Raw genomic sequence first — 71,531 nt, 5'->3', positions numbered from 1 at the left:
TTTTCAAGTTTTGAACTGGCGGTTAATTGGTTTGTGGATGTATCATACATTGGTACATAACTATTTTCAATAATATCCCAAACCTCAATTATTTTGAGGTAATTTACCATAAGTCTATTCCAATAACATAAGTTAGATGTGGTTTTACCAAAGAATCAAGCATTCTATCACACGTCCTTTGGTGCCATTTCTACATCTTGAAAACTTAAACTAAGTGAGTCTTAATTCAAGTTAACTTACTCTGATACCACTTTGTTCTCTCTAACGGCACCTAGAGGGGGATGAATATAGTGACTTAAATAACCTTAGATGTTTATTGTGATGCTATGTAAAACAAACAAACAATTGCAATCAATTAACAATGTAAAATAAATAATAGAGTAAGAGGGATTGACATGCGGGATGTTAACGGAGTTCAACTTAAAATGCCTACGCCTCCAAGGCAACACAACCTCGTCGACATGCCTTTTATATTACCCAATGAAAGAAAAGATACAACTCATGACACATGGGCCCAACACACGTAAGAAGTCACAGACAACCTCGTCAGCGTGCCTTTCCTATACAGAGGATCGTGACACAACTATGGATATATGTGAGCTAAAACGCTCAAGCCGGTGAACCCTTTAATGCCCTACAAGTGGGAAGTCAGGTGGCTATTCGAAGGGAGCACTAAAGTAGATCTCTACACTATAGAATAACAAAGCAACACTCTAACTAAATCTAGAAGTAGATTAGTTAAGTGGATTTGAGATTATCAGATGAGTATTGAAGTTTTAGCTCTCAAGAACATAGAAAAAAGTGTTCTTTGAAATTTAAAGGCTACTAGCTTAAATCTCAAGTTAGAGTATCAACTCTATTTATTAAGGGAGCTTTAGATCTAGATATTTGAACTAATTCGTTTAGTACGGTGATCTTCTGTTCAATGGATAGTTCAAATGTAATTGAAATTAAGGTTTTTGCCTTTTTGAATTATATACTAATCATTTAGTATGTTTATGTATGTACATAACAAATACTATATTTCATCCCAATTCTGTGTAATTTTAATAACATATAGTACGTTTAGCATCTGTTAGAAACGGAGACAATATGGGGAGTCCCTATATGGTATAGAACATTTCATTCTGAACAATTGCTGACTGAAATAATTATCCATACTAAAATGCTTCTCTATCCGTCTAGTACCATTCAATACATTCCATACTGAACGGTTTGCTTTCGTACCAAACTGATAGTTCTAGAAATCAACAATCTCAAATTTACTTTACTTCTCTATTTAACATTACAATTTATAATCTTAATCTTCATAAAGTCTTATTGATTTTCTTGGTTTATCAAACTTAATCTTGCAATTATAATGTTCTTGAACTTGCAAACTCACTCATACGAAGAAATCGTTAAATACAATTATTGTATGTTTTGATTAAACCTTCTTGATCGGTGTTGATCTATCATCTTCATTATTTCTCCCTCGTGTGCATTTAGAGGAACTATGATGAGCCCGATCAAAGGGAGAAATTAATATTCAATAACTAGCAACCGGGTGTTCGATCATCAGAATATGAAGGTTCACGTGCTCACAGCTTTTCTTAACAAAGGAACCTTTGCATGGATGTGAGACAAATTATGTCTATGGAGAGATTCCTCAATTGAGAAAAGTTGTGAATAATCTTCATAATCTTGATGAAATTAAAAGTAGTAGCGAGGTCCTTTCGTATGAATCATTCTATGATTCTTTACTGGCTAGCAACATAAATTTAAAAAAAATTTAAAAAATTATATATTAATTATTGTACACGGTTCTATAAAAACGACAGTGTATGAACCCCTTTAAATTAGGGTTTTCACTTTTTCACGCCTATTTGTGTAAAGTATATACAATTTCAGAATGACATGTGTCTATTTAAGTTACACTATACACGATTGTTTTATTTGAGCCGTGTAGATTAATAGTTAGAATTTATACTTTTTGGCGCCTCTTCAAATTTTAATAATTCTCAACAACTCCACTGCTCCGTGTCCAATCAAATAACTCTTAACTTCACGGTCTCTTCTCCTTCTTTATACACTTAACTCCTCGATCGGTCTCTCCAGCTCCCTCTTCACTTCTCTCTAATAACACCGATGTCTCTTAAGGGTTTTGGAACCCCTTTAATCTCTCGAAAGCAGATGCTGACATAGAAACCGTGTACAAGGCTAAAATGTCAGGTTTTGTTTTCTTTAATTTTTTATTTTCTTTTCTTTTTAGCTCGAGACGGTAGGGTTTTCACTTTTCACTTTTCACTTTAATGTTTGATTTTTATTATCCACGTATTTGAATATGTTGTTTTCTAAATTATGTCGCTATTTCTTTATCTTAATTTGTTTGTCAATTGATTTCTAAATTATATTATGACACCTTTAAATTGTTAATTAGGATGTCGTTATATTATCTCATATTATGTAATGTCATTTTTAATTAGATAATTATATTTCAAATTTATTTCTGATCAGGACTGGATGCAAAAAGAGACAAAAAAGTTAGAAAGTCTCTGGCCATTTTTATTAATATCCCTAAAAAACTGTGTATCATTTTTTTTTATTTTTGTCCTGACTACCTGAGCTTCGGGCGGCCCAAAATACCAAATGAGACGTCAGTCCCTGAGGCACCCCATAAGGCCAATGAGGCGCCAGCTCCCCAGGCACCTCATAAGTCTCGTCTTTTATTTAGTCTGCCATTATTCATTCTTCTACGTAATTGTGTGATTATATTAAACTTTCAAATTAGTTGCCCAATTGTGAGGATGACAATTATTTTTGTTTTTGGTTATTTAAAGGACAAAAGTTGCACTAAGAAATACAAGCAGTGAGTGGTACAAACAAACAAAATCGTAGGCAATTATGTAACAAACAAATAACAAGACCCTTTCCCTGGCATCAAACCCTTATTAGAGCGAAGTGAAAATGCTCATCGCTCGTATGTACGGAAATTAAATATCGTTCATCTGTTTCGCCTCAATTTGCTCCTCTCGAATAAATTACAAGAACTGAACTATGATAAAGTCAGCCAGTGTTTACAAAAAAAAAATACAAACCTAAACAACTAAAGCAAGTTCACCAGTGTTTACAATATCCTCAACCTACTTGTTGTTACAAGAAATCTCACTTCATTGCACATTACTTTACATGCATAGCTGATAAATAATTAAATACAATCAAAATTATTCTATTTCTCCTGAGCCATCCTTTTCTTGATTTCAAGCGCCACATTAAATATGCCAAGGGTTGGCTTGTTGCAAACAAAACACTTCTTGTTCTTCGAGTGATGCTGGAATTTACACAGAAAAGAATAATACCTTGTTAGACCAAAATCTCTAGATAGTAAAATGTACTTCAAAATCATAGACGATACAAAAAAAAACATAAATAACATAACTTGTGCACTCCAAGTAATCAACAAAGAGACAATAGACAAAATAAAAGAAGGTATATAAAGGGGTCCAATTCAGTTTGGAATTAACAGTTACAGACATGGTCCTGAACTATTGGTTTTAATACATTACAGGCATGTATTAGTACAAAGATCCAAAACTTCAGTTCCTGTAAGCAAACATAGAACTTTTGTGCAGAACACTTAAAATATCTAATTTTTATTGTCTACCGCAGCACAATGAAAAATATCATCCATGCCTCTGCACAAACATATCTTGTGCTGTATTCTACATACATAGTTTCTCCTAAAGCTGAAACATACAACACACTCTGAGGTAATTATAAAAGTCATAAGAGGAACTTCGAAAAGCATACCTTTAGCGCACAATGCTCACAGAAGTAGTGCTTGCACTTGGTTGCAACTGGGTCAACAAATGGCTCGCGGCAGATATAACATGCAAAAGGCAACTCATCGTCATCGTCATCGTCATCATCATCATCCCCATGAACATGAACATGACCATCATCATCCCCACCATGGCCCATGGCGAGATTGCGCTTCCTCTCCTTTTCAGACTCATCCCAATCTCTCTCCAGCTGCCATCCTGATTTGTAGTCACCTCTGTCATGCATGAACTTGCACGAGTCACCATAACCACAGTAGCCAGTTTCTTTGTAGTCCTTGCAGATGTCAGGCTGGTAGTCAAAGCGGGCTGAGACACGGATGTGGGCTGAGGTCCGTAAAGGTCCATGGGCACCGCCTGCCTTCTCACTGGCCACTGTATGCTCACGCCTGAAACCAGCCTTGTAGTCCTTGTACCCGTGTATTCCCTTGTACAGCTTTTCTTCTTCCCCTCCTATCATGGTGTAAAAAGAAAAGGCATTATTAAGGTCAAAACCTAATTGGGGATTTGGGGAAACAACAACAGGTATGACAAGATTTGTAACACCAAATGTATGAAATTTTCCTCCCTCCAATATTGCAGTGAATAGGACAGTAGCAGAGTCAGCACTGTTAAGGTGCCATTTATGGTGACCAGTTTCTATAAAACAAAATACCGTGCTTGATAGTTACATAAAAGATATATTCCCTTTTGAATGGAGAGTATATTAGGACAGAGGCATACGCTAACTGATTTGATAAAAGATGCATGCTCAAAGTTCGAAAGTTGTCTAGTTTTCTGGATGAAATGCAATTGATGAAGCAAAATTTTAGATTTAATGCACCTATACCACTATCTGAAAAATAAAACGATCCATATAAAATATGCTAAGTTAAGATTGCTATCATAAGTTCATAACAAAACCTAAGAATACTACAATTAATGAAAAGACAGGAAACTTTAATCTGTAGAAAAGCTCAAGTAGCATACATAAATTATGATCCACCAGCTTCCTCTACCTGACTACCACTAATAAAGTAGACTAATCTAAGAAAAGAAAAAAACACCTTAAAAATCACTCAATCCGTATTATAAGTATATAGTGGTACCACACCAGAACGGACTGGATAGAAATGGCAACATTGCAATTAAAAATCCTATTCAGCAACTAGTAACTAAATTCAAGCTTGATTCAATGGATAACAGGACATCAGGACCTGTACCAGCTTATACAAGTCAAAAGGAGCTATAACATGCAATAGAAATTTCATACTTGTAACATCAACCAGAGTGCCCCGGAATCGTATCTACATTAATTACTCATACCTGCATTACTTGTATATTGCTTTGTGTTCAAAAGTGTATAATGTCATAAATTGTGTACTAAGCTAGCATTGGGGTAACCTAAATCGTACTGGCACAATTGTAAGGTTAAACAGACTCCATTTTTTAAAAGAATGCCATGTAAACTAATAAAAAGCTAAAAATTGTATTGAAGTCTCTAGACTTCAATTTAATTGATCAAAAGTTCACACCTTGTAATTTGCCTCCTTCCTTGAGAGAAGCTGCAGCTTGTTTCAGCACTCTTTCCCGAATTGCCCTCGCATCCCGATCAAACTCCGTCTCAGTCTCCAAGACCGCCGTGGCACGATTGTCATTCTCCACCTGGATTGAGCTGGATGACTCAAACTTAAACACCACATCCGACTCTTCCTCCCCCTCAGCCGCATCCGACTCGGGCTTGTTGGATGCCCGATTCGTAGAGGATGAGAAGCGGAGCTTGTTATCGGCTGGAGCGGTCACTTTCTTCTTAGAGAGAAGAGAGGAGGTGTTGTCGTCTTGTTCTTCGTCAGAGGTGGATTGGGTTTTGCGCTTGCGGATATTTTTGTTGGCAGTAGGTTTGCGAAAGAAGGTACACACTTCGCTCGGTTCGCCGGAATCCGCCATGAAATCTGCTCCAAATGGAAAACCAATATTCTCCCTGAATGAGTTAAAGGTAGTGATTATTGTAACAGATATTTTATGCAACATTCAAATCTTATAAAAGGCAAAAAAAATATTGGTAAAGAGCAGTACCAGTACAGCCGCCTTACATACTGGCTAGATGATTATTCAATAATCAAGGTATTTACAAGATTAGTACCACTGAACCACCATGACAAAGAATACCATCAAGACATCATAATAAAACATGTTTGCAATAATCAGAAGCTTACTCTATATATTATTATATACACTTACCTATTTTTCAAAAAACCCAATAACCCAATAAGTAGACAGTAAATGATAACCAAAAGTCTAAACAATTCTAAATTTCTAATCATCTGATTCAGACATTCAGTTTTAAGCAAGATTAACAAGAAATTTCAGAATTTGATTTACCGGCAGCGGTGGGCTAGGGTTAGCGGCAACGGCGCCGGGCACAGGCTGACAGGCGGGCTAGGCGGCTGGCACAGGAGGTGGGTCTGGCGGAGCGGAGGCGGCGGTTCTTCTCTTCGCGCAGCGCAGGCGGAGGCGCGGAGCTGTTCTTCTCCTTCGCGGGCTTTTTTTTCCCTTTTCTTTTCCTTCGCGCAGGGGTCTTTTCCTTCTATTTGAGTTGTTCTTTTCTTTTTCTTTTTTCGGGCTTCAGTTATTGGGTTTGAGCCTGCGCCCTGCGGTAGGCAAAATTAATTATTTGGGAAAGCAAGTCCAGTGATATATATTTTATGAGTTTTTGACCTTATTTCCGGTGGCTGAGCCGTCACGTGTAACGTATGGTTGGAACTTTGACTTATTTTTTTAGTCAAATTATACTGCAAAATGTAAAGCTACATGGTAACATGACTCGTCTCCAGTCAACCACACGTAATAAATAATAATACTGAGTAAAATAACCCAAGTATATATTATAGAGTTCTTAAGCTCACCAAAGTGTTTGGTGAGCTTAACTCTAAAATTCATCAAATTAGTTTCAAATAACAAATTAGAACCTGCATATCTTACGTATGATGCGTCTATATGTGAAAATTTTAAGCATTCAAATTAGTTTAATATAATGTCAATCGGTCAATTTTTTTTTTGAAAAATAGTGGTATTTACCACCGATTTCATTGAAATCAAGAACCATAGCATATTTGATCTAGTACCTAAAATTGGTACCAAAATCAAATATGTCAAGTCTTTATAACGGTTCAAAACATAAGCAGAAACAATTGAAAAAATCAAAACATCTGACCATGGCCACAACATAAGAAGGCAACAATACTAGGAAAACACAAAAACATTATAACATGCATAAAACTAAGTACTACAAATCTAATAAGTCTTCATCCTCTTCCTTGACGCCAAACATTGGATATGGGGGGTTGCCATCTCCAAAACCCTGCACTAGGAGGTCCAAAGTTTGAGTCGTGTCTGAGCTTCTGTCCTCTTTCAGTAGAAGGAGATCTGAAAGATTCTTAACATCAAAAGGCAATATAAGATTTAATTTAGAAAATGAATCATCTACTCTAGATTTACACCAAAATTGAGTCAAAGCTATAATCTTAGTACCAATGACTTTAATAGAATAATGAGAACTAACATTAAAACATAATCTATTGTATTCTAACCAAATAGTCCATAGAACAGCACCTCGTAATAATTCAATTAATAATCTATCTGTTAAAGGAATAGAAGCATCAATTATCCATAAATCCTCCAGAGTGTGACAATCATAACTAAAGTTATTATGATCTGCTATCTAGTTCCAGATTAAGCTAATGAAAGAACATTGAACGAAAAGATGCTTTGTACTATCTATTTGATCACAAAATATACGGCCATTTTTATTAATACCCAAAAAAAATAGAAAATTTTAAGAATGCCCTCGATTTAATTTTTTTTTATTGATGCCCCAACCGCTTGGAAGCGGGGCGGGCCATGCTCAACACCAAACCGCCCCATTACTGGGCGGTCCATGCTCAAACCAAACCGCCCCATTTCCGGGCGGTCCATGCTCAAAACCAAACCGCCCCGGAAACGGGCGGTCCATGCCCAAACCAAACCGCCCATCTTTGTGGCGGGCCATTAAATATAAAATATTTCGGTTTTTAATAATATTAAATTCTTATTTTAATTTAAAAATATTAAATTATTATTTTAAATTTTTTAAACTCTTTAAACTTTACCCGTGACATTAACAATACCAAACCGCCTATTAGGCGGGCGGTCCATATATATTATAATATTCAATCTGTTCAGTGACACATTAAAAACAAAAACGAAACCGCTGGGCGGTCCGTTTATATTATAATATTACCAATCAATATTTTTTTAATAATATTAAATTCCTAACCGTAATTAAAATATTAAAATATTCGAACCCGTGATCCAACAGTATATTAAATAATTGGTGTCACCAATATATATAATATATAAATTGGAGTTTTTCTGAGCTCCATTCGAATCCGTGATCCAACAGTATATTAAATAATTGGTGATCCACCAATATATATAATATATAAATTGGAGTTCTTCTCAGCTCCATTTTTTATTCTTCTCTCCCGTCATTCTACGTCTATTTTTCTCTCTCATCATTCCATCATTCAGTGTAAGCCTGTCATTTTACTATTTGAGAGAAGCCGATTCATTTAGCGATTGAAGGCGATTTATTTGACGATTGAAGAAGAATTTTACTGTAACAGGTTTTTTTTTTAATTATTTTCTGTTTCATTTACTGTAACTGTAATTGTTGTATTACTAAATTAGTTATTACGGTAACTGTTGCTAATGTACATTACTTTAACTATTACAATTACTGTAGCAAAAGTAGCAGTTTTTTTTAATTATTTTGTAATTAGATTATTGTACCCGTTTTAATTTATGAATAATTACTTTAATATTCATAAAATTATTTTTTAAATGTAGTTTGTTAAGAAAAAGATGTTAGTTGCACTGCATGTGGGCGGCAAGCTACAAAGAGGTGAAGATGGCGTGCATTACACGAAAGAGGTCGCATTTGGCTTCGAGGTTAATGAAAATACCACATTTGAGGAACTGAAGCAGCTAATTTACGAAAAGACTGCTGTAAACCCCAACAGGTATGAAATAGAATTGGCTACACGGATTGACAACTCACGTGGGGGGGGGTAGACCTTACTTTGTGAAGTTTCCAATAACAGATGCAAATTTGTGGAGAGTTGTATACACTCAATTTGCGGCAAGTGGGGTCCCGGTAATGGACATATATTCAAAGAGGGTTCCCCGGACTAGGGCTGGACCTTCAAGTGCGGCTGGGGCTGGACCTTCAGGTTATGACAACCAGGGGTACCACCAGCACTCCCCTTATGACAACCAGGTGTACCACCAGCACTCCCCTTATGACAACCAGGAGTACCATCATCACTCCCCTTATGACAACCAGGGGTACCACCAACATTCCCCTTATGACAACCAGGGGTACCACCAACACTCTCCTTATGACAACCAAGGGTACCACAACTCCCCAGAAAATACTGAAGAGTTACCACCACCACCGAGACATACACCCATAATCCCTAGATTTCCAACTATGCCAGAGTCAGGACCGGTACCGGTTAATCGAACTGATATTGATATTGATGTAGATGCTATTGATGCCGTACCAGAAAGGGAAATAGAAACGGGGGATGAATACCAAGGGGTTTGGGAAGCTGATGACTTATCAGATGGTGATGCAAATGTACCAGGGTTGTCCAGGGCAGAAAAATTCCCGATTAGAGGTCGGGGGAATAAGCATCTGGTTGCCACATTCAACGACACCACAGCTTTCGAAGAGGCAGACATTAGTTTCTTTGGTCCTCGTGTTGAATACAATAAAGAACTTGCCGCAGGGCAACTTTATACCAACATAGACGAACTTGTAAAGAAAATAAATGAGACTCATGTTCACGGTAACTGGGAATGTATATTACAGAAAAGGGACCGAACAAGGTTAGTTGTGCTATGTAAAACTCACCCGCACTGCGAGTTCCGCCTTTTTGCAACCCCTGCGGGTTCAGGAGAAGCATGGATGATTAAGAAGTGTGAACCACCTCATACATGCAAGTCTGGGACCCCAAGGCATGTAATTCCTAGATGAATCCATCAGTCTACGTCGAAGGTTGTCTCCGTAATGGCCTGTGAGGTAGACTGGCGACATGCCCCATCTCTGGTACCAGACGTCATATCTCAAATCCCCGGGACCAGCACCCAACGACTCAAGAGATGGCGGACTCCATAAGTGCTGGTCCGGATGTCGAGCCCAGTCATACTCGTTGCTGAAATGCTGACTCCAGTCGACTTTGGGCCTAGTGTGCGCCGTGCTGCAAGTAGTTAATTAGAAAAACAGGAAACAGTGACAAAATTAAAGCGATAAAGAAATTTAAGTAGATAGTACTTACTTGTGGAACTTATTGGTACCATCCTTGCCCATCAGCGGGTCCTCCGGGATGAATGCATCTAAGCCAAACTGTCGAGACACCCGATCGGGGTAGTGAAACTCTACAATCCAGTAACATACGACCGGTCCCTGATAATACCAGAGTGCTCTCTGCTCTAGCGTGAGCTGGCTCAAATAGTGGTGCTGATAGAATATACGATATGGAAACCAATCGATATTCGCATTTCGGAGCATCTGGAGCTGACCCCGGACATAAGAGATCCCCCTGCCCATCTCTTCGTAGTCGTGATGACTGCCCCATATGGCACCGTATGCGGGGCATCTCTCTGGATCAGGCCAACCCCAACGTAGGGGTAATGGATCTGGTATAACTGGCCGACATACGGGCAGATGTGACCACGACCAATGCTGGAGTAGAAGAAGCGGTCCGTGAATCTGCTTGTTCTTCACCTGAAAATTTAAGTTAAAATAAGAACTCGGTACTTATTCAACCTTAAATAAAAACGTATTTTTCATAACCAAATTAGTACAGACTTACCAGACAAGCATGACACAGGGCTCTGTATAAGTGGGCGAGAACAGCTCCACCCCAGTTCCACCTCGATGGAGATAGCATGTCCCTCAGCAGAGAGAGAAACATGATCGGGACCGCATCACCGCTAGAGTCCACGAACATGACTGCACCACACAAATCCAGCACAAATGCCCTAGTATAACTGTAATATACAATAATCGATATCAATTGTTCAGATTATAGATGGATTGATAAATAGTGTAATGGTACCTCAGGATCGCATCAACGTCCTCAGTCTCAGGAAATATCTGATTCCGGAAGAAGTAAGATCGGAGTGCCGCTAGAGAAATACAGTACTGGGAAGAACGGAAGTCATCCTCGTCCCCTTTCTTCTTCTTCAATTTCTTCTGCAGAATCTTCGGATGACACCCTAACAGCTCTGGTATCATATTCTGCAGGTCTGGATGGTCTGAGATGCCACCTATGGGGATGCCATCAATAGGTAAACCCCACAATGCGCTCACATCACCAAGGGTGACTATCATCTCCCCAACCGGGAGATGAAATGTATGAGTCTCAGGACGCCATCTCTCTGCTAGACCATGCATCAGAGCCTGATTGATACTACTCTGCGGCATGGTGGCAATCTGAAACAACCCGAGATTTATGAGGCATCGCTGCATCAATGGATTGGCAACGAACGGAATCTCAGACCTGCGGTGCCTCACCGTAAGCATGACATCGTCCTGTATTTATTATCAACCTGTGAGACTCAAATCGTGTCATCTTTAAGTACTATTTACATTACGTATAATAATCACGTACCTCAAGCGATGCTAACGAGACACGGTGTTTAACATGATGGGTCCATAGAAGAGGACTGAAAGTGTCAGGATCATGCCAACCCGACGATGTCCCAGCCGCAGAGGACGGACCCGCTCCTCCCGAATCCCCAAATCCTGCGCCAGTCATTTCTTCATATGACAAGCCCTCTCCAGTCAGATCCACCGAGTACGGACCCGCTCCAATCGGATCCACAGCATCCGGATGGGGATCCACAGCATCCGGTGGTGGATCCACAGCATCCGGAGGGTCTCTCCATCGTCTGCGCTCTCTGGGCATACTACATTTACAGACAATTATAGATAATTAAAACATATGATATTTTTTCTAAAATAACTAATAATAATATAACTATATATTATAATATAACTACAGTAATTGTTGTTATACTAATTATTTAATATATTAACAATATAACACAATATAGTTATATATAATTAATAAGATACTAATTATATAATATTAATATATTCATAATAACTATAATTATATAATATTTTTATAATAATTATAGAATATGGACCATAAATTCGACCATAAATTCTAACCCTAAATTTTTAACCATAAACTATAACCCTAAATTTTTAACCATAAACTATAACCCTAAATTTTTAACCATAAACTATAATCCTAATTTTGTATAACCATAAACTATAAGATGCATGCAAACATTATTCATATAGAAAAAAATTTAAGATGCATGCAAATATTTTACAACATTTTATAACATGCATGCAAATATTTTACAACATTTTATAACATGCATGCAAATATTTTACAACATTTTATAACATGCATGCAAATATTTTACAACATTTTATAACATGCATGCAAACATTAATAACTAATATAACACACATATTTTTATTATCACAACAAAAATACATGATACAACTAACACTTAACATTACAATTACTAAATTGACAATATAAATCATCTCACCCATTTATTAGACCACACTTAGAAAATATATTCTAACTAAATAACTCTAACACATGAATTTTAATCGAATTTAAATTATAACCAATTACCAAATAACATTATAATACACAATTCTAACAATTACAATCATAACATGAATTTTTATCACATGAATTTTTATCTAACATTCACAATTATAACATGAATTTTTATCACATGAATTTTTATCTAACAATCACAATACATAATTCTAACAATCACAATTCTAACAATACACAATTCTAACAATCACATGAATTTTTTTCTAAACAATTACAATCCTAACATTTATTTTTTCAAAAACCCTAACATTTTTTTAATAACAATTACTAATTTGATCACAATCATAACCGCAATCACAACCAAAATCACAATCACATTTAATCACATTCAATAACATTCAAACGATTCGATTCGAATCTATCGAATCGATTTGACATTCGAATCGTATTTAATCGATTCGATTCCAATCGAATTCAACAATTACACAACTTAACATTCAATCCATTCGAATTAAAAACTCACCCGAGAAAGAAAGAAGAGTGATGAATTTAACGGTGAAGCACCGACAAAGTAGAGACAAAGAGCGAAGAAGCTAGCAGAGTTGAGCTTCTTATTTTTTTTCCCTTTTCTTCTACTGCTGCGGCGAGACCATCTCCGTTTCTCTTTTTTTTTGGGGCGGCGCATGGAGGAAGAAGAGACATAGAGAGTGGAGAGTGAGGAGGAAGAGACAGGGTTAAGGGTTCAGGGTGTTCACGGGTAGGATTTTAGAAATTAATATTATATTTAATATTATATTGTTCACGGGTGCATATTTCATTTGAATATTATTTTATAATTAATGGACCGCTGGAATTTTGGGCGGTTTGCTTGGAGCTTGGCCCGCCCAGGATTTGGGCGCTTCACTTGGGGCTCGGCCCGCCCAGAATTTGGACGCTTCACTTGGGGCTCGGCCCGCCCAGGATTTGGGCGGTTGGGGCATCAATAAAAAAAAAAAATTCGAGGTTATTTTTAAAATTATCTTCTTTTTTTTATATTAATAAAAATGGCTGCAAAATATACATGTTGTATCTCCTTGCCAACCTTTATTTACTAAGTTAATCTTAGTCAAAATCTTGTCTTTTCGCACAAGCCACAAAAATATTTTAATTTTTAATAGAATATGAGATTTTCATATAATGTTATATTCAGAATTAGGCATGCCCCCATATTCTAACCATTTATAAAAGGAATGAACAGTGAAGTTATGAAAATTAGAAGGTTAATAAATTAATTTTAGTGCATTCATTTTTTTAGCATTTTTGACCGCTTGACTTTATACTAAATTAATTCAAATGTTTAAAATTTTCACATGTAGGCGGATTTTAAAGGTTCGAATTCGTCATTTGAAACATATTTGATAGATTTTGAAGTTAAGCTCACCAAACACTTTAGTGAGCTTAAGAACACCCTAGTTCTACTCTATATTATATATCATAAGATACTCCATTCTAACAACAAAGGAGTTATTGTATTGGTAAAGTGTTATGTCGTTCAACCACTTAACTTCAGTTCGATTCGAACTATATGGGGCTATGAAAATGGGAGAAAAGCCAAAGGCGATTGGGGAGGCTGCTGGGAAGAAGATCACACAACCAACTACCAGAGATGATCATGTACAAAGAAGCAGTGAGGAAAAAACTCTTTTCAGCTGGTTTGAAGAAGCAATGAAGGAAAAACCAAGGCCAATAGAGGAAGTCTTCTCAACAGCGAGGGGGGCTGGAGGCGATATGAGGGAGCAACAACAAAGGCGATACGAGGGGCAATATGAGGAGCGACATCAGAGGACTCATGGTGGAGGCCAAGCAGGCAACAAAGCAACGAAGGAAGGACAACAACAAACTCTAGTACAACAAGAAGATGGTCAATGGCAGATGGCCATGCCAAGGTGGAAGAAAAGGATCCCTGTGGCAAGAAAAGTGAGGCAATTCTTCTCAACAGAGGTGGAAAAAGCTTACAACAAGATGTTTAAGGCAAGAAAGTGTCTCAGATGCTTTGCTTCTGACCATAAGCGAGCACAGTGCAGAGAGCCTCTTAAATGTCTTAAATGCTTTAAAAGTGGCCATGTGGCTGGTAGGTGTGTCCAAACTATAAAACCACAAGTGGTGAAACCAAAAATCACACCTTCTCCCACAAAATACACCCAACCAAATAGAACTTACGCACAAGCAACTAGAAAGAATTTAGCCATGGGAGACTTGTTTCTTGAAGAGAGGCAGGATGAAGTGGATGTCTTCATGCCACCACACACAACACTTCACCCAGTCTGTGCATATCTAGAGAGAGCAGCCTACATCAATATCTCTGGAGAGGCAACAAACATGAGCCTATCAGAAGATATCCAGCGCACGTTGATGGCAACACATGGAGGCACTGCAGCCCTCTATAGGATAATGATGGAGGAGGGGAAACCCTTTCTCTTGATATGCCGAGATGCAATGATAAGAGATGCGGTAGTGCAGGAGGGACCTTACAATATACCGAGGTTAGGGGTGCAGTTCAAGTTGGTAGCATGGGCGCCAACTCTTGGCATGGCTTTTCAACCACCAATTCACCAAACTTGGATTAGTCTACACAAGCTGCCTTTCCAGTTCTGGAACCAAGACGCTCTAACTGCCATCACTGCACGACTAGGAACCATTAAGGAAACAATGCCTTATGGTTTGGGAGCGAATCAGTTTGATAACATCTCATTACTGATAGCTTCGCAACACCCACGCACAATACCTAAGAACTTAAGGGTAAGAGAAGGAGAACACACAAAGAGGGTCAGAGTGCAAGTGACAGGTTCGAGAGCTCACCAACCGGGCTATTTTGCCCCACCGCCAAACCCGCCGCAGAGGCGTCAACACTGGGAGAGACAACAAACAAGGCATCACCCTTATCAAGGTGCACCGAGAAGGACCTCTCCCACGTCTAGTGACAGCAGTGAGGCATCGAGCAGGATACCCGGGAATCAGTACTGGCGCAGGGTGGGGTCAGTTCAGAAGGTCTGGGTTAAGAAACCGGTATGGAAACCAGTTCAAAAGCCGGTACAGAGGCCAGGTCAGAAGCCAGTTCAAGAAGGTAAGATTTGGACACCTAAGGCCACACCAATGGCCATAGTGGAGAGGGGCACACCAAAGGCTACCAAAATCCAGGCTGTAGTACGGATTAGAGGAGACACAGTGCACCTTTCGCTCTCCAATGGGATTTTTTGTAAGGCAGTATTCCCTTTGCAGAATATGAGGGTTGGGATAAGTCCTTTCAACATTAAATGGCCTATCATCACCCCTATAATCAAATTACCTGCTACCGTTGAAATGAGATTCAAAAAAATAACTGGATGTGATGGGGAGCCGTTTAGCATTAATGATAATAGCTTGGGGAAGACCAAAGACTTGACAGTTACCTGCGCACGACAGGTGCAAGTACAACCTGAGTTAGTTATAGGGGAAAAGAATGGTACTGTTTTGACTTTTGCAGGAGCATGCGAATTCACAGGCCCCAAACTTGCGCCCAACAATGGGCCTTTAGTTCTGTATCAAACTGGAGTCAAAGGCCCAATTGAGGAAGAATTTCAAAGCCCAGCACTGGGTTTTGAATCTCCTTCACGGGTCACTGAGATGACTTCAATTGAATTTCAAGGCCCGCCACCTGGATTTGAAACCCCTCAACGGGTCATTGAAACTCAAATCAGGAGAAGCCCAAGGTTGAAGGATAAAAGAGATGGGCCATATGTCCCGATGCTGGATAGGGCACGTGCTGTGCAAGGTTATGATAAGATTAAAATCAAACAGCGCAAGGAGGTGGGTGCCAAACCTCAAAAACCCAAACCGGACTACATTGCCTCAATGGAACCGCTTTCAAAGTCCCAAGCAGAGGCAGTGGTGTACATGGCAGGAATTGAATGCTCTGATGAACTACAACAAAAAATTGAGGCAGTCCTACGTAATAGTGGGGCCAATACTGACAAGGCTCGGGCTCTTGCTGACCTTGAGCGGGTCCCTGTTGGTGCCGAGAGAGTGGTCCCTGCTGATGCAGAGCGGGTCCTGAGTGACTCGAGTGATCGGGTTCGTGCTGACTCATAGCGGGTCCAGCCTGACTCGGAGCGGGTCCAACCTGACTCGGGTGATCGGGTCCCTACGGACTCGGAGCGGGTCCAGTTTGACTCGGGTATCTGATTGAATCGGGTATCCAATAGTTAGTAGTTTTATTGGCTTCTATGATTAGTGTTTTTATGTTTTGGAGCACGGGTATAGCCCGGTTTTTGTGTTCTCTTTTAGTACCATTTAGTTTGATGGTTAGGCTAAGGAAGATACAGAGAAATGAAGAAAATTGTAAGAACAGAGATGTTTGGCCTTGTGCCAATGTTGTACTGTCTCTAATCCAAAAATATGCATTTGCTTTCTATTATGATTTGTGTTGTCTCAAACATGTCAATGAATTATCAAGCAAAAATTAAATTCATAACTTGGAATGTACGAGGATTAAATGAAAGGCCTAAAAGGTTAGCGGTGAGACAAACAATATTAATAGAGAAGCCGAATGTGGTTTGTTTACAAGAAACAAAGATGGCACATATGGATGATGCGAGTATTCGAGAAACTTGTGGAAATTGGCTGGATCAGAGACGCATATTGGGTGCACAGGGGACAAGAGGGGGCATAATTCTTGCTTGGTCAGGCCAACTATTTGAAGAAACACAACACAACATTGGCAATTTCTCTGTGTCAGTGTTACTAAAGACTCGGTCTAGTAGTCAGAAATTTTGGATAACAACTGTGTATGGTCCTTCTACACCACACTCAAGACAAGAGTTCTTAACAGAAATACAATCCTTAAAGCCATTGGATAGTACACCTTGGATTTTGTGTGGCGACTTTAACATTACAATTGACCCGCTTGATAGAAACACAGCACCAGCAGACTGGAGGACACCGTTACGATTTTCTCAGTTAATCTCTTCTCTTGGATTATTAAATCTCACTTTGCATGGGAGACATTTCACATGGTCAAATGAACGATATGATCCGACAATGGCAAGGTTGGATAGATTCTTAATCTCAACCGATTTGAATTTAAGGTTCCCGAGTTCAACACAAAAGGCTTTACCAAACACGTCATCGGATCATTGCCCAATAATGCTTATAGCAAAAACGGGATTTAGAAAGACAAAATTTTTCAGATTCGAGAACCTTTGGCTCAGGTTTCCAGCCTTAGAGAAGGTAGTGTTGCAAGCTTGGTCTTCAATGCATATAGCTAGCACGCCCTTGCAGCTTCATTTAAAGTTACAAAATTTGCAAAGAGAAATTAAGCTTTGGGCGGCACAGAATGTGGGGATCATTAAACAACAGGTGGAGGCATGTAGAGAATATCTAGGATGGATTGATAGGGTTAAAGAACATAGGCGTGTGACAGATCTTGAAAAGTTCATAGCAGCTTTGATTAAAAAAAGATACACCGACTTGTCGGTAATTGAGGTTGACATGTGGAAACAAAGATCGAAAGTAAATTGGGAATTGCAAGGGGATAAAGGAACAAGGTTTTTTCATGCAAGAGCATCAAGTAACAAGAATCACAACGCTATACCTCAGGTTGAATTTCAAGGGGTCATGCATTCGGATCAAAAAGCAAAAAATGAGGCATTTTTCCAACACTTCCTGGCTCTAATGGGTGCGCAATCAAAAGATATGCCTTCAATTTTTTGGAGCAACTTGTACCAGCAAGGTCAGAATCTGGTGAATTTAGGAGATCAAATTCAAATGGAAGAGATAAAGGAAGTAATAAATAGATGGCCGAATAACAAGAGTCCCGGTCCGGACGGGTTTACAGGTGAATTTTACAAGAAATTCATTAATATACTAACACCGGATATACACTCTGTGTTAGATATGGTCATGAGACAAACCACTTCTTTACACCCTTTAAACACCTCATACATTGCTCTAATCCCAAAGAAAGAAAATGTGAGTAAACCGGCTGACTATAGATCCATTAGCTTGCTACATAGTATTCAAAGAATATTCTCCAAAGTACTTGCTAACAGAGTTCAAGGCAGCATTCCAGAATTGGTAAATTGTGCACAAACAGGTTTCATTAAAGATAGAAATATCACAGAAGGGTTTATTTACGCTCAGCAACTCTTGAAGCATGTCACAGTGAACAAGATACCGCTAGCAATTTTCAAGGCGGATATCCATAAGGCGTTCGACACATTAGGATGGGAATTCCTTTTGAGAATATTGAAAGAATTGGGATTTCCGGAGAATTACGTGCAGTGGGTGCAACACTCGGTTTTAAATGGATCCTCTCAGGTTATTGTCAATGGTTTGTTGGGGAAAAAAATAAAACTGAGACGGGGAGTGCGCCAAGGGGACCCTTTGTCGCCATTTCTGTTCATAGTGGCGATGGATTTTATAACAAGGTGGTTCAATAAACTCACAGTTACAGGGGCAATTCGACTACCTTTTCATGACATGAAACCGGTCTTGCTTTATGCGGACGATGCATTATTCATTGTTAAACCGGAAGACCAACAGATTCAAATGCTGAAAATCGGATTAATTGTATTTGAGGCAATCTCAGGACTAGCAGTTAATATGCATAAGTCAGAATTAATTCTGACAAAGGAAGATGAACATTTGGCGGCACGACTTGCAAATATCCTAGGTTGTCGACTAGGAAATTTCCCGATTACATACCTAGGGTTGCCATTATCCAACAAGAAACTCAAGAAAACAGCATACATACCATTAATTCAGAGGTTTAATAGACGATTAGCCGGATGGGCGGCCAAGCACCTTTCCATAGCAGGAAGATTAGTGTTGTTGAATGCAGTCTTATCAGCCTTGCCCGTTTACTTCATGTCATGCTTCTCCCTACCTGTTTGGGTAATACATGAGATCGATAAGACAAGGAAGAAATTTCTATGGCATGGAGTCACAACAGAGAATAAAAAGATGAATTTAGTTAATTGGCCAACAGTTACAACACCTAAGAGTCTTGGAGGACTAGGAGTTATGGACTTAAGAACTTTTAACATGGCCCTTTTGATGAAGTTCTATTGGCACTGGACAAGGCCACAAAATAACTTGTGGAAGCCACTGTTAGGACAAATGGGAATTGATGCTAACTTCATGCCAGATGTGGAGTTATTCAGGAAAATGGATAAAAATATGATGCCATTCTGGTGTATATCGGTCATCAGGAATCCTGGTAATGGGCTAACTATCAAATTCTGGGAACATGACTGGGGTGTTGGAATTTTGAAATATCGGTTTGAGATCCTATACACTTTTGCAGAAAATAATTCTGTTAATCTGTATGAGGCTATACAAGATGCGGGGAATGACAGATTAGTGAAGCTCAATTTATCAGACAAGGCACAAGAGCAGTGGCAGACCTTGCAAGAGGAGCTCCAGGTGTTGCAATTGGAGAGAGACAGCCAGGATGGCATTATTTGGAAATGGGGCTCAACTGGGATCTTTTCGGTTAAGACAGCCTATTTTGCAATGAAAGATTTCCCGCGAATAGCAAACAACCGTAACAGAATCTGGTCTATTAAAGCACCCCCACGATTTAAGGTTTTTGGATGGTTAGCGGTACTAAACAGAATTTTAACAATTGATAATTTGAAGAAAAAAGGATGGCAAATGATAAATTGGTGTGTACTGTGCAAGGCACAGGAGGAGACAGTGTCACACATTTTAGATAGGTGTTCATTCACTAAAGAACTGTATCAAAGAATTGGGATGATTTTTCACATAAGGCGGCCATCAATGAGAACAATTCTGAGCAGCAAACGCATTGATAAGGAAAGATCCTTGGCACTTATAGCACAATTTGTGATTTGGAGAGAACGATGTGCGAGAATTTTTAGAGACTCAGAGAGCACGATGGAGGAGCTCATGGAGCAAATACAGATGCAACATCAATACTCACAAATGGAAATAAACTCCTAAGAGCAACTCTGCAATTTGGTTAAAATGAAGGGACCAATCTGAAAAATGTTCCTTCACTGGCTGTCAGACGGAGAAATTGCATTTTTCCTCATTTTAGTTTCCCTTCTTTTACTTTTCTTCTCTTTCTTCTTTGTTTGTTTTAGCACTTGCTGTCTTGGTTTTATTTTCTCCTTTCTTTCTTTATAAACAAGCTCACCATCATGAGCTACATTGTATCTTACTTTACTGGTTACAAACTTTTGTAACATTTTCTTAATATCAATCAAATGAGAGCTAGACTCTTATTTTTCCTCAAAAAAAAAAAAAAAAAAAACTTCAGTTCGATTCTTGCATGATCTAAAAATTATATTTTTAGATTTTGGTTCATGCGCTGGCCCGTATCGAATGCGTGTCCAGACAGACATAGTCACATAGCCGTATTTGTATGTTTCAACGCGTATCATCGATCTTACCAGCTTCCTCTACCTGACTACCACTAATAAAGTAGACTAATCTAAGAAAAAAAACACCTTAAAAATCACTAAATCCGTATAATAAGTATATAGTGGTACCACACCAGAACGGACTGGATAGAAATGGCAACATTGCAATTAGAAATGGCTACTTCTTTTGTTTTGAATGTTTGTATTACATTATATTATATTAGTAGATTATTTAATTGTAATTTATTTGTCTTAACATAATTTTTCAATAAATTACTTTTTTTTTAAATACAAATCAAGTATTTTTCAGAAAAAAAAAAATCTGAATTTTTAATCTGATTTGATTGATTCTTGTCGATTCATTCAATTAATAATCAACTTACTGATTCCGCTTACGATACCAATTTTCAAAACCAAATGTAATTACAGTTAAATCTTAGTTTCATCCACTTTGACGATCTTTTTATTTATAACATTTAAACAAAAAAATGAATCTGTAATATTAAATTCGGAATATTTTCATTTCTATTACAAACCATTATCACAGTGTTTGGCCGACTTAAATTTTGATTTGCTTTTTCTCAGATGAAAAAATTTGATCAACTATTGAATAGGCTAATTACAAAATCAATATAAAAGTATAGGAATTAAACTTTATACCATTTTTCTGTAAAAAAAAAAGATTGGTTGAATAAATTTTATTTATACCATAATTTAAAAAAAAAAAAAACCAAAACAGCCTGATTTTGGAGGATTTCTAAAACTATCTAGACCGTCAAACCAATCTGTGGCTCCAAAAAAAGAGAGCCGCCAAATGCCCCCGCGGACCCGCCAAAACTAACAAAACCCCAAATTTCGGATGAGTTTTATAATAATTGTTTAATAATTTTCAAAAATAAAAAGAACACAATAATTTCTAATTTACTAGAAGTGACTTTTGAATCGGGATCAATAATTCATATGCAAAGTATTTTTTTTTTCTAGCAACACACCAAGAAATAGTTTGATTTTTTTTTACAACTGGGAAAAATCATTCCTAAAAAATGTTTCGGAATCCTTCTAGTACATCTATTTTATTTAATTTTCTTTCTAACATATTTAAATTATTAATTATTAATTTTAATTCTGAAAATTATTAAATAATTATTATTTTCATTGAGATCAAATTATGGGGTTTTGTTAGTTTTGGCGGGTTCGCATAATGGCTTGGCGGCCCTCTAATTTTGGGGCCACATATTGGATTGGTGGCTTAGGTATTTTTCGAAATTTCTCAAAATCATAATTTTTTTTTCGAAATATGGTATAAATAAAAATTTTGGTTGGTTGAACAATGGAAGCTCTTTTTGTTATTTTTTTTAATTTACTAGTAAATATCCTTCTAATTAATTATCAAATGTTTAACAGTTTGGTTTTAATATTAGTTAATGGTTAGTACCAAATTATCAAGAGAAAATTTATCTGGAGTTAAATTGGATTTTGATTCGATTGAATGAATATATTTGATCTAAAAATTATAATAAATTGAAAACGGAATATTTTCTATCGTCGAGTTTGATTTCATAAAAAACCAAATTTTGTGATACATTTTGTTATTTTGTTTTCACTAGTGTGTGTGTTTTTTTATACTTCTTATGAATTTCTCATTCCCATTCGACTGTAAATTTTCTTTTTATATGTCATTTGATATTTTGATTCCCTCCACGAATTTGTAGTTTCTGTGAAGATTTTCAAAAAAAAATATGTCATTTGATATATTAAAAGCTATGTTGTATGGATACGGGTATAGATATCGTATCGGATATGACACGAATATGGCGATACGATAATTTTCAAAAATCCCAGATACAATACGTCTATTATATATATTTTATTATTTTAATTATAATATTAAAAAAATACTGAGTACAATAACCGAAGTATATATTATATATCAAAAGATTATTCTAACAACGAGTTAGTGTAGTGGTAAAGTGTTATGTTGTTCTTATATATTATATATAAAAGATTATTCTAACAACGAGTTAGTGTAGTGGTAAAGTGTTATGTTGTTCTTATATATTATATATAAAAGATTATTCTAACAACGAGTTAGTGTAGTGGTAAAGTGTTATGTTGTTCTTATATATTATATATAAAAGATTATTCTAACAACGAGTTAGTGTAGTGGTAAAGTGTTATGTTGTTCAACCACTTAGCTCCAGTTCTTCGATTTTGCATGATGTAAAATTTTTTTTTTTTTTTCTTATTCAAAAAAAAAAAAAAATAGATTTTAGATTCGGTTCATGCGCAGTGTACAGAGAGGTCGTTGGTGCACAGCTTTAGTGCGGTGCAAGGAGAACTGGAGAAGCGCTAGTGCACGAGCGCGAATCGGATGCGTGTTCAGACAAATAGAGCCGTATCTATACGTTTCAACATGTATCGGCGACAGTATCAACATGTCAAGAATACATCACATCAATCGATATGTCAGCTGGCATATCTAATACGTATTGTAATTGTATCGGATGAGTGTCGGTGTCCAATACGAATACAAACCCTGCATTAAAGTATCAGAGTATATCACTTGTTATAAGCAAAGTTATCACATCATCGTGAATGAATTGTCACTCGACTTTATAGTTTATTCAGTCACTCGACTTTCATCAAAGTTTTCACTTGATTCTATAAAATCAGTAGCTTGCTAAATTATCACTTCACTAATTAAATTAACTTCGTCCAACTCATTTTATCATATTTGAAGTCGAGTATTCAGATTAAAAAAAAAGTTAACGTATGCTAACATAAATTATGAACTTAAAACTGTAACAATGAATAGCTCAAAAATACAGCAAGAAAAAAAAACCTACATCGGTAAAAATGAATGGCTATTTTTTGCTATAGTTGGGAATTGGAATATAGGACCGGCTTATTTCTGACATATAACTACCGGGATCTTAAGCCAGGAATGTTCGTCAGACCCATTTTGCTAAGCACCTGCCTGGGGAGAGCAGGTGGATTGTCGAGCCCAATACTACAGCTGAACTCGTTTGCCAATGAAACAAGTTGGTACTTATCTCGGCCAACATTTTTGTTTGAATTGTAGTAGCCAAGCCATGCTTGGTATGCAGATTCTTTATCCTTCACCTCTACATGTGCCAGTGCCCGAGCAACCTGTATGCATAGAAATACCAAATTAGAGAGATATGATACATGGGATTGTGCTTTTTGGTTTGTACCATGCAGATTTGGCCACATTTTAGTCACACTATTTTCTTAGGTTCAAACTTTTAGTAAAAAATGCTTTGCCAAATTGGAGAGAAATATGGCTACCTTTTTCCTCATGTCTGGATCAATTAAGGGCAGAGGTGCCTCTGTGATAGGCAAATCTTGAATACTTCTCAAGAAGAACACTTCCCACGGTGCCAAAATTATTATACCAGTTCCTTCTCTGCCTTTTCTACCAGTTCTACCAATCCTGTGGATATACTGATCTCTGTCAGCTGGCACCCCCAACTGAAGCAGATATAACAGTCAGATAGAAAGTTGTATAATTGTATATCTAATATAAGACGGATAAAAGAGGCATAGACGTAAACATATAAGAAGGGAAACAATGGTTTTAATTTTCAAATGTAGTCTCGGATCTACAATCACAGCCTGTACAGCTACTTCACTGTTATTGTTGTATACAATTCAATATTAAACCCATTTATGAGTTAGGTACAATCCAGACCTCATTTCTTTCGTTGTTCTCTCTCATCTCCAGCATAGTTTTTTTCTCTGGATAAAACTCCTTCCTGTTTTACGAGTAGATCACATCTTATAAATGATGTAAATCTACAAATTTCTGCCAATCGGAATTACAAATCCACTCATGTGTTCAAACTTTAGGAAACAGACTGGGCAGCTGAGATCACATCAAATGATGCTAAAGGTAAAGGTGCCTGAACGGGATATGGATCACTACCCCCCACCCCGTCAAAAAAAAAAAAAAAGACAGAGAAAAAAAGACATGAAAAAAATAAACAAAATAAACCAGAAATTTAGATGAATATGAAAGAGAAAAGGCATTTTCCTTGTTATGTACTACACACCTCTTTTTGGAGGGACTTTTTTTTCTAGTCACGTAAGGTTCTTGCTCGGATAAAAAGTATTTCATATAATGACATAGCAAATATGCTTGCTCCAACAATTACCTGAATAACTAGGGTGACATTAGGGTAATCCGCACCTCTGGCCGATACATCAGAACTGACAAGAATGAGCCCTTTTGACTCCCTAAGCTCCTTTGAAACCCTAGTTCTGTAACTCTGCGGCTTTCTTGAGTGGATCTCTCTTACATTCAATTTAAGTTCAGCTAAATACTCGGCTACTAGTTTGGTAGCCATAGCAGTCGTGCAGAAAACTATTACCTACACTTGAGTTAAAAAAAATATTAAGGCATTGTCAAAGGAGCAAAAAAAACTTCTTTCATAGTTTTCTCTTTCTTTTGCTTAACGAGCAGAAGAAATTGCTAGTCTGGCACTTGCCTTGTAATCCACATTCTCTGAAATATGGTCATTAAGGAGACCATAAAGAATCGGAAACTGCTTTTCCAATGGGGCAAAACCATGCATTTGCTTAACCTAAAAGAAATAATAAGAAAAACAAAAATAAAATATAAGCCAATCATACATAACATAACTGGTAAGTCGGCCATACTCTTAAAAAAACTCAGAATTATTCGGTGATGATGTACATATCAACCATAAAATAAACAAAAAAGGTACAAGTGCAATTCTCTCATATCGTAGCAAGAAAAGAAACAAAATGTAAGTTTATAATAACCTGAGAATGTGTCTCTTCACTGCCTTCTATGACAGTGTTAATGAACTCTAAATCTCTTTTCATAGCCACGTAACATATTTGTCGAACCTATAAAAAGATAACAGCATCACTTTATTCCATAAAGAAAATTAACAAAATTAAAAAAAAACTTATCCAAAAGCCAGTATGAGATTATCCTAGTACAGTCATTGGGACAAGCTTGAGATCTAATTCCATGTTACTGTGCATCTAAGAAAAATGTGCAAAGCTGGTAGAGTCTCAGTTGTATCAATACACACTGTACCTGCAGAAACTCTGGGCCTTTTCAGAGAGTATCAGTAACATACATATTGGCGAAAACAGGTATTTACCAATTCCAGCTGTAAGACGGAAATGCATACCTCATCTGGAACTGTGGCAGAGAAGAGAAGTGTCTGGCGTTGTTTTGGCAGCGCATCAACAATTTTTTCAATATCCTTACGGAAACCCATGTCAAGTAATCGATCAGCTTCGTCCAGTACCAGTACCTTCACACCTCTCAGCCTTGTAGCAAACCCGGGTGTACTCTCTATGTGGTCTCTTAGCCTTCCCGGGGTAGCCACTAGTATCTACAGGACGATATTTCAGCTCAGTGCATTATAATATTCCACATCATTACAGACTGCAGTATTTATTTCAGCACTAATCCCCAAAATAGAAATGTAAAAACAAACAGAAATGAGAATGTAACCAGGATTCGGCAGATGGCCCATTAAATTTCAAAGTTTGGTAAAAACCCCAACTAATAAACAAATAAAGCAACAAATAAATTACAATATACTCTTTAACACTTCATAAAATCTCCAAGTCAGGTTTCCATTCAGGGGCACTTTTGTAGTTTCCATTACGAAGATTTCTAATTTCATTTCAATTCCTACTAATTATAAGCTTTGCACAACTCATTTGGTTCAGTATTAATCTGCACAATTAGGAACAAGAAATATTCAAATAGAATACCATAAATCACAAAAAATCCAACAACACACAACAACAACAAAGATCGCAAAGTTTGTACTGAATCAAACTGAGGTAAACATAAAATATGCAAGACCTGACAAGGGTTGCTTTGCATCCGTTTCTGCTCTATGGCCAGCCTTGTACCACCAATCACGAGCTGCACACCTATCGATGTGTGGTACTTCACAAGCTTAATGGCCTCCTGTGCCGCTTGGTCAGCCAGCTCACGTGTGGGGCACATCACTAGCACATTAATTGGAGGTCTCCTCTCATCACAGTCAACTGAAGGCAATCCCGCAACTAATTCTATTGCTGGAAGCTGGGAGAATGAAAAGGGGAACATTTGTTTCATGACGTGGTTTAAAGTAAGAGTATCATTAAAAATTTGAAAACTTGTAAATATTTTCCAATTTCAAATGCACTAGAGAGATAAAATTTTAGATACCTACCAAAAACGCCACAGTTTTCCCAGTTCCTGTCCTAGCTTTAGCAAGAACGTCCTTACCTACACAGAAGGAAGATATTACAACAAAATAAGAAAATACTAACAAATAAATAAATACAATCATTCTAGCATACATCCAACTTTTATAGTACATTCCATGTTATGATACATTTTAAATTAGGACTATTCATTTCAAAAGGGTATATTTTAGGATGGAAGGTCGGGGGTTCCTTTTACCATATCACGTCCAATCTAAGCTCTTTTTGCCATGTCAGGTCCATCTGAGCTCTTTTTACAAGATCAGGTCCAAAGAACTTCTCAACGATCTGATCAAACCTGTGATGACAGCACAATATCTATACGGTAAATAAAAGGGATCCGGCTATTTCTTCTCCATTAATCCTAATTAAGAAACTTATTCAAAAGCTATATCGAACTGGTGTGTTCCTTCTTTCAGAACATTCTCTGTCCAGATATGAAGTGCCCGCTTGGCTCCATCATTGAGACTTTCAACACCTAACCACATTGTATCCTCTTTTCAATCATCATGCCCACCTGGCTACTTTGTTTCTCTATCTTGATTGTCTTATTTTAAATTAGATTCTGAAAATATTTCAAATCCTTGATGCCTCCAGCCTTTTGATGTACATCCTAGTTTTGTGACAGATACAAATTAACTACTTGAGTTGGGCTAGCTTACAGAAATTATTCTGTGCCAGAAAATGCTCAAGGGCTTTGCATACAGAATTTAAGGCGTACCCACCACTGTACCTAGGCTTCCTTTAGCACCTGAATGGAGATGTGCACAATGGTGGAGTTCATGCGGTCGCTAAGATACACTTCTTGTTCTCTGACTCAATTTTTTCCCTTATCGAGGCCCCTTGTCCTTCTAATTAAAGATACTCCATATTCTAAGAACAATCAGCATTTAAGTAAAAAAAAAAAAAATTAAACTAATTCATAGTAACTTTGTTTAACTCTACATATAATTATAACTAAGAATGAAGTAAGAAGCAAATGTATGTATTCTCTCGTAGGAACTCAAAAGGGAAGAGTTTGCTATATAAATGTGTGGGAGGAAGGTGCTCCAATCAGAAACAGACAAGGGGGACAATATTCTAATTGCTTTTAGTGCTCAACAATTTTCCAAACATAAAGCAAAGAGGGTGACAGAGTCGGCCTCATATCTCTTGTGATCAAAACATTGATCAAATGGTTAAAGAGCCCTTAGTCCAGGCATGCATCTATCATTTTTAACCTCTATGTTTGTTGACAAAAATTCGATCAACAAAGATAATTTATAAAGAGAAAAGGTTGCAATACAGTCAAGTATTTATGGTTTTCCGTCAACATACCATGTGAATACAATTTGGACTTGCTTCAAGAAATCATACAAGAACACATTTAAGATGTCCAAGCATACATTGTCAGAAGTTCCTTCCTGATCGCCAATCCTTGATCTCCTAATTACACCCCTATTAATACAAGTAAAAATGGAAATTTGATCCCATTTGATGAAATTTGAACCATTGAATGTACCATAATATTCGACGTGTCACAAAAGTTCGATGTACTCTAGAATTACTCAATAAAAGAAAGAAAGCTTAAGCTATGATTAAATAAAATACACTAGTGGTCAGAACCTTTGAGAATAACAGGGAGTGTGGCCTCTTGCACAATAGTCATCCTCTCATAACCAGCAGATTTAACCCCTTTCCGTGTCAGTTGGGAGATAGAAAATTCATCAAACCTATTAATCACCAATAATAATAAAAAATAGCTTCACATGTCAATAAATATAAATGAAGCACTGCAAGCTATAACATTATGGTCACGATATGTTTCTCATTACAAGAATAGAACCAAGGTACTGAGTCTCAAGCTTCAAAGTTTAAAGTGATCCTCAAACTGTATGTTATGCATCCATCTACAAACCCCAACCGAAAATATAGAAGCATTCACCTCAAAGGGGCCAGCATAATCAATCAAAAGAAACAAACAATAAGCCGACCACTAAGTCAACTACAAATGACTTGCCATGTTTTACAACGCCGTAACATGACTTCTAGTACATGCTAAATGATACTCTGATGATACACATTGACCAAGGGTCCACGGCGCATTTCGTGCACATTTCAAGATGAACCTAGACAACCTAAACAATTAATATCTTTAAAATGAACCTAGACAACATTGACCAAGGGTCCACGGCGCTTCCTCTCCTTTTCAGACTCATCCCAATCTCTCTCCAGCTGCCATCCTGATTTGTAGTCACCTCTGTCATGCATGAACTTGCATGAGTCACCATAACCACAGTAGCCAGTTTCTTTGTAGTCCTTGCAGATGTCAGGCTGGTAGTCAAAGCGGGCTGAGACACGGATGTGGGCTGAGGTCCGTAAAGGTCCATGGGCACCGCCTGCCTTCTCACTGGCCACTGTATGCTCACGCCTGAAACCAGCCTTGTAGTCCTTGTACCCGTGTATTCCCTTGTACAGCTTTTCTTCTTCCCCTCCTATCATGGTGCAAAAAGAAAAGGCATTATTAAGGCCAAAACCTAATTGGGGATTTGGGGAAACAACAACAGGTATGACAAGATTTGTAACCAAATGTATGAAATTTTCCTCCCTCCAATATTGCAGTGAATAGGACAGTAGCAGAGTCAGCACTGCTAAGGTGCCATTTATGGTGGCCAGTTTCTATACAACAAAATACCGTGCTTGATAGTTACATAAAAGATATATTCCCTTTTGAATGGGGAGTATATTAGGACAGAGGCATATGCTAACTGATTTAGTAAAAGATGCATGCTCAAAGTTCGAAAGTTGTCTTGTTTTCTGGATGAAATGCAATTGATGAAGCAAAATTTTAGATTTAATGCACCTGCACCACTATCTGAAAAATAAAACGATCCATATAAAACATGCTAAGTTAAGATTGCTATCATAAGTTCATATCAAAACCTAAGAATACTACAATTAATGAAAAGAGGAAACTTTAATCTGTAGAAAAGCTCAAGTAGCATAAATTACGATCCACCAGCTTCCTCTACCTGACTACCACTAATAAAGTAGACTAATCTAAGAAAAAAAACACCTTAAAAATCACTAAATCCGTATAATAAGTATATAGTGGTACCACACCAGAACGGACTGGATAGAAATGGCAACATTGCAATTAGAAATCCTATTCAGCAACTAGTAACTAAATTCAAGCTTGATTCAATGGTTAACAAGACATCAGGACCAGTACCAGCTTATACAAGTCAAAGGGAGCTATTACATGCAATACAAATTTCATACTTGTAACATCAACCAGACTACCCTGGAATCGTATCTACATTAATTACTCATACCTGCATTACTTGTATATTGCTTTGTGTTCAAAAGTGTATAATGTCATAAATTGTGTACTAAGCTAGCATTGGGGTAACCTAAATCGTACTGGCACAATTGTAAGGTTAAACAGACTCCATTATTTAAAAGAAAGCCATGTAAACTAATAAAAAGCAAAAAATTGTATTGAAGTCTCTAGACTTCAATTTAATTGATCAAAAGTTCACACCTTGTAATTTGCCTCCTTCCTTGAGAGAAGCTGCAGCTTGTTTCAGCACTCTTTCTCGAATTGCCCTCGCATCCCGATCAAACTCCGTCTCAGTCTCCAAGACCGCCGTGGCACGATTGTCATTCTCCACCTGGATTGAGCTGGATGACTCAAACTTAAACACCACATCCGACTCTTCCTCCCCCTCAGCCGCATCCGACTCGGGCTTGTTGGATGCCCGATTCGTAGAGGATGAGAAGCGGAGCTTGTTATCGGCTGGAGCGGTCACTTTCTTCTTAGAGAGAAGACAGGTGTTGTCGTCTTGTTCTGTGGATTGGGTTTTGCGCTTGCGGATATTTTTATTGGCAGTAGGTTTGCGAAAGAAGGTAAACATTTCGCTCGGCTCGCCGGAATCCACCATGATTGACGACTGGAATTTTAGGAATTTTAGGGTTAGAGATTTTTTTTCGGTTTTATTTTAGCTTGCGTCGGAATAGTGGAAAACAAATCTATGTATAATATATCTCGATTCTATTATTATGCATCTCTATTCTATTATTACAAACGTTCGATCCGTCAACGATTGAAAGATGAAATTTTAAATTTTATCTCGGCCCTCCAATTAGATAATTTGTCTTCTTTAAATTTAGCTAAACAAATATATCCGCTACACGTACAGTCACATAATGCGTTACAATTAAAATTAAACGGACTCTGAAATTTAGTGATATAATTATTTGTTTGCTTATTTCTCTCTCTCCAATTGAACCGACTTCACCTTGTGTTTCTATACGGCGGATGACGGGATTAAGATTTTAATTCATGCAGTGGAGCAAAAGTGAGTGAAAATTTGTTTTTGGACCATACTGTCCTCTCTTAGAAAAGAAAACCAATAAAGTTGTGCATGTTCTAATCTTTGAAATAAGGAAGTTATCTCTGTATGGCTGGCCGGCATTTATTAAAATCTGCATTCCAAAGAAATTAACAATAATTTGAAAATATCTTCCAAATAGAAAGATTGAGAATCTCATACTTTTAGTGCCACTGTCAAATGCTATGTTGTCCTTTCAAATAAACACATAATGCAACATAGGAAGATATACGATCTTATAATCACAAAGGCGCTTATCATGATCAGATTTATATTGGCACAAATAAGTAGAATGGCTTTTCAAATCTCATCAATTAAACTGGAAACATATTTTTATTGTAATTAGTAAATATAACAAAAAATATAGAAAAATAAAAATAAAGTGAAAACCATACAACCTAAAATAAAATTAATTACTCCTAAAAACTTTAATTTAACAACATAAATTCTAATAGGATGTTTGATAGACAGTTTATTATTATTCTAACAATATAACTATAATTTTCAAAAAAATAAAAACAATCATTTAAATTAATCATAGTCAACAAAATTTAATTGAATTTGTCTAGAAAAATTGAGTAAAAATAAAACTTCCTTACACAATAAAATAAAATAAAATAAATTAAAATTGTTTGAAAAATAAAAGTAACAGAATATTTTGAATTCCTTTGTTAAATTGAAACTTGAGAACTTGAAATAATCTGAAAAAATGTTGGAAAGCAAAATAATTTAAAAGATTAAAGTAAAAGAAAAGATGATGTTTACTAATATGTCAATGAAAATAAATGACATATCTACTTATTACTTTCGTTATTTATTTTCTTTATTTGCAATAACCAGTATCTTCCTTTAATCACAATTTAGTTTCCTTTTCAGAGAGAAGACAGTATGGTCCAAAAAAAAAAAATACCTCTCACCTTTGCCCTAAACAAATTAATATATGACCTATTAAAATCTACGCACCGGATTACATTGGAAATCATTATTTTTCTTTCTTTGTTTCTATAGATATTACCAAAATAGAAAATTGGTGCCATTATTTTCTCTTTTGTAGAAGCACAAATTAGGAGGATTTCAATGTATTCTGATCAATTGAAAATCGTAGCACAAATTAGTAGGACTTCAATGTTTCCTTATTTCTCCTTTGTTTCTTTATGTACAGATTATCGTGACAGAATGGAAATCATTTTTTTTTTGTTTCCATATTTCTTTTTGTTTGTTTCTATATTAATCCCAACAGTAGTAAATAAAAATCTAGAATATATTTGAGTGGAGTTGTTTCTATACAATTCACCCCACCACCTTGAATCGAGAAAATCAAGAATAAAAAGATTGTTTGTCAAATTAACTTGTTGTCTCATTTCGCCATCTGTATTCATACAAAAGTTTGTTTTTTTGCCAACTTCCATTTGCCTTGCGAATTAGGGTTTCGAATCATGTTCAAATCGTAAGCTCCGCCTTTTTTTCATTCATAATGACTTTAAACTTCTTATTTTTTTGTATATTAATGTGTATTCTACAAGAAAATAAAAAATGAACCGGTGAGGTTACTGACTAACTCTATCCGTGGGCATCAGGTACACTATATGTTGTGCATAATTTTACAAAATATGATATATCGATAACAGATTTATTTGTTCTTATTATCCAGTGAAGTTCATTTTTCCTTTTTGTATATTGACGTGTATTTTATTTTTATCTTTTTTATGATGTTTTTCTTCTATTTTAATGTGCATCTTTTGTGAATTCAAGTAATTACTATTTAATCACTACATAACTCACTAGGTACTTTTACTCATGACAACCAATGATGTCTTGATTGTTAATTTTGAATCTCATCTAAATGAATAAATCACTACATAACTCACTAGGTACTTCTACCCATGACAACCAATGATGTATTCATTGTTAAACTCTATATTTTCAAAGTCCAAACCGTTCAACATGATGGATATGTTAAAGTGTACTTGCATATCAAATTATATATTTTTTGAATTTTTTTAGTATTTATTAAGATGGGTAAAATAATTCAATGGTCTGAATATAGCGATTTTGTTAAATACTTAATAAATAGTAAAAAAAAATTCAAAAATGTAAAATTTGATCTGCAAGAACATTTTAATATATCCATTATGTTGAACGGTTTGGATCGACTATTTGAACTTTGAAAACTTTCAAAATCGAGAGTGTAATTCGGTGTCACAAAAAAAATGTAATTAGATCCCTACTATATTATGTATATGTATATATGTATATATAATATAAGATCTGTGACTAAAAAAATAGTTTTTTATTTTATAAACTCATTTTTTTTACTATTTGTGACTCAGTAAACGAAGTAGGAGATTGATTTTTTTGATGAACTCATTTTTTTTGTCAACTTGCGTTTTTACATATATTATATATACATATGTGTATATACATATATTATATACATATAATATATTTACATATATTATACATATATACATATACATATATTATATTATACTAGTATCATGTCCGTGCGTTGCAACGGGGATATTATAAGATTGAATAGAATATGAAGAGAATTTATTATTGACATTTCATCTAGAATTAAGAAAATATATATAAATAAAAATAAAAAACACAAATGACAAAAAACAAAGATATAAATAATAAATAACAAATAACAGTAAAAAAAACCACAAATAAAATAAAATGGATATTATATGTACATATATATACATATACATATATTATATTATATATACATATACATAGAGGTTGGCTACTCTACTTCCATAAACATATGAGGGTATATGCTTATAAGTTAATTTTTGTTTTCAAAATTTAAAAAGTCAATTTGAACAGTTAGATGTGATCCCTATATTGAAATGTGCTTGGAGACCAAATTTTATATTTTTCTGACTTTTTTTACTATTTATTAAGCCACTTTGAAAATCGCTGATCCAACGGTGGCTTGACAAAACAGTAAAATCAGAAGCCATATTACAAGAATACAATATGATCATCTTATAAGAATACAATATGCTATATAACTAAGAATGAAGAGACTCCATATTCGAGAACAATCAGCATTTAAGTAAAAAAAAAAAAATTAAACTAATTCATAGTAACTTTGTTTAAGTCTACACATAATTATAACTAAGAATGAAGTAAGAAGCAAATGTATGTATTCCCTCGTAGGAACTCAAAAGGGAAGAGTTTGCTATAAAAATGTGTGGGAGGAAGGTGCTCCAATCAGAAACAGACAAGGGGGACAATATTCTAATTGCTTTTAGCGCTCAACAATTTTCCAAACATAAAGCAAAGAGGGTGACAGAGTCGGCCTCATATCTCTTGTGATCAAAACATTGATCAAATGGTTAAAGAGCCCTTAGTCCAGGCATGCATCTATCATTTTTAACCTCTATGTTTGTTGACAAAAATTCGATCAACAAAGATAATTTACAAAGAGAAAAGGTTGCAATACAGTCAAGTATTTATGGTTTTCCGTCAACATACCATGTGAATACAATTTGGACTTGCTTCAAGAAATCATACAAGAACACAGTTAAGATGTCCAAGCATACATTGTCAGAAGTTCCTTCCTGATCGCCAATCCTTGATCTCCTAATTACACCCCTATTAATACAAGTAAAAATGGAAATTTGATCCCATTTGATGAAATTTGAACCATTGAATGTACCATAATATTCGATGTGTCACAAAAGTTGGATGTACTCTAGAATTACTCAATAAAAGAGAGAAAGCTTAAGCTATGATTAAATAAAATACACTAGTGGTCAGAACCTTTGAGAATAACAGGGAGTGTGGCCCCTTGCACAATAGTCATCCTCTCATAACCAGCAGATTTAACCCCTTTCGGTGTCAGTTGGGAGATAGAAAATTCATCAAACCTATTAATCACCAATAATAATAAAAAATAGCTTCACATGTCAATAAATATAAATGAAGCACTGCAAGCTATAACATTATGGTCACGATATGTTTCTCATTACAAGAATAGAACCAAGGTACTGAGTCTCAAGCTTCAAAGTTTAAAGTGATCCTCAAACTGTATGTTATGCATCCATCTACAAACCCCAACCGAAAATATAGAAGCATTCACCTCAAAGGGGCCAGCATAATCAATCAAAAGAAACAAACAATAAGCCGACCACTAAGTCAACTACAAATGACTTGCCATGTTTTACAATGCCGTAACATGACTTCTAGTACATGCTAAATGATACTCTGATGATACACATTGACCAAGGGTCCACGGCGCATTTCGTGCACATTTCAAGATGAACCTAGACAACCTAAACAATTAATATCTTTAAAATGAACCTAGACAACATTGACCAAGGGTCCACGGCGCTTCCTCTCCTTTTCAGACTCATCCCAATCTCTCTCCAGCTGCCATCCTGATTTGTAGTCACCTCTGTCATGCATGAACTTGCATGAGTCACCATAACCACAGTAGCCAGTTTCTTTGTAGTCCTTGCAGATGTCAGGCTGGTAGTCAAAGCGGGCTGAGACACGGATGTGGGCTGAGGTCCGTAAAGGTCCATGGGCACCGCCTGCCTTCTCACTGGCCACTGTGTGCTCACGCCTGAAACCAGCCTTGTAGTCCTTGTACCCGTGTATTCCCTTGTACAGCTTTTCTTCTTCCCCTCCTATCATGGTGTAAAAAGAAAAGGCATTATTAAGGCCAAAACCTAATTGGGGATTTGGGGAAACAACAACAGGTATGACAAGATTTGTAACCAAATGTATGAAATTTTCCTCCCTCCGATATTGCAGTGAATAGGACAGTAGCAGAGTCAGCACTGTTAAGGTGCCATTTATGGTGGCCAGTTTCTATACAACAAAATACCGTGCTTGATAGTTACATAAAAGATATATTCCCTTTTGAATGGGGAGTATATTAGGACAGAGGCATATGCTAACTGATTTGGAAAAAGATGCATGCTCAAAGTTCGAAAGTTGTCTTGTTTTCTGGATGAAATGCATTTGATGAAGCAAAATTTTAGATTTAATGCACCTATACCACTATCTGAAAAATAAAACGATCCATATAAAACATGCTAAGTTAAGATTACTATCATAAGTTCATATCAAAACCTAAGAATACTACAATTAATGAAAAGAGGAAACTTTAATCTGTAGAAAAGCTCAAGTAGCATAAATTACGATCCACCAGCTTCCTCTACCTGACTACCACTAATAAAGTAGACTAATCTAAGAAAAAAAACACCTTAAAAATCACTAAATCCGTATAATAAGTATATAGTGGTACCACACCAGAACGGACTGGATAGAAATGGCAACATTGCAATTAGAAATCCTATTCAGCAACTAGTAACTAAATTCAAGCTTGATTCAATGGTTAACAAGACATCAGGACCAGTACCAGCTTATACAAGTCAAAGGGAGCTATTACATGCAATACAAATTTCATACTTGTAACATCAACCAGACTACCCTGGAATCGTATCTACATTAATTACTCATACCTGCATTACTTGTATATTGCTTTGTGTTCAAAAGTGTATAATGTCATAAATTGTGTACTAAGCTAGCATTGGGGTAACCTAAATCGTACTGGCACAATTGTAAGGTTAAACAGACTCCATTATTTAAAAGAAAGCCATGTAAACTAATAAAAAGCAAAAAATTGTATTGAAGTCTCTAGACTTCAATTTAATTGATCAAAAGTTCACACCTTGTAATTTGCCTCCTTCCTTGAGAGAAGCTGCAGCTTGTTTCAGCACTCTTTCTCGAATTGCCCTCGCATCCCGATCAAACTCCGTCTCAGTCTCCAAGACCGCCGTGGCACGATTGTCATTCTCCACCTGGATTGAGCTGGATGACTCAAACTTAAACACCACATCCGACTCTTCCTCCCCCTCAGCCGCATCCGACTCGGGCTTGTTGGATGCCCGATTCGTAGGGGATGAGAAGCAGAGCTTGTTATCGGCTGGAGCGGTCACTTTCTTCTTAGAGAGAAGACAGGTGTTGTCGTCTTGTTCTGTGGATTGGGTTTTGCGCTTGCGGATATTTTTATTGGCAGTAGGTTTGCGAAAGAAGGTAAACATTTCGCTCGGCTCGCCGGAATCCACCATGATTGACGACTGGAATTTTAGGAATTTTAGGGTTAGAGATTTTTTTCAGTTTGGCTATGATCAGAACCAACAAGTTTTCAAGTTCAATTGATTTCAATTCAGTAGAATTCAATGGAGATGATTTTCAAACTTACATGCCCTTATCCCCATCCCCAAAACAAGACTTAAGTGATAAATTACTTGGTCCTTAATGGATATGCTCATATAAACAATGCTAAAACTTGCCAAAAAGACTAAGTAAGATGTGCACAAGCAGCCAAAAACAAAACATGCCGAAATGAAATAACTTAGTACTTGAAGAACCACACAATATGCTCCTAATTTGGGTATTGCGTGAAGTATCGCACAAGCTTCTAGTTCTGATCGGAATTGTGTGAGCTGCTGAAGAGACGTGCGTTGGTCAGAGGGCTCGCGGCACCCCACTTTCTTCTTCCTCCGCTTCAGTAGAGAACACTCGACAGAAATGTAGAAGAGAAGCGAATGGTTTCAGAAAAGGTATTGTCGGAAACAAAAGCGGTGCCAATTGAACTCTCGCCAAATCTCACCGATTTTCACGAGATTTCGTATATGGATATATTAATGCTATATTAGGCCTAATAATTAAATATAGAATATAGATTATAATTTAAAATTAGCTAGTTGCTAATTAAAGTTGCGATTCTGAAATATATTATAATTTGTGCTAATATAGCATAAAGTTATTTAAAGGATAATTTAGTTAATAATCTAAAATTAGTTTCCCAACTAATTGAAATTAGGATATTTTCTAAATTAAGTTTATAACAATTAAATATTATTTTGAACATAATTGTTATAATTTTGAGGAGGGTTCAAATGCCTCCATTTTTTGTGCCTTCATCATGCCTCCATTTTTTAAAACTTTAATGACTCGAGATTTAAAACTTAAAAGTCAAAATAAAACCGTTAGATGTGATCTATGTTATTTTCTCTATGTGCTCATAAAAAATTATCACATTTCAATTTTGTTTTTATGTGAATCAATAAGTTCAAAAATTAACGTCTATAAATCATCTAAATTAGTGCATTTTTTACAAGCTCTTGATGACAATCTAAATAAAATTGAAATGTCATAATTTTTTACATGTTCATAGATAAAATGATGTAGATCATATCCAACGGTTTTATTTTGACTTTTAAGTTTGAAATTTTGAATTATTAAAGTTTTAAAAAATAGAGGCAAGATGGAGGCAAAAAAAATGGAGGCATTTGAACCCTCCTCTATAATTTTAGCCTAATTGATTAAAGAATTTTTGTTTTTTTTTAATCTAAAAAAAAATTAATTTGATATTAATTTCTAAATTCTAATTAAGGCGAGTAGTTATTAACTTACGTCTTAGATTAGGCTATGGGCTTGATTTGGGCGAGTAGTTATTTTACGTCTTAAAATAGGCTTTAGGCATAGTTTTAGATCTATTTAAAGGCAATTAGGATTTACTTGTGTCATTAATTTTGTACAAGTTGAGCACTGATTGTTCGCAAACGGACCTCTCTGTGCGAGACAAGTGCAGGATGGCACATGACTAGTTTAAAATGACGTGCTAGAAATGGATGTGAGTGTTAGCTTTCCCAAATGAGGGTTAGCGCTTGCTGAAATTGTTTAGTGCATAAGGGTAGTGTATAAAAAAAAGTTGCAACACACATGGACTGATGTCTAGAAAAACATCGGGGTCTTGGAGCATAAGCGATCTGTCTGTGATCCTCCTCCCCCCGTTGACTGGCCTGGTCGTTAGTTCATGGATATGTTAATTTGACCCAAAGGTTGATTGACAAAAATGTTACGTGTTTGTACTTTATTCACTACACAAGAGTGCCTGAAGGTAATGATTGCACCCAAAGGTGTTTCATTACTGAATGGTGTTTTGGCTAAAGATTTAATGGAGCAAATAGTTTTACACATGCCTTTAGATAGATTTTAGAATTATGATTAAGGATCAAATCGCGACGCATCGTATCTAAATTATTTCTTTGTTCCTGAATTTTCAGATCTAAGCATAATGTCAAATCTAAGTCATGGGGAACAATTTCAAACAGTGGGAGAAAAAGCTGAAATTAGTCTTAGGGATCATGCAATTGGACAATTTCTAATTTATCAGAAATGACTTTTGAACCGGGATCAATAATTCACATGCAAATTTTTTTTTTTTTCGAGTAACACACCAAGAAGTACATCTAAATTATAAGATGTTTTATCTATTTTATTTAATTTTCTTTCTAACATATTTAAATTATTAATTATTAATTTTAATTCTGAAAATTATTAAATAATTATTATTTTCATTGAGATCAAATTATAGGGTTTTGTTAGTTTTGGCGGGTTCGCAGAATGGCTTGGCGGCCCTCTGATTTTGGGGCCACATATTGGATTGGCGGCTTAGGTATTTTTCGAAATCTCTCAAAATCATAATTTTTTGGTTTATTTTTTTTAAATTTGGTATAAATAAAAATTTTGGCTGGTTGAACAATGGAAGCTCTTTTTGTTACTTTTTTTAAATTTACTAGTAAATATCCTTCTAATTAATTATCAAATGTTCAACAGTTTGGTTTTAATATTAGTTAGTACCAAATTATCAAGAGAAAATTTATCTGGAGTTAAATTGGATTTTGATTCGACCGAATGAATATATTCGATCTGAAAATTATAATAAATTGAAAACGGGATATTTTCTATCGTCGAGTTTGATTTCATAAAAAACCAAATTTTGTGATACATTTTGTTATTTCGTTTTCTCTATTGTTTTTTTTATATTATATTATACTTCTTATGAATTCCTCATGTCCATTCGACTGTGAATTTTCTTTTTATATGTCATTTGATATTTCGATTCCCTTTACGAATTCGTAGCTTATGTGAAGATTTTCAAAAAAAAAATATGTCATTTGATATATTAAAAGCTATGTTGCATGGATACGGGTACGGATATCGTATCGGATATGACACGAATACGGCAATACGATAATTTTCAAAAACCCCAAATACAATACGTCTATTATATATATTTTATTATTTTAATTATAATATTAAAAAAAATACTGAGTACAATAACCGAAGTATATATTATATATCAAAAGATTATTCTAACAACAAGGAGTTAGTGTAGTGGTAAAGTGTTATGTTGTTCAACCACTTAGCTCCAGTTCTTCGATTCTTGCATGATGTAAAAAAATCTATTTTTTTTTTCTTATTCAAAAAAAAAAAAATAGATTTTAGATTTCGGTTCATGCGCAGTGTACAGAGAGGTCGTTGGTGCACAGCTTTAGTGCGGTGCACGGAGAAGCGCTGGTGCACGGGCACGAATCACAGATAGAGTCGTATCTGTACGTTTCAACATGTATCGGCGACAGTATCAACATGTCAAGAATACGTCACATCAATCATCAGCTGGCATATCTAATACGTATTGTAATCGTATCGGATGAGTGTCGGTGTCCGATACGAATACAAACCCTGCATTAAAGTATCATTTGTTATAAGCAAAGTTATCACATCATCGTAACTAAATTATCACTCGACTTTCATCAAAGTTTTCACTTGATTCTATAAAATCAGTAGTTTGCTAAATTATCACTTCACTAATTAAATTAACTTCGTCTAACTCATTTTATCATATTTGAAGTCGAGTATTCAGATAAAAAAAAAAGGTAACGTATGCTAACATAAATTATGAACTTAAAACTGTAACAATGAGTAGCTCAAAAATACAGCAAGAAAAAAAAAACCTACATCGGTAATAATGAATGGCTATTTTTTGCTATAGTTGAGAATTGGAATATAGGACCGGCTTATTTCGGACATATAACTACCGGGATCTTAAGCCAGGAATGTTGGTCAGACCCATTTTGCTGAGCACCTGCCTGGGGAGAGCAGGTGGGTTGTCGAGCCCAATACTACGGCTGAACTCGTTTGCCAATGAAACAAGTTGGTACTTATCTCGGCCAACATTTTTGTTTGAATTGTAGTAGCCAAGCCATGCTTGGTACGCAGATTCTTTATCCTTCACCTCTACATGTGCCAGTGCCCGAGCAACCTGTATGCATAGAAATACCAAATTAGAGAGATATGATACATGGGATTGTGCTTTTTGGTTTGTACCATGCAGATTTGGCCACATTTTAGTCACACTATTTTCTTAGGTTCAAACTTTTAGTAAAAAATGCTTTGCCAAATTGGAGATAAATATGGCTACCTTTTTCCTCATGTCTGGATCAATTAAGGGCAAAGGTGCCTCTGTGATAGGCAAATCTTGAATACTTCTCAAGAAGAACCCTTCCCACGGTGCCAAAATTATTATACCAGTTCCTTCTCTGCCTTTTCTACCAGTTCTACCAACCCTGTGGATATACTGCTCTCTGTCAGCTGGCACCCCCAACTGAAGCAGATATAACAGTCAGAGAGAAAGTTGTATAATTGTATATCTAATATAAGACGGATAAAAGAGGCATAAACGTAAACATATAAGAAGGAAAACAATGGTTTTAATTTTCACATGTAGTTTCGGATCTACAATCACAGCCTGTACAGGTACTTCACTGTTATTGTTGTATACAATTCAATATTAAACCCATTTATGAGTTGGGTACAATCCAGACCTCATTTTTTTTGTTGTTCTCTCTCATCTCCGGCATAGTTTTTTTTCTCTGGATAAAACTCCTTCCTATTTTACGAGTAGATCACATCTTATCAAGCTTCTAAATAGCTAGCTATAGCGGCGCTATAGCTACGCTATAGCTTTTCCGGACCATAAACGCTAAGCTATGAGATAAAATTGCGCTAACTCAGCTACGACCGCTATAGCTATAATAGCTGACCGCTATTACCGCTATATGAGACCCGCTACAGCTACCGCTATGCTACATGTTTTTTTTTTGCAATTTATATGGACTTCTGTACTTCTATTCTTATTTCTAATACTACATGGTCTTCTACGATAAGTATATTAAACCAAACTATATGCTTCTATTTTTATTTGTGATTTATTCTATCATTCTATATCGAGAAATATTCAAATACTAATTATTCATTTTGATTACTCTTTTTATAGTATTCGTTTGTAAAATTATTATCGTTCTTTTCAATTGAAAGCTGATTTTGATTATTATTATAATTATAAAATGTTTAAATATGTATATTGACTTCATTTACCTTATAAAATTAATTGCTCTTTGTCTATTATAATATGTAATATCATGAAGTATAAACTATTAAATAATGTTACTTTTTAGATTTTTTTCATTCTTATTTGCGTAATTGATAAAAAGTATAGACTTAGATTAGTTGTCATTTAGTTGTTACATCAATTCTCTAATATTGATTATGTTAATAATTAGTAGAAATATAGAATATAAAGTTTGAAAAGGGAAAATCGCTATGTGTGATAGCTTCCGCTATAGCTACGCTATTCGCAATAGCTTTTTTTTTTGGTCTCCCCGCTATGCCGCTATAATCGCTATTTAGAACCTTGCATCTTATAAATGATGTAAATCTACAAATTTCTACCAATCGGAATTACAAATCCACTCATGTGTTCAACCTTTAGGAAACAGACTGGGCAGCTGAGATCACATCAAATGATGCTAAACGTAAAGGTGCCTGAACGGATATGGATCACTACCCCCCACCCCGTAGGGGTGCAAACGGATCGGATACGGATCGGATAGTGCTCAATCCATATCTGTATCCGTATTTTTTTTCGGATACGGATACGGATCGGATAGTAACCGGATACGGATACGGATCGGATATTAAACGGATACAGATACGGATCGGATATTTTCGGATACGAATACAGATACGGATATAATTCGGATTTCTAATTCAAAATATATATCTAATTAACTTGTTACACCATTACAAAATATATATCTGATTAACTAAAATTCACCAACATAACTATAACTTTAATTAAAAATACCAACACAAGAGATATTCTAATACAAAAGATAAATAGACACAAATTTTTTTTCTCAAATCTTAACATATCCGGATGGAATATGCTAGCATGCTATGCATAGCATAGAACCCCTCCATGCAACGGCTCGGATTTCGAGTTTTCAAAATCCTAATGGTCGATCCGAACCGTTCATCTTGTTCTCCATATTAATATGTGTTTGGAGACCAAATTTTATATTTTTTGGAATTTTTTTACTATTTCTTTAGATTTATTGAAAATCGCTGTTTTTTATGGTCCAGATTTGCTGAAAACGGCGATTTTCAATAAATCTAAAAAAATAGTAAAAAAATTCCAAAAAATGTAAAATTTGGTCTCCAAACACATATTAATATGGAGAACAAGATGAACGGTTCGGATCGACCATTAGGATTTTGAAAACTCGAAATCCAAGCCGTTGCATGGAGGGGTTCTATGCTATGCATATTCCTATCCGGATATCCGAAAAATTAAAATATCCGGATCCGGATAATTATCCGTATCCGTATCCGTATCCGATTCCAAAACTCAACCCGTATCCGTATCCGAATCCGCATAAAAAAAATCCGTATCCGTATCCGAATCCGCAACTATCCGTATCCGAATATCCGAATCCGCAAAAATTCGGATACGGATCCGGATTCAGACGGGTAATATCCGACCCGTTTGCACCCCTACCACCCCGTCAAAAAAATAGACAGAGAAAAAAAAATGAAAAAATAAACAAAATAAACCAGAAATTTAGCTGAACATGAAACAGAAAAGGCATTTTCCTTATTATGTACTACGCACCTCTTTTTGGAGGGAATTTTTTTTCTAGTCAAGTAAGGTTCTTGCTCTGATAAAAAGTATTTCATATAATGACATAGCTAATATGCTTGCTCCAACAATTACCTGAATAACTAGGGTGACATTAGGGTAATCCACACCTCTGGCCGATACATCAGAACTGACAAGAATGAGCCCTTTTGACTCCCTAAACTCCTTTGAAACCCTAGTTCTGTAACTCTGCGGCTTTCTTGAGTGGATCTCTCTTACATTCAATTTAAGTTCAGCTAAATACTCGGCTACTAGTTTGGTAGCCATAGCAGTCGTGCAGAAAACTATTACCTACACTTGAGTTAAAAAAAAATATTAAGACATTGTCAAAGGAGCAGAAAAAACTTCTTTCATAGTTTTCTCTTTCTTTTGTTTAATGAGCAGAAGAAATTGCTAGTCTGGCACTTGCCTTGTAATCCACATTCTCTGAAATATGGTCATTAAGGAGACCATAAAGAATTGGAAACTGCTTTTCCAATGGGGCAACAACATGCATTTGCTTAACCTAAAAGAAATAATAAGAAAAACAAAAATAAAATATAAGCCAATCATACATAACATAACTGGTAAGTCGCTCATTCTCTTAAAAAATCTCAGAATTATTCTGTGATGATGTACATATCAACCATAAAATAAACAAAAAAGGTACAAGTGCAATTTTCTCATATCGTAGCAAGAAAAGAAACAAAATGTAAGTTTATAATAACCTGAGAATGTGTCTCTTCACTGCCTTCTATGACAGTGTTAATGAACTCCAAATCTCTTTTCATAGCCACGTAACATATTTGTCGAACCTATAAAAAGATAACAGCATCACTTTATTCCAGAAAGAAAATTAACAAAATTAAAAAAAAACTTATCCAAAAGCCAGTATGAGATTATCCTAGTACAGTCATTGGGACAAGCTAGAGATCTAATTCCATGTTATTGTGCATCTAAGAAAAATGTGCAAAGCTGGTAGATTCTCAGTTGTATCAACACACACTGTACCTGCAGAAACTCTGGGCCTTTTCAGAGAGTATCAGTAACATACATATTGGCGAAAACAGGTATTTACCAATTCCAGCTGTAAGACGGAAATGCATACCTCATCTGGAACTGTGGCAGAGAAGAGAAGTGTCTGGCGTTGTTTTGGCAGCGCATCAACAATTTTTTCAATATCCTTACGGAAACCCATGTCAAGCAATCGATCAGCTTCGTCCAGTACCAGTACCTTCACACCTCTCAGCCTTGTAGCAAACCCGGGTGTATTCTCTATGTGGTCTCTTAGCCTTCCCGGGGTAGCCACTAGTATCTACAGGAGGATATTTCAGCTTAGTGCATTATAATATTCCATATCATGACAGACTCTGCAGTTTTTATTTCAGCACTAATCCCCAAAATAAAAATGTAAAAACAAACAGAAATGAGAATGTAACCAGGATTCGGCAGATGGTCTCCATTAAATTTCAAAGTTTGGTAAAAACTCCAACTAATAAACAAATAAAGCAACAAATAAATTATAATATACTCTTTAACACTTCATTATAAAATCTCCAAGTCAGGTTTCCATTCAGGGGCACTTTTGTAGTTTCCATTACGAAGATTTCTAATTTCATTTCAATTCCTACTAATTATAAGCTTTGCACAACTCATTTGGTTCAGTATTAATCAGCACAATTAGGAACAAGAAATATTCAAATAGAATACCATAAATCACAAAAAATCCAACAACACACAACAACAACAAAGATCGCAAAGTTTGTATTGAATCAAACTGAGGTAAACATAAAATATGCAAGACCTGACAAGGGTTGCTTTGCATCCGTTTCTGCTCTATAGCCAGCCTTGTACCACCAATCACGAGCTGCACACCTATCGATGTGTGGTACTTCACAAGCTTAATGGCCTCCTGTGCCGCTTGGTCAGCCAGCTCACGTGTGGGGCACATCACTAGCACATTAATTGGAGGTCTCCTCTCATCACGGTCAACTGAAGGCAATCCCGCAACTAATTCTATTGCTGGAAGCTGGGAGAATGAAAAGAGGAACATTTGTTTCATGACGTGGTTTAAAGTAAGAGTATCATTAAAAATTTGAAAACTTGTAAATGTTTTCCAATTTCAAATGCACTAGAGAGATAAAATTTTAGATACCTACCAAGAATGCCACAGTTTTCCCAGTTCCTGTCCTAGCTTTAGCAAGAACATCCTTACCTACACAGAAGGAAGATATTACAACAAAATAAGAAAATACTAACAAATAAATAAATACAATCATTCTAGCGTACATCCAACTTTCATAGTACATCCCATGTTATGGTACATTTTAAATTAGGACTATTCATTTCAAAAGGGTAAAAATGTCATTTACAGATTAGTAGTAAATTGACTAAATTCAATATCTCTTCTAACTAAAAAAAAATATTTTAGGATGGAAGGTCGGGGCTTCCTTTTACCATATCAGGTCCAATGTAAGCTCTTTTTGCCATGTCAGGCCCATCTGAGCTCTTTTTACAGGATCAGCTCCAAAGAACTTCTCAATGATCTGATCAAATCTGTGATGACAGCACAATATCTATACAGTAAATAAAAGGGATCTGGCTAATTCTTCTCCATTAATCCTAATTAAGAAACTTATTCAAAAGCTATATCGAACTAGTGTGTTCCTTCTTTCAGAACATTCTCTGTCCAGATATGAAGTGCCCTCTTGGCTCCATCCATTGAGACTTTCACACCTAACCACATTGTATCCTCTTTTCAATCATCATGCCCACCTGGCTACTTTGTTTCTCTATCTTGATTATCTTATTTTAAATTAGATTCTGAGAATATTTCAAATCCTTGATGCCTCCAGCCTTTTGATGTACATCCTAGTTTTGTGACAGATACAAATTAACTACTTGAGTTGGGCTAGCTTACAGAAATTATTCTGTGCCAGAAAATGCTTAAGGGCTTTGCATACAGCATTTAAGGCATACCCCACCACTGTACCGAGGCTTCCTTTAGCACCTGAATGGAGATGTGCACAATGGTGGAGTTCATGTGGTGGCTAAGATACACTTCTAGTTCTCTGACTCAATTTTTTTCCCTTATCCTTCTAATTAAAGAGACACTCCATATTCTAAGAACAATCGGCATTTAAGTAAAAAAATAAAAATTAAACTAATTCATAGTAACTTTGTTTAAGTCTACACATAATTATAACTAAGAATGAAGTAAGAAGCAAATGTATGTATTCTCTCGTAGGAACTCAAAAGGGAAGAGTTTGCTATATAAATGTGTGCGAGGAAGGTGCTCCAATCAGAAACAGACAAGGGGGACAATATTCTAATTGCTTTTAGCGCTCAACAATTTTCCAAACATAAAGCAAAGAGGGTGACAGAGTCGGCCTCATATCTCTTGTGATCAAAACATTGATCAAATGGTTACAGAGCCCTTAGTCCAGGCATGCATCTATCATTTTTAACCTCTATGTTTGTTGACAAAAATTCGATCAACAAAGATAATTTATAAAGAGAAAAGGTTGCAATACAGTCAAGTATTTATGGTTTTCCGTCAACATACCATGTGAATACAATTCGGACTTGCTTCAAGAAATCATACAAGAACACAGTTAAGATGTCCAAGCATACATTGTCAGGAGTTCCTTCCTGATCGCCAATCCTTGATCTCCCAATTACACCCCTATTAATACAAGTAAAAATGGAAATTTGATCCCATTTGATGAAATTTGAACCATTGAATGTACCATAATATTCGATGTGTCACAAAAGTTGGATGTACTAGAATTACTCAATAAAAGAAAGAAAGATTAAGCTATGATTTAATAAAATACACTAGTGGTCAGAACCTTTGAGAATAACAGGGAGTGTGGCCTCTTGCACAATAGTCATCCTCTCATAACCAGCAGATTTAACCCCTTTCAGTGTCAGTTGGGAGATAGAAAATTCATCAAACCTATTAATCACCAACAATAAAAAAAAATAGCTTCACATGTCAATAAATATAAATGAAGCACTGCAAGCTATAACATTATGGTCACGATATGTTTCTCATTACAAGAATAGAGCCAAGGTACTGACTACTGAGTCTCAAGCTTCAAAGTTTAAAGTGATCCTCAAACTGTATGTTATGCATCCATCTACAAACCCCAACCGAAAATATAGAAGCAGTCACCTCAAAGGGGCCAGCATAATCAATCAAAAGAAACAAACAATAAGCCAGCCACTAAGTCAACTACAAATGACTTGCCAAGTTTTACAACGCCGTAACATGACTTCTAGTACACGCTAAATGATACTCTGATGATACACATTGACCAAGGGTCCACGGCGCATTTTGTTCACATTTCAAGATGAACCCAGACAACCTAAACAATTAATATCTTTAAAAAAATGGAGTTGTTTGAACATTTTAAATTTTTTCTGATACATTCTTAAATTTTTGGGACAAGTTATCCACAATTAATGTACTGCCTGCGTTGGTATTGTAACAGTGTAGTTCAATATGGCAAGATATATTGAGCCCAATTGGTACTGTTAATACTCAATTAAGGATGTCAGCTACAGAACAAGATAATGTTACCGTTTTTGGCTAAGGTAAGAATCGTTCTCTCCAACTGAGCCCCTAACAGTGTTGTCATCCCTTTCTCCTTCATCTGATTTCTCAGACCTCAAACCCAAACCAGAATCCCCACCATTCAAACCCTCTTTCATTTTGCCTTTCTTCTCTTGAATAAGATCCTCTTCAAAATCCGAAAACTCTCCGTCACTATCAGACTCTGATCCTTCCTTGGACAGATCAAAATCCACGTCCTTTACACCCCGACCAGTTTCGCCACCTCTCTGTCTCGCTGATATACTGATCCCACTACCTTCCTTACCAGAAGGAAACCCTTCATCACTCTCATCCTCTGTTTCCTCTTCTTCTGGCAAATTATAATTCAAGCCACTCCCTCCCTGACCTTTTAGGCCACCTCCCAATCTCTCTGACCTGCCAGCCCCATCTTTCCTTCTAGAAGAAAACCCACCACTCATAGAACCTCTTTCTTCCCCTGAAGAATCAAAATCCAAGTCTTTCCTGCCTCCGCCACTTCTACCACCAAAACCTTTACCTCCAGAGCCTTTTCGTGCCACTGACATACCACCCCCGCCATGGACCCTTGAACCTTTTGAATTTCTGTCTTCACCCCTGAAATTTTCCCTCTCTTTGAATTTAGCAGTGACACGACCACTCCTCCGATCTGAGTTGTCTTCACCCCTGAAATTTTCTCTCTCGTTGAATTTACCAGGGGCACGACCACTCCTCCTGTCAGAGTCATCTTCACCCCTGAATTTTTCTCTCTCTCTGAATTTACCAGTGGCACGACCACTCCTCCGATCAGAGTCTTGACCCCTGAAATTTTCTCTCTCTCTGAATTTACCAGTGGCACGACCACTCCTCCGATCAGAGTCTTCACCCCTGAAATTTTCTCTCTCTCTGAATTTACCAGTGGCACGGCCACTCCTCCGATCAGAGTCGTCTTCACCCAAGAATTTTTCTCTCTCTTTGAATTTACCAGTGACACTACCACTCCTCCGATCAGAGTCTTCTTCACTGTCACTGTTCAACGGAAACCGCCGCGAATCAGTCTTCAAATCGCTGATCCAGTCGCTCAGCTCAGCCTCGTCCTCAATCAAGCTCTTCTCCTTTCTAGCGGCGTTTGGTGAGCGGCGGCCAGAGAAGAAACGGGAGAAGAGAAGGTCAGAATGCGAGAGAAGTACTGAGGAGGCTCTGATAGGATAGGTGGTGGAGTATAAGGGAAGTGTCCGGAGAGAGCGAAGGAGGCGGACTGAAAGAATACGACCCGCCATAGCTGATGATCGTTGCTACTTTCGATCAGGGTTTAAGGAGGGTTTACGAAGAAATTGTAGCCAATAGAGGTGGTTTTCGGATTTCGGCTCATGGGCCCAGGTGTGCTACCAATGGCCCAATGAAAGTAGCAGTTAATTAGGTAATTAGGTAAGGTGATTTTTTTCAGAATTAAGAAAGAACAAGTTAATTTTTACTTTTCAATTTTATGGTAAAATACTTGTACAAATTTGAGAGAGATTAATAGAATGAAAAATGATCCTTTGCAAAATGATTTATCTGATTGGCTAGTCAATAATGAACTGGTTCATAGATCTTTAGATTTTGATTCTCGAGAAATACAAACCTTACAAATAAAGGTCAAGGATTGGGACTCCATTGCTGTTATTTTATATGTATATGATTACAATTATTTACGCTCTTAGTGTGTTTAGGATATAGCATTAGGGGGTTTTTAGGTAGCGTGTATCATCTTACAAGAATACAATATAATATATATGATCCAGAATAAGTATGTATAAAAACATTTGTATAAAGGAATAATCCTAAAATTCACTGTTATTAAAACTGGATCCGGAGCCAAATCCGGTTCGGTTCTAATAAAAGACCGAATATGCATATAAACCAGAAGAAAATAAAAAAATGGACGGTTTTCACAAAAACTAGTGAACCGGTTTGAGTTGGTTCTTTCATTTTTAAAATTTTAAAGTTTGAACTATGCGTGAACTACCAGGGTATTTATTGCTTTTACCTTTCAAACCAAAAAAAGTAAAAAGCAACTAACATGGGTTAATCCGTGAACAACTCTATGTTGTCTTTTGTGTTGCTACAGGGTGTCATTTTTCAAACAATTATGTGTTCGATAGTTGTCGTGATATTATTTTATAAAAAAATAAAATTCAAACTGCACAATATTTTTTAATATGGATCGTTGACGACTTTTTTTCTATAAAAATAAATGAAGAATTTATACGATGTTAATTTTTTAATTCTAATGTATAAAAGTATAAAATCTCCTTGACATTTTATTTATATAATATTAGAAATAAGCTCAATCGATATTAAGTTTCACAAAAATATATTTCTTACATTTTGATACTAGTATTGTTATTAAATTTAGAATTGGTTTCCAGTTTAGTGTTTTTTTAAATCTTCAATTATTAATAATAATAAAAATCAGGATGTTGTATACGAGAATGTATCTCATTGACTTAATTGGACAGATTTAGGTTCTATAAAAAAATATTAAAGAGAAAAAATGTTAAAAGATACACATTTGATAATTGAATGCCAATTTATTCAGCTTTAAAATTGAATTTTTAGTCATTTAGCTTTATTGCTGATTTTTTTTATTCATTAGACAAATTAAACTTTTATTTAATGTATTAGTTCAAAATGTATATTTTTATATCCTTGTACTTAGCTAAATTAATCAAGAGATAATACTTTCATTTTATTTGGACAAAAACAATTCTATTTATTAATATATTTAGTATTATTAAAAAACCAGCGGTTGAACTGATTGATCCATCGGTCCGACCAGTGAACCATTAACCCAAAGCTTTACCGATTCAATGTCCGGTCCGATTCTGATAACATTGCTAAAATTCCATCTGTTTTCTGGAATTGGAGAAGTGTTGATTTTCAAGAAGGCGAATCTTATAATATATTGGAAATCTCTTATGATAATCATCCACGTCTTAAACGTGTGCCTTAAACGTGTTTTAATGCCTAAAAGTTGGATTATATTGCAAAAATATCCAAAACAATATGTAATACAGTCATACTATAAACGATTGATTAATCTCAAATTCTCAATTCTCAAATAAGAAGAAATAAAAAATTATTAAGATAGGAGTTCTACAAGATCAGTGGATACAGGGCCGATAAATACTTCAAAACATTCCAATAAAAATAGGGCTACTTATTCTTAATGACCCGCTAATAGAAGAACACAACAACATAGATGTTAGTTCTTAGTTTTTACACCGTGGACGAGAAAACTTCATACTCCGAGCATTTCAGATAAAATTAGTTCAACTCAAATGTACCATTACAAAAGGCCTACTAATTAGATGATTTATCTCGCTTCATTTTATTGGAATAACTCATTGACTTAGGAGAAAACTGTCGTAATTAATTTTTGCACAGAATTGTGTCCATAAAAAAAAAGTTGAAATGATAAAGGTTGAAACTTGAAACAAGACATATGAAGAACTAAACATTATTTTTCAAACAAAAGCACTACTAAAGAAAATCTGGTCAGCATCATCATTTTAAAATGAATTAAGAGTTATACAACAAAAAAGGTATGGGAACATCATTATTATGAGGTCCAACTATCATTTTCAGTACTCGATGTCGATGGAGATGAACTGGGAACCACTGCATCATTGGTTTCATCATGGTGAAATCTAACTACAATGCATGTGATGTTGTCAGCACTACCGCATGAAAAGGCCAACTCTGCAAGTCTCCTTGCAGCATCCTTTGGTTCTTCTTCTGTTCTTGCTAGTGAAATAGCATCCTTTATTGAATTAAAACCATTAACCCAAGTCAGTCATCTTATTTTTTTTTAAGTTGAAACTTAAATAATAAAATTATGAATTGAGACACTGTTGAATAAGTCAAGGAAAACCTAATTTACTGCATCATCAAGAATTTAAGGTTCTTCATTTTTTTTTTTTTTTTTTTTTTTTGCTGGAACTAACCAAATTGGTCTCTTGGACCTTTTATTCGGAGCAAATTCATCCGCACACTTCCAATAGAAGAGTTGTCCGTGAATCCAAATTTAATCACTGTCCAAACACTCGTTTTTCTTAATAATCCGCTCTATGCTCTCATATACCTACATTCGCTCTTGATGATAACCATAAGTTGGCGGATATTTTATTGGACAGGAGGTTACCTCATTTGGGAGAGCATCCCATATCCCATCTGTAGCAATCACCAAAAGCTCCAATTTATCATTAATCACCTCTTCCTAGGAGGAAAAAAAAAAACAACAAGTGAATAAACAAAGAACATTTGAATTTCGCCGAGTATGATACAGACAATCATCCAAGAAGCATCACTCTTAAGAGTAGATTATTGATTTCAGTAACCCATAAATATGAAGTCCCTAAAAATGCTAATTAGACAATAGACATATGTAACTCGATATTTATTGAAAAATACCTTGATGTCTGGTTCTGCCACCACAAATTGCTTCAGCATGCGGTTTCCGAAAGCACGAGACATAGCTAACACACCACCCACCCTCCATGTTCCTTCAATGAACACAAAGAAATGACCCGAAAGATCAAAACAAAAATATAAAACGAAAATTAAAAAGATGCTAATATAGAAAACTATGGCAAATGCATTATTGGTATACATCTAGCACCTCCTATTAATGGATATGGCCAATTTTTTTAACTATAACATAAAAAAATTCCGAAATCCAAACATAACATCAGATTGCTAAAATCTTAGAAAATAACACTACCACTGACTTTGCCAGCGGTACGCTTGGGGTCCTACTGCTGAGTATCACTTTCTGGGGTTTTCTTTTTTTTTTTTTTTGGGCGCTGATTTGCTTTCTGGATCTTGAATGTGTGCACAGGAGAAGAAAAAAAAAAAAAAAAAACCATGCCTTGGCATGCGTGCTGAATCTTGCTAATCCCAATATCAGAACAGCGGTATGAGCCTTTCTTTCGAATTTCTCATAAAATTCACACTACATTTGAATTCCTAACCCCAATGCCAGATCAGCAGTATGACCCTTTCTTTTCTATTTTTCTCAGCATGTGTGCGTTTTGGGTTTTCCTAATATGTCTAACCAGGTCTGGCAGAGAAAGCATATCACTGGATTCATTTGTTCATGCAAAGGGATACCGCTGACTTTGCCAGCGGTAGGAACCCAAGCATGCTGCTGGCAAAATCAGCAATAGTGTTTTTTTCTGAGATTTTAGGAATATGATGTTATGTTTGGATTTGAGAACTTTTTTTTATGTTATAGTTAAAAAAAAAAATCAGTGGATATGGCGTATTTCATACAGGATCCTCAGAGGTAACCGGAGGCTTTTAAAGTTGGTAACATATAGGGACCAGTACCCCATTACAAAGCACGATACTGAAAATTCCGTCAAAGATATTGATAAACATACCAGCCCAGATAACAATTCCACCTGCATCCTCAATCCTTTTCCTCTCATCACTTTTATTTGGCTTGTGGTCTTCAGAAACAGGAATTGCTATAAAATCAACATTAGTTAATTCATCTCCTTTTTAAATCTTGTAAAAGGGAATCAATGCAGTAGCAATAACTCTGGAACAGTTACTAAAATATACCTGATCCAAACAACCAACTAAATAACTGACCAATTTAAAAGTTAAGAATATCAGTTCAAGTGCTACAATTGAAAAAAAAACTTTTATCTAATTAAAATATATTTATGTGCTTTTCGATACGGTTCCATGAAACTCTAAGGTTATATTGCTAGTACTACAAAGACACTTATCTGTAGACAGTTGACAAGATGATATGTTGTTCACACGTGCAATCAATACCTTTTCCTCCCTTAGATATAACAGCCCGAGAATCACCAACATTAGCCACATAAAGCTGGTCTCCAACTAAAATAGCAGCACAGGCAGTTGAGCCATCATCTCTAGAAAGATCCAACTCACTCAAGAAATCAGAGTCAGTTTTTCTATACGTTTCTCCTGCACTTTTTTAAACATTTGCATCAGTATTGCATCAATATTTCCAGATAAATTATTTTATAATAAGTTAACTATAATAATTAACAAAAAAAAATTAAACAAATGTTTAACAGCTTTTAACAAATTAGACCATATTGCACTTCATACTATAATAGTGGCAAACATCACTAGCTTATTTCCAACTAAACTGGCAGCTGCTAAGACAAAGCTCAAGAGAGGCGAAAATTAAGCAAATTGCTCCCCAAAAGCAGCAAATTTTGTACATATAGATCTAAACAAACATAAAACCTAGCAGCCAAAAAAAAGTAACTTTGTTCTAATGGCGAAAAAAAGAGAGAGAAGCGAGCTCATCTAATATAGGAGCAAAATTTTGGACATTTGACAGCATAAGACCTTTGCATTGAACGTGTCTAAAGAATTGATGTTACTTGCAAGCAACCAAAAAAATGTTGATTGGTCTTTTTTACAATAGAAATTAATATTTCAAAGGTTCTGCAAAGAAGAAGGAACGTACTGATAGCCAGCTTGGTATCAGTCATGAATTTTGGATGATTCAAGAGATTCTCAAAAAGATGATCCTTCAAGTATTTTGCAGCCCGAGACCCACCATGCCCTGTTAAATCAAACAAAAAAAAAACAAAGTTAGACATAAAAAAGCAACAATTCTCCTGGTCAATCTATGAGAGTCCATAAAATGTGTTGAATGTTTGCCTCCAGTTCAGCAAGTAAATTGTAAGCATGAATTCATGAATTTCTCTGTTAGAATGTGGAAAATAGCTATTTGCACAACTCAGATAACAGTTCATCGTATTTGCTATAAGCATCCAAGACAGCATAACCGTCCATGGTCAAGTGTTATTTGCAAACAACAGCAAAAAAATATCGGATTTTGGTGGCACAATATGAAAAGCATATGGTGCTGTCACCCCAACGTGAATTGAAAAGTCAAAGGTCAGAGTGGAGACGCTGCAGCCTAGACCCCACATGCCAAAAATGAAGTGTGCGAGTAATACAAGAACTGGAGAAGTATGAAGAGAAGGCTATTATAACAACTCGGCCACTTGTTTGACAAAGGCGCTGAGCTGTTAGGCAGGAAATGAATTGAGTGATAGGAATAACAAATCCACACGATTCGAATGGAAAAGGCATAGCCTATATATACTTAATCATTGTATTAGGTCAATTTTATGAATTTTGAACCCAACTTGTGTTTTTTCTCTCTTACTTGGCTTCGCCAATTTACTGTATAAGTTACCAGAGATTATGAAATTAGTTTGATTTTCTGAATCAATTAATGTTCTATCACTTATTTCCCCAAATTGAGATTGAGAACGCGACGGGTGCTTTTGAAAACTACACAATGTTGGGTTACTTTGCAAAATGGGGGCGTACCATCAAAAACACCAAACAGACTAACAGTTCGTCCCTCGATTCTCATAGTTTTAATGTCATAGAAATCCTCCATGGTTGGCCGCCTCCCCCTGAAACTTAAGTACCCGTAACTCAGCCTCCTGTATTCGCTGCAAACATTTAAACAAACAATTGCAAAAAACAAATTCATTGGTCTATTAAATTTAAGAGTTTGTTGTTGAGTAGAACTACTTCAGTTGGCACATGAATTCCACCTGCCTTTGTCAAACTCAAAGGTCTAGAGGCATACACCGCCCCTCCATGAATTTGAACGGAACTCCTGGTTTGTGTACAGCCAATCAGACACATTGACAGTTTGGGTTACAACAGACAGCAGGCCCCCACAAGGGTTAAGAACTAGAAAAACCACCCCCACCCCCACCCCCTCCCTGCAGCAAAGAAGAAACTGTGGATCCCAGATGACAAAGACCGCCACCAAGTCACCTCAATAAGAGAAAATGACTTATCGAGGTTTACAAATCAATAAAGAGATAATTAGAATAGTATCTGAACATGTCAACCCTATATAATCATTTTTGCTTCAATACACATTGTGACCTAACCAACCTTTTGGTTTTTTATGCTTTGACATGGTATATATCTATTTGAACACGGTAATGGTTTGAAGAGTATACAAGCATGAGGCACCAGCATCTAACCCAAATTAGTACCTTTTGCACGCACCGCAGCCATAACTCGCATCCTCATTCTCGAAAATAGCATCTCGTAATGGCATCTCTACTGGTTCTGTCACAGGCAAATGACTTGAACCGGTACCAGAATCAACCGCCATCTTGATAACTGGCATGGTCCGGAACCTTCTACGGCTGTGAGAGAAGTATGCCGCAGGGCCTACATCCAAATATCTCCCACAAACCCTAACCCTAAAATGCCCTAATTTGCTTGGAGAGAAACCCCGAAGAGTCGTGGCCCTTACAATGAAATCTCTGATGCTAGCAATGCATACCATCTAATCGATTAATTGATCCGGGTTTCTAAATTGGAGAAAAATTAGGAATAATAGTGGAAAATCCTGCTGAGAAGTAAGAATTGCCTTCAAAGAAAAGGTTGCAATTGGTAATCTCTAATCATGGATCACCTTAAAAATCTCGTCATTTATATATTAAAACAGCATGAATAATAAGGAGAAGACATCTGATTTTATGTTGAACTAACAATCCTAATATTACCCCTACACCCCCCCACCCCCCTCCTGAAGGTTGCATAATACTGTCAATTAATCAGAATGAAGAAATTAATCCTTAGGAAAAAGTAAATTTAAAGATAAAAAATGATTTTTCAAGAAACACTGGCTGAATTAAATTGTGATTACTTAAGCGACCTTATAAACAAGAATGTGCACTTTCGAAAACTTACAATGTAAGAAAGAAGAAGCTCTTGCGACATGTGTAAACTTGGGCAATTGAACATTTTCTAGTGTATTAGCAGTTAGGTCTAGTTAGTCCACTAATACATTACGCTAGCTTTCGTAGCTTCCATTGTAAGATCTTCACCGATATCCAAAAATCCAAGACTAGATTGAAAAAATAAATATATAAAAAAGACTATAAGAGGATATATACCTTATCCGTATTTGAGGTTTGAGTTCGATCGGATCTCAGCGACGACGACAGGGATGAGATGGTTAGAAGCGAGGTTTTTATCTAGTCGTTTCAGTCTCTCTCTCGGCTCTCTGGTCTCTGGAGATCAGAGAGAAAGAAGCGCTAATGGATTCTCGACTAAATTGTAAATTTATAATTCTACAGAAGAGCGACGAACGAGAAATACGGAGACCTGACAATGTCAGAGAGAGCAAAGCTTTGTCTTCTCGGTTAACTTTTGCGTGACCGACGTGTCCGGTGCCTATTCGGTGATAGCGCAGAGGGCCTGTATTATCTGTGCTTTGAGATTCGTGCAGAACTTATTTAAACGGTTAAAATTTTCCGTAAAGTCACGCAAAGTTTGAGATATCTCAGAGGACACGAATTCATGCCGACGGGCTTTCACTCAAAAAAAAAAATTGTTCTATGGCCCTTTAATTTTTTGTGTAGACTTCAGAATGACACGTAGATGTTGAAATTAGCTGAAATTTTGGTCATTCTCTTTTAGCATTTTATGGGTTAAGGCTAAGGTGCTATGACTTGCATAGAGACTATAGTGCTACGGCTCAATATTCGAGTTTTTAAAATTCAAACGGTTAATCCGAATCGTTCATTTCGTTCTCCATATTAATATATATTTGGAGATCAAATTTTACATTTTTTGGAAATTGTTTACTATTTTTTTAGATAGGTAGAAAATCAGTTGATCTAAAAAATTCTGCGCCATTTAGATATTTGATTTTTTTCAAAAAATGTACAATTTGGTCTCCAAACACATATTAATATGGAGAACAAGATGAACGGTTCGGATCGACAGTTTAAATTTTAAAAACTCGAATATTGAGCTGTAACACCGTAGGTCTCTATGCAACCTATAGTACCTTAGCCTTGCCCCATTTTATGTCCTCAACTTTTCTGTGAGTTTTGGGCCTTTTGGCTTGATGTTCAGCTTTATTTAGGTAGTTGGCTGTTCAGTTTTTGCGAGATGTAAAACGCCTCTTATTAAATGCAACCTTGGTGGCTCCTACTAGGACTGCAAACGAATCGAACTGAATCGAACTTATTCAGTTTGAGTTTGAGTTTGAATAAGATTCGAATCTAATTGATTTGATTTGTTTCAGAATGAACTAATTCGAATCGAATTAATTGTGAACTACAAATTTTTTGAATCGAAGTCAATCGAATTACGAACTACAAATTTTTTTGGTAGCCCTAGTTATATCGATAGTTTATGCATTAGTTTTCTTTGCACATAATAAAATTCACACTGTTTCCTTTTACCTTTTACTAATTCACACTGATGGATTATGAGCGAGCTGAAGATTCTCTTACCTTTTACGCTGCTGGATTGATTAAAATCACGGCATGGACCTAGTCAAATGGAACTTATTCCATTGTTAATTTGTTAAGGTGCTGAAACATTTTCCTATTATAAGTTACCATTATATTAATAATTTTAAGCTCTGATATAAGTTCGGTTCCTATATTATTCAAGATTAATGGTTGAATCCAATAGTTGCATTATTTGAGATTCAAACCTAAATAGTTTGCAAATCAATTTCGAACGAATTATAGCCAGTTTGAGTTTGATTTGAATAAGATTCGAACCAAACTGGTTTGATTTGTTTCAGAACGAACTAATTTCTAATCAAATTAATTGCGAACTTTTTTCGAATAGAACTCAAATTGAATCACAAACTACAATTTTTTTGTACAGCCCTGGTTCCTATCAAGATTTTCAAAAACAAAAGAAAAAAAAACTTTTCTGTGAATTTTTTTTTACCGAGCACTTCATATTACATTTAAACTTGACTGTTAAAGGTATGTTCGGCTATTATTATGTCTGTGGGAAAAAAAAAATCACTCACGCACAGTATTTCAATCATTCAAATTGAATTTAAAGTCAAGTTCATTCTCGTTCCTGCTTGATAGCGGAACATGCCTTAATTAGAAATGGCACGTGACAAGTTATGTGCGGCCATTTTTATTAATATCCCTAAAAAAATTCAAAATTTTACAAATGCCCCTGTCCCCAATTTTTTTTTAAATATGCCATGACCGTTTGGGCTTCGGGCGGCCCAAATATCATGTGAGGCGCCACAGGGCCGGGCGGCCCATACCACAAGTGAGGCGCCACCCCCTGGGGAGCCCCATTAGGCCTGTGAGGCGCCACCCCCCCAGGCGCCCCATATGTAGTATGATTTAAACCCATTCGTTTTCTGCCTCTGTCGCTTTCCGATTTGAGAACTTCCCTCGAGGCGAGAAGCTGAATGAATAAGTATTTTTTTAATTATAATAATTAGTCATTACTTTTTAATTATAATAATTAGTCATTACTGTTGCAAATTTACTGTTGCAAGTAATGTAGCGTACTGTACATTTACTGTTGCACGCACTGTAGCGTACTGTACATTTACTGTAGAAATTTACTGTAGCGTACCGTAAATTTTTTTTTTTTAAATGTAGTTTGTTAAAGAAGAGATGTTAGTTGCACTGTATGTCGGCGGCAAGCTACAAAGGGATGAAGATGGCGTGCATTACACGAAAGAAGTCGCATTTGGCTTCGAGATTAATGAAAATACCACATTTGAGGAACTGAAGCAGCTAATATACGAAAAGACATATGTAAACCCCAACAGGTATGAAATAGAATTGGCTACACAGATTGACAACTCACGTGGGGGGGTAGACCTTACTTTGTTAAGTTTCCAATAACAGATGCCAATTTGTGGAGAGTTGTGTATAATCAATTTGTAGCTTGTGGGGTCCTGGTAATGGACATATATTCGAAGAGGGTTCCCCGAATGAGGGCTGGACCTTCAAGTTCGGCTGGGGCTGGACCTTCAGGTTATGACAATTCGGGTTATGATAACCAGGGGTACCATCAGCACTCCCCTTATGACCACCAGGAGTACCACCAGCAATCCCCTTATGACAACCAGGGATATCACCAGCACTCCCCTTATGACAGCCAGAGGTATCACAGCCCCGGTTATGACAACCAGGGGTACCACAACTCCCCAGAAAATACTGAAGAGTTACCACTACCACCCAGACAAACACCCATAATCCCTAGATTTCCAACTATGCCAGAGTCAGGACCGGTACCCGTTAATCGAAATGATATTGATATTGATGTTGATGCTATTGATGCCGTACCAGAAAGGGAAATGGAAACGGGGGATGAATACCAAGGGGTTTGGGAAGCTGATGACTTATCAGATGGTGATGCAAATGTACCAGGGTTGTCCAGGGCAGAAAAATTCCCGATTAGAGGTCGGGGGAATAAGCATCCGGTTGCCACATTCAACGACACCACAGCTTTCGAAGAGACAGACATTAGTTTCTTTGGTCCTCGTGTTGAATACAACAAAGAACTTGCCGCAGGGCAAGTTTATACCAACATAGACGAACTTGTAAAGAAAATAAATGAGACTCATGTTTACGGCAACTGGGAATGTATAATACACAAAAGGGACCGAACAAGGTTAGTTGTGTTTTGTACAACTCACCCGCGCTGTGAGTTCCGCCTTTTTGCAACCCCTGCGGGTTCAGGGGAAGCATGGATGATTAAGAAGTGTGAACCACCTCATACATGCAAGTCTGCGTCCACAAGGACAGACCATGCGCAGCTGACGGCATCATTAATTGCCGATGCAATTGAGGAGGACATTAAGTTGGATCCATCGATGAGCATCAAGGCAGTGGCTATGACCGTCAGACACAAATACAAATATGTAATCCCAAAATACAACAGGCTGTAGAGAGGTCGTGAACTTGCGGTTTGCAGGATATTCGGTAGTTGGAAGGACTCATATGGCTATCTGGCACCATTGCTCCAGGCCATGGCAAATACAAATGTCGGCACCGTATATGAGCGATGGCATGGCCCTTTTTTTGATAAAGACGGTGTACTAATAGAGGGACCTAAACAGTTCAAGGGCATAGCATGGGCTTTTGGTGCTTGTATCCAAGCTGTGCCATCCATCAGACCTGTTATCAGCATTAATGCATGCTTCATGTCTGGCCGTTACGAGGGGAGGCTACTCATAGCATGCGCATATGATGCTGAGAACCAGCTGTTGCCTTTGGCGTTTGCAATTGTTCATAAAGAGAACGGCGAGAACTGGGGATTCTTTATGCAGTTTTTAAGAAGACGGGTGATTGGGGAAGGGATGTTTTTCTGTGTGATATCAGACCAGCACAAAGGAATAAAATATGTTTTTGATCGTGAAGATTATGGTTGGTCAACACGTACTGGCCAGTGTGTGCACAGGTTGTGTATGCAACACGTTGCGGAGAACCTTTCCAAGGCAACCGGGGGCGACACGTGGGTTACTGATACATTTAGATGGAATTGCAGAAAGAAAAAGCCGAGAAGGGTGGTAGAGATGACTAGCAGTTTTGCAAAGGTACATGTATTTCAATTGTTTACATATATTATTGTACTTTAAGAAAACAATTTTTTTTACTACAATTGTTTACTTACATTATTCTATTTCCTTATTTTCTATGTAGTACATGCCAAAGGCAAATCTCTACTTAATGAAGGTGGGCAAAAATAATCCCCGAGATGTCAACAAAGATCCAGCATACGAGAAAATATATCAATCCTGGGATGGAGGTTGGCGTTGGGGAATTATGACCACCAACGGATCCGAGTCGCTGAATGCAGTATTCAAGCAGAGCCGGATGTTGCTTGTGGCTGCAGTTGTAGAGGACACATTCTACAAGTTAAATACCTGGTTTCAGGAACAGCGTGCTAAGGCCGCAGAATTAATAAGGATGAACCAGTCATTTTCAACAAGGGTGGAGGAGAAACTAAGACGACACAGAGACAAAGGTGCAACTATGATCATGATCCCGATGGGTAATGATGGAACATAATTCGAAGTGCAAAATCCAAATGAGTACGTTCCTACCAGCCGTAAACCAGACGGCACTATGGTGTTTGTCAAGAGGGCTTGCAAGTACGTGGTTAAATTCGGAGATGCCAGGGCGGTAACCTGTACATGCCAAGGACCCCAGCTAAGTCACATACCCTGCAGTCACGTGATGGCGGTATGCCGAGTGAGGAACTACTGTGAGGATCACTATGTTGTTGACATGTACCGTACCGATTACCTTGCTTCCACTTGGGGTGGATCTTTCCATTCTTATCCTGATCAGCATGAGTGGCCTGCATATGTCGGAGATAGAATATTACCTTCAGAAGGATGGATAAGAAAGGGAAGGAGGAGACACAAGCGTATTGTAATGACCATGGACGAGATGGGTGGTAGGCGACCGTCGGGAAATCGGGCTCGCCGTTCTGTTTTCGACAGGCGCAGGGCAGGTACGTAGAATTGTACAAAATTTATTTATGCTTTAATTATATTACTAACTGAATTGCATTGTTACATTTAGATGCAATAAACGAACACAACGAAAGAGAAAATGCCAGAGTTGTTGCTGAAGCAACCGGTAGAACACAACCCCCTCCTCCTGTAAGCCAATCATCTAGTAGCCAAGCCTCTACAAGTAATGTCGCACCTGCCACTGGTACCAGAAGAACTAGTCGTTTGTTAGGTTTATTCAGACGTGGTGGCAGATAAACTTGCTATTTTGCTTATGCGAATTGATTTATTTGGTATATGTGTATGTGTATGTGTATGTGTGTATGTATATGTATATGTATGTGTATGTGTATGTGTATGTGTATGTGTATGTGTATGTGTATGTGTATGTGTATGTGTATGTGTATGTGTATGTGTATGTGTATGTGTATGTGTATGTGTATGTGTATGTGTATGTGTATGTGTATATGTGTATGTGAGTTTTTTTGTATGTGTATGTGTATATATGTATGTGTATGTGTATGTGTATGTGTGTATATTATACATATAGTTCACCAAAAAAATAAAAATATAAAAAATCAAAGTTATAAAAATTTACGACATCACTCTGTAAATATATCAAATATTTTTTTTTTGGCATACGCATATTATGTATATGTATATGTGTATATGTGTATATTATACATATATTATAAAAACCATAATAAAGGCCAAGTCCTTATTAGTGTTATATTTAGACTTGTGATATCCAACTGACAAATAAAATCAAAGTTCACCAAAAAAAAAAAAAAATTAAAAAATTAAAGTTATAAAAATTTACGATATCACTTCGTAAAAATATCAAATATTTTATTTTTTGGCACACTCTAAATAAGAAAACTTTTTTTTCACAAAATTATTTAAATCAAAATACTAACATCTTAAAAAAAAAAAAAAATACCATGGGGCGCCCCAGGGGGTGGCGCCTCACTTGTGGTATGGGCCGCCCGAAGCCCAGGCGGTCAGGGCATATTTTAAAAAAAATTGGGGACAGGGGCATTTGTAAAATTTTGAATTTTTTTAGGGATATTAATAAAAATGGCCGAGTTATGTGCCCTAAAATTGGTGCGATGATAATGCATGCGGCCATTTTTATTAATAACCCAAAAAAAAAGTTTTTTACAAAAGTAACTCCAAAATCTGAGTTTTTCCAAATATAACCAAACCGCCAGGAACGCTGGCGGTCCACTTCTATAGCAGACCGCCAAGGACATGGGCGGTCTAATAGGGACCAGACCGCCAGTGTTCTGGGCGGTCCGCTTTTTCTTTTTTCTTTTTTTTTTTAGAGATCTGATTTTTTTTTTCTTAATATTTTCATTTCTGAAGTTTTAGTTTTTTTTGCTTAGAGTATTTGCCAAAAAATAAAACATTTGATATATTTATAAGTGATGTCGTAACTCTTTATAACTTTCAATTGATTTGTCAGTTGGATATCACGAGTCTAAAGATAACACTAATTAAGGACTTGGCCTTGATTCAAAAAATTTCAAGCTCTGACAGCTTGTTGATCTTCTTCTCTATATTTATGGTACTAAAACAATAGTTTAGAGATACCGAGGCGTGTGCAGCCGGACAGGGAGCTCAAAGGCAAAGCAGCTGCTAGGTTCAGTCCCTCGGGGAAGAAGCATAAGAAATGATTGCAGTTTTTTTATGATGTATTTATTATGATTGCAGTTTTTTTATGATGTATTTTGGACTATAGTATTATTATGATTGCAGTTTTATTTTATATTTCATGTTGGTTTTTTAAGGAACCACTTCCATAGCAAACCGCCAGGCACCTGGGCGGTCCACTAGGGACCAGACCGCCAGTATCCCTGGCGGTCCGCTAGCTGTCTTATAAGCACGCTTTCTCTCTCTCTCCAGCACACAGTCTCATTTGTTAAACCACAGAGAAGAAAGAGAGAGCGATTTTGGCGATTTTGAAGCGGTTTTAGGCGATTTATAGGCGATTGCTACAGGTATTTTATTTTTTATTTAATTATTTTATGTTAAATTTTTAATTAATAATTATTATACCCGCAGTATGTAAATACTATAAATTAGTCTTTAATTAATATTATAATTAACTTTTAAATTACAAAAAATAATGAATCTATTATACTGCAATTCTTATGATTTTTTTTTTAAATGTAGTTTGTTAAGGAAAAAATGCTGGTTGCACTGTACGTGGGCGGTAAGCTAACTAAGGGTGTAGAGAGCATGTATTACTCGAAAGATGCCTCATTCGGCTTGCAGGTTAATGAAAGAACCACATTTATTGAACTTAAGCAACTAGTATACGAAAAGACTGGTGTAAACCCCAACCGGTATGACTTAGAATTAGCTACCCGAATTGACACACAACGGGCTGGGGCGGGTAGACCTTACTTTGTGAGTTTTCCTATAACAGATGAGGAGTTGTGGAAGGCTGTGTACCAACAATTTGAGTCTAGGGGGGTCGCGATGATAGACTTATATTCCAGGAGGGTTCCCCAGGCCGGGGATAGACCTTTTAGTGCGGCTGTGGCTGGACCTTCTAGGGCTCCCCCTGCTGGACCTTCAGGTTATGACAATTCCCCTCATGACAACCAGGGGTACCACCACTCCCCTCATGACAGCCAGGGGTACCACCACTCCCCTCATGACAGCCAAGGGTACCACAGTCCCTGTTATGACAACCCGGGATACCATAACTCTCGTGAGTTTACTGAAGTTGTACCACCACCACCACCACCCAGACAGGCACCCATAATCCCTACATTTCCAGCTATACCAGAGTCAGTACCGATACAGTTATCCGTTAATCGAAATGATACTAATATTGATGTTGATGCTATTGATGCCATACCGGAAAGAGAAATGGAAACTTGAGATGAATACCAAGGAATTTGGGAATCTGATGACTTATCAGATGGTGATGCAAATGTACCAGGTTTGTCCAGGGAAGAAAAATTCCCAATCAGGGGTCGGGGGAATAGGCATCCTGTCGCCACATTCAACGATACCACAGCTTTTGAAGAGGCTGACATTAGTTTCTTTGGTCCTCGTGTTGTATACAATCGTGATCTTGCCCCAGGGCAAGTCTATACCAACATAGATGAACTTGTAAAGAAAATCTATGAGACTCATGTTCACGGCAACTGGGAATGTATATTACAAAAAAGGGAATAAAAAAGATTGGTTGTGATATGCAAAAATGCCCCTCGTTGCGAGTTTTGCCTTTATGCAACCTCTGCGGGTTCGGGGGAAGCATGGATAATTAAAAAGTGTGAACCACCTCATGCATGCAAGTCTGCGTCCACAAGGACAGACCATTCAAATCTGACAGCATCACTAATTGCCGATGCAATTGAGGCAGACATTAAGTTGGACCCATCGATGAGCATCAAGGCGGTGGCTATGGCCGTCAGACACAAATACTTGGGGTGGATCTTTCCATTCTTATCCCAACCAGCATGAGTGGCCTGTGTATGTCGGTGATAGAATACTCCCTTCAGAAGGATGGATAAGGAAGGGGAGGAGGAGACACAAACGTGCTATAATGATCATGAACGAGATGGGTGGTAGGAGGCCATCGGGAAATTAGGCTCGCCGTTCCGTTTCTGACAGGCACAGGGCAGGTATGTAGCATTTTTCAGAATTAATTTATGATTTTATTATATTAATAACTGGATTCTGTTGTTATGTTCAGATGCCATAAACGAACACAATGAAAGAGAAAATGCGAGAGTTGTTGCTGAAGCAACTGGTAGACCACAACCACCTCTTGCGACCCAATCATCTAGTAGCCAAGGGTCTACAAGTACTGCCGCACCTGCAGCTGGCACCAGAAAATCTTCTCGTCTATTGGGTTTATTCCGACGTCGTGAAAGATGAACTTATTATTTTGCTTGGGTGAACTTATTCTGTTTGGTTTGAACTAAGTTATGAATATTGGTGAACTTCAGTTGTATAATTGAACTTTAATTGTATTCGTGAACTTTACTTGTTAGACTATGTTAGACTACTTTAGAACTACAGTTATATTATCTAGCATATTCAATAATTAATTCAGAGATAAATGATAAATTGTCTGACAAGATGATAAAATACATTAAGAAACATCTCACAACGGAAAAACTAAATTGACGAATTTAAAATCCTATTTCTTAGTAGTTGGCTTCTTACCAACTGACTTCTTAGGAGCCGGATTCTTAACAGCAGTATTCTTAGCCGCCGGCTTCTGATTCGTGACACCCGACGATGTGCTCGCCTTACTAGTATGAGTACATGGAACAAAGTCTGGGGTTGGAGGGTCTTCATGAATTTTTTTTTTCAGACCATATCCATATGGATTTTCAACAAAGTCATCGTCTGAAAGGGGTGGATTTTCAATGGGACATTTGACACCAACTCTTTTCAAAAGAAGTACTGCATTACAGTGACATTTGGCAGCATGAGTACTTTTTTCGCTATTGTCCATCCTGTTCAACAGAACCACAAACATAGACTAATTGTACAGTAAACATATACTAATTATAAAATAATTACAAAGGAATGAAAAAAAAAATTACCTGTAGATCTAGTAGCCTAGAAAATCGTCTGAAATCGTCCAAACAATCGTCTGCGCTCTCTCTTTCTCCTTCTTTGCAGTGTGTGCTGGAGAGAGAAAATGCTGATTTTGTAGGACAGCTAGTGGACCGCCAGGGATACCAGCGGTCTGGTCCCTAGCAGCTGATTTTGTATTTGTAAACTTCACTTGTTAGACTATGTTAGACTATATTTATAAGTGATGTCATAACTCTTTATAACTTTGATGTAATTTGATTTCGATGGAATTGCTTAGTTTTAACACTTTATTAGTTATAATTTGACGAAACAGATACATTGTAATTTCAGAAGACCGTTTCGATGTAAAGCAGAAAAAACATAAAAACCAACATGAAATATAAAATAAAACTGCAATCATAATAATACTACAGTCCAAAATACATCATAAAAAAACTGCAATCATAATAAATACATCATAAAAAAACTGCAATCATTTCTTATGCTTCTTCCCCGAGGGACTGAACCTAGCAGCTGCTTTGCCTTTGAGCTCCCTGTCCGGCTGCACACGCCTCGGTATCTCTAAACTATTGTTTTAGTACCATAAATATAGAGAAGAAGATCAACAAGCTGTCAGAGCTTGAAATTTTTTGAATCAAGGCCAAGTCCTTAATTAGTGTTATCTTTAGACTCGTGATATCCTGACAAATCAATTGAAAGTTATAAAGAGTTACGACATCACTTATAAATATATCAAATGTTTTATTTTTTGGCAAATACTCTAAGCAAAAAAAACTAAAACTTCACAAATGAAAATATTAAGAAAAAAAAAAAAAAAAAAAAAAAAAAAAAAAAAAAGCGGACCGCCCAGAACACTGGCGGTCTGGTCCCTAGCAGACTGCCGATGTCCCTGGCGGTCTGCTATAGAAGTGGACCGCCAGCGTTCCTGGCGGTTTGGTTATATTTGAAAAAACTCAGATTTTGGGGTTACTTTTTTTAAAAACTTTTTTTTTTTTGGTTATTAATAAAAATGGCCGTAATGCATGTGTTTCTACTAAAGTTGAAATTTGTTCCAAAGTGTCGGTAACTCCAAACTTTTAATATTTTAAAATGGTATATAAATAAATCTGATTTTCAGGTACAAAAACCCATATCCCAGATATGCTTGGAAATAGTTATAAAAATGTGCTAGAATAAATATTTAGTTGTACTGTGAATACAGTTGTGAAAATTATAATTTGCGACGAATATTCATGAAAAATAAAAAAAATCTTTGAAATACTAATCATCAATAAAAAAATTATTATTAATCTTTTTTATAAATTTCAATTATTTTATCTGATAATTTACGTATAATTAAATTTAAAAATAAAAAAATTGTATAAGTATAAATAAATAAAAATTGTCTCTTTTTTAGACGTGTAAATTATATTAATGTATTAAATTAATGGCAAAAATTATTACGATTTTCAATCACTAAAGCATTTTATTATAAATAAAAAATTAAATTAAGTAATTTGATATTATGATATTGTTATGATATTGAGATGCAAGTATAATTATAAATAAGTATAATTTATCCGGTTAAGGACTAATGTGTTTAATATATTATTTTATTTGAAAAACTTGAGGAGAGAAATGAAACAAGATATCGTGGCATAAAACTAATTTGGTATTATCTAATTTTTTTTTTCTACATATTTCTACAGAAATGAGAATAAAGATAGAAAATAGATCCAATTATTCCATGCTAGCTAGAAAGAAAAAAAAAAAGCTCATAAAAAAGTTTTACCATTGAGTTTAAAATCCCACCAATTCAGGATTGGAATTTCAAAATTTGAACTCAAGTTCTCTCACAACACAATGAGCAACTTCAAGTACTAAATTTACAAATAAATATTTATTGTTTTATGAGGAGAGTGAGCTATATACAAACTTACAAAAATAGAAAATTTAATTAAATTTTAATATACATAATTAAAAAAAAATAGAATTATGGATAGCTTAGTCACTTTTGAAGTACAATAATATCTGCTGTTGCACCAAATTGCACAAATTTGATGTGATTCGAATAGAGTCATTGCTAGTGTTCTCAAAACTGTGTATAGATTTATAGTATATGAAAAAAATTAAGTTTACTGAACAAATGACAATATAAATAATATTTTTTGTATGAACAAAGGAACAATTTGATAGTGTTGGAAAAACTTTATTACAATACTAAAATAGTTAGAATAGCAAAATTGATGTTTGTCAAATAGCTTGTTTTAATTTTTTGTGAGAATAGCTTGTTTTAATAAGACAAACAAGTATAATTTCCTATTCTAATTATATTTTTTTTGAACAAATAATAGGGGTCTAGCCTCTATTAATATATTGATTGTTTTAAAGCGGTAAGGTCTTTATAAAAGACCTAAGGTTTACAAAATTCTAAAAAAGCTCAAACAGTTGAGCTCCGAAATTTGGAAACCAAATAAAAACGAAATTGAAATAAGAAAAGCTCTAAAACGAACTTAAATACAAAACCAACGAAAATTTTGTTGAAGACGGGGATAGTTTCCCAAGTATCTTAACTCTGCGTATAAGCCCGGTTGCTATCTCATTTTCTTAATTTCCATCTGCTCTCTAACCTCACTTACCAGTTCAGGTACTGTTTTTTCTTGGTCTGTGAAAAGCCTCCGGCATCTTTCCCTCCACAAAATAAATTGAGTAATCAACAGAACCTCTTTTATTTCACTATTAACCTGTGCTGAGACGATAGCGTCCATCTGGTTGCACGAACATCCTTTTAACTTCAGGTCCTGCATAACCTTTCCATACAACAATTTAGCAAACGTGCATTGCACAAATAGGTGGGTTACCGTCTCCGAGTCTGACTTGCACATGTAGCATATGCCCGCCAAAACCCATCCTCTTTTTTGTAAGTTGTCGGTTGTCAGTATCCTATTCATGAGCAATAACCATCCGAAGATCTTCATTCTGGGCGGTGTGCTTAACATCCAGATTCGATGTATCCCCGAGTCCAATGTCGGTCCGTTCTTTAGTGTCAGGTATGCCGACTTAACCGTGAACTCTCTTGATGGCGTTGGCATCCAAAATAACCTATCGGGTTGTACTGATAGGATTATCTGTGTGGCACTCACATCCTGCAACATAGCGTGCAATTCCTCCATTTCTGTGTTGTTTAGGGATAGAAATGAGTTGTTTAACCTGTGCGGTTGTAATGCTTGTGACAATGTGGCTTCCGGTGCTTTGCACTGTGAATATACAAGCGGGTATTTTTCTTGCAGCCTTCCTATGCCCCAGTTGTGTTCCCAAAATAATCTAATTATATTAATCCAACCAAAATAGCTTGTTCTTAAAAATAATCTATTCTCATTGCAACCAAATATACTCTAGATAACTCACACAAAGAAATATTCTTTAAATTCCTAAATTAAAATGTCACAGGTTGAATTCAAATATACGGCTACTTAAACATACAACGCAAGTTGACATGCAAGCATGCAATATAAAATACATCAGTCACAAGTCATCATAAAATTAACGGCTCCAACGACTCGTCATGATCATACCACGCTTCCAATGATTGACCTTCTAAATTATTTTAATCCGGATTATGGATAGAACATTCTACTTACTCTGGATAAAGTTGAGTGCGTATCCGCTCAGGTAATTTATTTAAATTAAATTAAATTTAATTCG

The 71,531-nt window shown here is 36.3% G+C and overlaps 6 protein-coding genes across 9 annotated transcripts; all 6 read right to left on the bottom strand.

Moving 5' to 3' along the window:
* Positions 1-3,020: 3,020 nt before the first annotated feature.
* Positions 3,021-6,449, bottom strand: LOC144571409 (Zinc finger (CCCH-type/C3HC4-type RING finger) family protein). The gene is made up of 4 exons (XM_078320692.1): positions 6,180-6,449; positions 5,333-5,778; positions 3,790-4,271; positions 3,021-3,310 (listed from the first exon to the last, which is right to left on the bottom strand). Exons 2-4 carry the CDS (start codon positions 5,742-5,744, stop codon positions 3,209-3,211), a joined length of 996 nt encoding a protein of 331 aa, XP_078176818.1. The 5' UTR covers positions 5,745-5,778; positions 6,180-6,449; the 3' UTR covers positions 3,021-3,208.
* A 17,209-nt stretch (positions 6,450-23,658) lies between these two features.
* LOC144571406 (DEAD-box ATP-dependent RNA helicase 31-like) lies at positions 23,659-28,888 on the bottom strand. The gene is made up of 9 exons (XM_078320689.1): positions 28,768-28,888; positions 27,129-27,184; positions 26,774-26,998; positions 26,085-26,291; positions 25,705-25,791; positions 25,407-25,502; positions 25,074-25,289; positions 24,208-24,390; positions 23,659-24,048 (listed from the first exon to the last, which is right to left on the bottom strand). Exons 1-9 carry the CDS (start codon positions 28,808-28,810, stop codon positions 23,821-23,823), a joined length of 1,341 nt encoding a protein of 446 aa, XP_078176815.1. The 5' UTR covers positions 28,811-28,888; the 3' UTR covers positions 23,659-23,820.
* A 419-nt stretch (positions 28,889-29,307) lies between these two features.
* Positions 29,308-31,159, bottom strand: LOC144571407 (zinc finger CCCH domain-containing protein 1-like). The gene is made up of 2 exons (XM_078320690.1): positions 30,686-31,159; positions 29,308-29,633 (listed from the first exon to the last, which is right to left on the bottom strand). Exons 1-2 carry the CDS (start codon positions 31,083-31,085, stop codon positions 29,308-29,310), a joined length of 726 nt encoding a protein of 241 aa, XP_078176816.1. The 5' UTR covers positions 31,086-31,159.
* Positions 31,160-35,489: 4,330 nt separating this feature from the next.
* Positions 35,490-38,106, bottom strand: LOC144571408 (zinc finger CCCH domain-containing protein 51-like). The gene is made up of 3 exons (XM_078320691.1): positions 37,925-38,106; positions 37,231-37,639; positions 35,490-36,181 (listed from the first exon to the last, which is right to left on the bottom strand). Exons 2-3 carry the CDS (start codon positions 37,628-37,630, stop codon positions 35,853-35,855), a joined length of 729 nt encoding a protein of 242 aa, XP_078176817.1. The 5' UTR covers positions 37,631-37,639; positions 37,925-38,106; the 3' UTR covers positions 35,490-35,852.
* Positions 38,107-41,298: 3,192 nt separating this feature from the next.
* LOC144571405 (DEAD-box ATP-dependent RNA helicase 31-like) lies at positions 41,299-50,339 on the bottom strand. Of its 2 annotated transcripts, XM_078320688.1 has the most exons (11): positions 49,245-50,339; positions 48,959-49,214; positions 48,225-48,331; positions 46,533-46,588; positions 46,178-46,402; positions 45,482-45,688; positions 45,102-45,188; positions 44,804-44,899; positions 44,470-44,685; positions 41,836-42,018; positions 41,299-41,676 (listed from the first exon to the last, which is right to left on the bottom strand). In XM_078320688.1, exons 1-11 carry the CDS (start codon positions 50,224-50,226, stop codon positions 41,449-41,451), a joined length of 2,643 nt encoding a protein of 880 aa, XP_078176814.1. In that variant the 5' UTR covers positions 50,227-50,339; the 3' UTR covers positions 41,299-41,448. The 2 variants fall into 2 exon arrangements, with proteins under 2 accessions (XP_078176814.1, XP_078176813.1); XM_078320687.1 differs by having other exon boundaries at positions 48,959-50,339.
* Positions 50,340-52,274: 1,935 nt separating this feature from the next.
* On the bottom strand, positions 52,275-58,076 carry LOC144571488 (putative protein phosphatase 2C 45). Of its 3 annotated transcripts, none has more exons than XM_078320785.1 (9): positions 57,925-58,076; positions 57,013-57,336; positions 56,324-56,442; positions 55,446-55,544; positions 54,776-54,931; positions 54,373-54,459; positions 53,402-53,493; positions 53,133-53,207; positions 52,275-52,751 (listed from the first exon to the last, which is right to left on the bottom strand). In XM_078320785.1, exons 2-9 carry the CDS (start codon positions 57,309-57,311, stop codon positions 52,551-52,553), a joined length of 1,128 nt encoding a protein of 375 aa, XP_078176911.1. In that variant the 5' UTR covers positions 57,312-57,336; positions 57,925-58,076; the 3' UTR covers positions 52,275-52,550. The 3 variants fall into 3 exon arrangements, with proteins under 3 accessions (XP_078176911.1, XP_078176909.1, XP_078176910.1); XM_078320783.1 differs by having other exon boundaries at positions 56,324-56,451; positions 57,925-58,075; XM_078320784.1 differs by lacking the exon at positions 53,133-53,207 and having other exon boundaries at positions 52,344-52,751; positions 56,324-56,451; positions 57,925-58,075.
* Between the last annotated feature and the right edge of the window lie 13,455 nt (positions 58,077-71,531).

Source organism: Carex rostrata, chromosome 19 (assembly GCF_964058835.1).
Source record: "Carex rostrata chromosome 19, lpCarRost1.2, whole genome shotgun sequence".
Taxonomy (NCBI): Eukaryota; Viridiplantae; Streptophyta; class Magnoliopsida; order Poales; family Cyperaceae; genus Carex; species Carex rostrata.
Note: the sequence above shows the minus strand (reverse complement) of the source record. Positions and strands in the feature narration are given on the sequence as shown.

What these genes read in the sequence shown, in the direction of transcription:
- LOC144571488 (XM_078320783.1), bottom strand. Translation starts at nt 57,311, where the DNA reads ATGGTATGCATTGCTAGCATCAGAGATTTCATTGTAAGGGCCACGACT. An exon ending in TCTGTTTGGTGTTTTTGATG is followed by an intron (nt 55,545 to 56,323) that starts GTACGCCCCCAT and finishes TTGATTTAACAG; the next exon opens with GGCATGGTGGGTCTCGGGCT. An exon ending in GGGATGCTCTCCCAAATGAG is followed by an intron (nt 52,752 to 53,132) that starts GTAACCTCCTGT and finishes AATTCAATAAAG; the next exon opens with GATGCTATTTCACTAGCAAG.
- LOC144571409 (XM_078320692.1), bottom strand. Translation starts at nt 5,744, where the DNA reads ATGGCGGATTCCGGCGAACCGAGCGAAGTGTGTACCTTCTTTCGCAAA. An exon ending in GGAAGGAGGCAAATTACAAG is followed by an intron (nt 4,272 to 5,332) that starts GTGTGAACTTTT and finishes ACACCATGATAG; the next exon opens with GAGGGGAAGAAGAAAAGCTG. An exon ending in GTGAGCATTGTGCGCTAAAG is followed by an intron (nt 3,311 to 3,789) that starts GTATGCTTTTCG and finishes TGTAAATTCCAG; the next exon opens with CATCACTCGAAGAACAAGAA.
- LOC144571408 (XM_078320691.1), bottom strand. Translation starts at nt 37,630, where the DNA reads ATGGTGGATTCCGGCGAGCCGAGCGAAATGTTTACCTTCTTTCGCAAA. An exon ending in GGAAGGAGGCAAATTACAAG is followed by an intron (nt 36,182 to 37,230) that starts GTGTGAACTTTT and finishes ACACCATGATAG; the next exon opens with GAGGGGAAGAAGAAAAGCTG.
- LOC144571407 (XM_078320690.1), bottom strand. Translation starts at nt 31,085, where the DNA reads ATGGTGGATTCCGGCGAGCCGAGCGAAATGTTTACCTTCTTTCGCAAA. An exon ending in GGAAGGAGGCAAATTACAAG is followed by an intron (nt 29,634 to 30,685) that starts GTGTGAACTTTT and finishes CCATGATAGGAG; the next exon opens with GGGAAGAAGAAAAGCTGTAC.
- LOC144571405 (XM_078320687.1), bottom strand. Translation starts at nt 50,226, where the DNA reads ATGGCGGGTCGTATTCTTTCAGTCCGCCTCCTTCGCTCTCTCCGGACA. An exon ending in TCTTACCTTAGCCAAAAACG is followed by an intron (nt 48,332 to 48,958) that starts GTAACATTATCT and finishes GGTGATTAATAG; the next exon opens with GTTTGATGAATTTTCTATCT. An exon ending in TGCAAAGCAACCCTTGTCAG is followed by an intron (nt 45,689 to 46,177) that starts GTCTTGCATATT and finishes ATCCTCCTGTAG; the next exon opens with ATACTAGTGGCTACCCCGGG.
- LOC144571406 (XM_078320689.1), bottom strand. Translation starts at nt 28,810, where the DNA reads ATGACTATTGTGCAAGAGGCCACACTCCCTGTTATTCTCAAAG. An exon ending in TGCAAAGCAACCCTTGTCAG is followed by an intron (nt 26,292 to 26,773) that starts GTCTTGCATATT and finishes ATCGTCCTGTAG; the next exon opens with ATACTAGTGGCTACCCCGGG. An exon ending in CAGAGAATGTGGATTACAAG is followed by an intron (nt 25,290 to 25,406) that starts GCAAGTGCCAGA and finishes ACTCAAGTGTAG; the next exon opens with GTAATAGTTTTCTGCACGAC.